Genomic DNA, 72,089 nt, shown 5'->3' with positions numbered 1-72,089 from the left:
GAAGTGGCAGATGCTGGCGAGGATGTGGAGAAAGGGGAACCCTCCTACACTGTTGGTGGGAATGCAAGCTGGTGCAACCACTCTGGAAAACTGCTTGGAGGTTCCTCAAAATGTTGAAAATAGAACTACCCTATGACCCAGCAATTGCACTACTGGGTATTTACCCTAAAGATACAAACGTAGTGATCCGAAGGGGTACGTGCACCCGAATGTTTATAGCAGCAATGTCCAGAATAGCCAAACTATGGAAAGAACCTAGATGTCCATCAACGGATGAATGGATAAAGAAGAGGTGGTATATATACACAATGGAATACTATGCAGCCATCAAAATAAAGGAAATCTTGCCATTTACAATGAAGTGGATGGAACTAGAGGGTATCATGCTTAGCAAAATAAGTCAATCAGAGAAAGACAACTATCATATGATCTCCCTGGTATGAGGAAGTGGAGATGCAACATGGGGGGTTAAAGGGGTAAGAGAAGAATGAATGAAACAAGATGGGATTGGGAGGGGGACAAACCATAAGTGACTCTTAATCTCACAAAACTAACTGAGGGTTGCTGGGGGGAGGGGGTTTGGGAGAGTGGGGAGCGGTTATGGACATTGGGGAGGGTAGGTGCTATGGTGAGTGCTGTGAAGTGTGTAAACCTGGCAATTCACAGACCTCTACCCATGGGGATGAAAATACATTATATGTTTATAAAATAAAAAAGAAATAGCACACTATTCAACACATTATAGACACTTAATTAATATTTGCTGAATGAATGAATGATGAATGAATGAAAGGATACATGGACAATCAAAATGAGATCTTCAAAATGTCTTAACGTTTTTTAAAACCTTATGGACTAATACATAAAACAAAATAGAAGACAACAGAGACCACAGAAATAAGGGTACTAGAAAGCTTCCCATATTAATGGGACTCTCCATATTTGCCTGTCTCTCTAGTCGTGGGGGCAGCTATTTGCCCTGTAATGTCCCCTCTTTTACAGATCCAAGAAGAGTTACTGAATTTTCAATCTGTTTAGGTTTTCACCTATTGTTAGGATGGAGTGGTGACTTCCAAGCCCCTTATATGTGGAACCTCTGTGTATTATCTCATTTCATTCTCAAGATAAATTTTATTTTTAGGACATTTAAGTTCACAGCAAAATCAGGTAGAAAGACAAAGAATTCCCATGTATACATGCACAGCCTAACCCATTGTCAACATCCTACACCAGAGTGGTATATTTGTTACAATCAGTGAAGCCACATATTGTGCTATCACTGGAAGTCTATAGTTTATATTAGAGTTCACACTTGGTGTTGTCCATTCTATAGCTTATAGCAAATGCAAAATGACATGCTTCTACTATTACAATATCATATAGAAGAGTTTTACTGCCCTAAAAATTCTTTGTGCTCCACCTAGTCACCCTTTCCTCTCCCCTAATGCTTAACAACCGCTGATCTTTTTACTATGGTGTTTATAGTTTTGCCTTTCCCAGAATGTCATATCATTGGAATAATAGAGTATGCACCTTTTTGGATTGGCTTCATTCACTCAGTAATATGCATTTAAGGTTTCTCCATGTCTTTTCATGGCTTGGTAGCTCATTTCTTTTTAGCTCTGAACAGTATTCCATTGAGTGAATGTACCCCATTTTATCCAGTTACCTACTAAATGTTAGTTGCTCTCAAATTTTGTTGATCATTAATAAAGCTCTTACAGACCTGCACATGCAGGATTTTGTGGGGACAAAGTTTTCTACTTATTTGGGTAAATACCAAGGAATTCAATTGTTGGATCTGATGGTATGAATATGTTTGGTTTTATAAGAAACTACCAAATTGTCTTCCAAAGTGGTTGTACAATTTCACATTCCTACTACTAACATGGTGCATTCCTGTTGCTCTACATCCTCATCAACATTTGGTCTTGTCAGGGTTTTGGATTTTTTACTGAACTAATTAGTATGAAGTAGTATCTTGTCATTTTAATTTGTAGCTCCCTAAAGACTTGTGGTGTGGGGCATCATTTTTTATGCTTATTCACTATCTCTATGTCCTTTTTGGTGAGGGGTTTGTTCAGGTCTTTTACTCATTTTAAAATTAGGTTATTCTCTTATTGTTGAGTTTTAAGAGTTCTTTGTAAATTTTGGATAACATTCCTTATTAGATATCAATTTTGCAAATTTTTCTCCCAGTCTGTGATTTGTCTTCTTATTCTCTTGACAATTTCTCTCTCAGAGAATTTTTAAATTTTAATTAAGTCCACATTATCAGTGATTTCTTTCATGGATTGTGTCTTTGGTGTTGTATCTAAAAAGTCATTGCCATACCCAAGACTGCCTAGATTTCCTCGTCCATTATGTTCTAAGAGTATTTGGTTTTGCATTTTACATTTAGGTCTGTGATCCATTTTGAGTTAATATTTTTGTGAAGGGTGTAAAATCAGTGTCCAGATTTTTTTTTTTTTGCATGTGAGTGTTCAGTTGTTCTAGCACGATTTGTTTAAAAGATGATCTTTTCTCCATTGTGTTGCCTTTGCTCCTTTGTCAAAGATCAGTTGGCTATATTTACATGGGTTTATTTCTGGGCTCTCTATTCTGTTCCATGATAATCTATTTATCTTTTCTTTCATGCATACACACCGTCTTGATTATTGTAGACTTATAATAAGCCTTGAACTTGGGCAGTGACAATCCTACAACTTTTTCTTCTCCTTTGATATTATATGGATATTCCAAGTCTTTTGACTATCCATATAAACTTTAGAATCAGTTTGTCAATATCCACAAAATAACTTGCTGGGATTTTTACTGGGATTGTATTCAGTCTATAGATCAAGTTGGAAAGAGCTGATATCTTGACATGTTGGGTCTTTCTATCCAGAAGATGGAACATATCTCCATTTATTTAGTTCCTCTCTGATTTCTTTACTCAGAGTCTTGTAATTTTCCTCATATAGATTCTGTACACATTTTGTTAGATTTATACCTAAGTATTTACTTTTCTTGGATGCTAATATGAATGGAATTGTGTTTTATTTCCGAGTTCCACTTGTTCATTACTGGTATATAAGAAGGTGGTTGACTTTTGTTGTTAACCTTATATCTAGCAGCCTTGTTGTAATTGTTTATTAGTTCTAGGAAGATTTTTTTTTGGTGTATTTTTTTGGATTTTCTACTTAGGTAATCATGTCATTTGCAAACAAAGACAGTTTTATTTACTCCTTCCTAATCTGTACATGTTTTATTTCCTTTTCTTGTCTTACTAGTCAGGACTTTCAACATGATGTTGATAAGGGATGGTGAAAGGGGACATCCTTTCCCTGACCCTGATCTTAGTGAGACAACTTTGAATTTCTCACCATTAATTATGATGATAGTTGTAGGTTCTTTGTAGATGTTTTTTTTTTTTTTATCAAGTTGAGGAATTTCCCTTCTATTCCTAGTTTGCAAAGAGTTTTGGTTATGGATGGGTATTCAACATTATCAGATGATTTTTTGGGGGGCACCTATTGACATAATCATGTGATTTTCCTTCTTTAGCCTATAAATGTGATGGACTATGTTAAATGATTTTTGAATATTGAACCAGCCTTGCACACCTGGGATAAATCCCACTTGGTTGTGGTACATAATAATTTTTATATATTGTTGAATTCGATATACTAATATTTTGTTGAGGATTTTGCATCTATGTTTTGAGAGATATTGGTCTATAGTTTCCTTTTCTTCTAATGTCTTTGTCTGGTTCTGCTATTGGGGTAATACTGGTCTCAGATTGACTTAGGACGTATTCCTTTTGCAACTCTCTTCTGGAAAAGACTGTAGAAAATTAGTTTAATTTCTTCCTTAAATGTTTGGTAGAATTACCAGTGAACCCATCTGGACCTGGCAGTATCTGTTTTGTCAGGTTATTAATTATTGATTCAATTTCTTCAATAGACATTAGCTTATTCAGATTGTTTCTTCTTGTGTGAGATTTGACACGTTGCCTTTTTTATTGACGTGTAGTTGATATACAATGTTATATTAGTATTAGGTGTATAACATGGTGATTTGACAATTCTTTTCATTATGTAATGGTCACCACAGTAAGTGTAGTTACCATCTGTTACGGTACAAAATTATTATAATATTATTGACTCTATTCCTTATTCTGTACTTTACATCCTGTGACTTATTTTATAACTGGAAGTTTGCACCACTTACTCTCCTTTACCTATTACACCCATTCCCCTACTCCCTCCCCTCTGGCAACCACCAGTTTGTTCTCTGTATTTATGAGTCTGTTTCTCTTTCTGTTTGTTTGTTTTGTTTTTTAGATACCACGTATAGGTGGAATCATACAGTATTTGCCTTTCTTTGTCTGACTTATTCCACTTAGCATAATAACCTCTAGGTTTCCATGTTATGAATAGCAAGATTTTTCTTTTTTTATCACTGAGTAATATTCCATTTTGTATATATACCACATCTTCCTTATGCTTTCACCTACCAATATACACATAGCTTGCTTCTGTAAATAATGCTGCAGTAAACATAGAGATGCACATATCTTCTCAAATTAGTATTTTTATTTTCTTTGTGTAAATACTCAGTAGTGGGATTATTCTATAATATACTTCTATTTTTAATTTTTTGAGGAAACTCCATATCATTTTCCATAATGGCTGTACCAATTTACATTTCCACCAACAGTGTACAAGGTTCCTTTTTTCACATCCTTGTCAACACTTATTATTTCTTGTCTTTTTGATACTAGCCATTCTTACTGGTATGAGATAATATCTCATTTTGGTTTTAGTTTGCATTTCCCTGGTGACTGGTGCTGTTGAGCATTTTTTCATTTTTTTTTTTTTTACCATCTATATGTCTTCTTTGGAAAAATATCTATTCATGTCCCCTGCCTATTTTTCAAATCTGATTATTTGCTTTTTTGATGTTGGGTTCTCTGAGTTCTTTATACATTTTGGTTATTAACCCATTGTTTTATCCATCATTGGCAAATACCTTCTCCCATTCTGTAGGTTGCCTTTTTGCTTTGTTGATGGTTTCCATCACTGTGCAAAATGACTTTTAGCTTAACGTATTCCCATTTGGTTATTTTTGCTTTTGCTTTAATCTTTTGAGTTTATTTTTGTGTAAGAAAGTGGCCAATTTTCTTCTTTTACATGTAGGTGTATAGTCTTCTCAGAACTATTTATTGAATAGGCTCTCTCATTGCATATTTTTGCCTTCTTTGTCATAGATTAATTGACCATAGAAGTGTTTATATCTGGGCTCTCATTTGTGTTCCATTGGTCTATATGTCTATTTTTAGAACAGTACCATAATATTTTGATTACTATAGCTTTGTAGTATAATTGGAAATCTGGGATTGTGATACCTCCAGCCTTGTTTTTGTTTCTCAAGATTGTTTTGGCCATTTGGGGTCTTTCGTGGTTCCATACAAATTTTAGGATTTTTTTTGCTTTAGTGCTGTGAAAAATACTGGTATTTTGATAGGGATTGCATTGAATCTATAGATTACATTGGGTAGTATGGACATTTAAACAATATTAATTCTTCCAATCCATGAACATGGTATATGTAGCCATTTACTTGTGTTGCCTTCAATTTCTTTCACTATTGTCTTACAGTTTTCAGAGTACAAGGCTTTCATTGCCTTGTTTACATTTATTCCTAGATATTTTATTCTTTTTGATGCAATTGTAAATAAGATTATTTTCTTAATTTCCCTTTCTGCTATTTTGTTGTAGTGTATCAAAATGCAAAAGATTTCTGTATATTGATTTTGTATCCTGATACTTTACTGAATTCGTTTTTTAGTCATAATTTTTTTTGGTAGAGTCTTTAAAGTTTTTTTTATATATACTATCATGTCATCTGCAAATAGTGACAGTTTTACTTCTTCCTTACCACTTTGGATGACTTTTGGTCTTTTCTTATCTGATTTCTGTGGCTAGGACTTCCAGTACTATGTTGAATAAAAGTGGTGAAAGTGGGCATCCTTATCTTTTTCCTTGTCTTAGAGGAAAAACTGAAAGTTTTTCAACATTGAGTATGATGTTAGCTGTGGGTTTCTCTGTATGGCCTTTGTATGTTGAGTTATGTTTCTTTTATACCTATTTTGTTGTTTTTATCATAGATGGATGTTGAATATTTTCAAATGCTTTTTATGCATCTATTGAGATAATCACATGATTTTATCTTTTATTTTACTATTTTACTAATGTGATATATCACCTTGGTTGATTTGTGCATATTGAACCATATTTCCACTCTTGGAATAAATCCCCCTTGATCATGGTGGATGATTCTTTTCATGTATTTTTATATTATTTTATTTATTTATTTGACAGGCAGAGATCACAAGTAGGTGGAGAGGCAGGCAGAGAGAAAGGAGGAAACAGGCTCCCTGCTGAGCCAAGAGCCCAATGCGGGGCTCGATCCCAGGACCCTGGGATCATGACCCGAGCTGAAGGCAGAATCTTAACCCATTGAGCTTAACCCATTGAGCCACCTAGGCGCCCCTTCATGTATTTTTGAATTCAGTTTGCTAACATTTCTTGAAGATTTTTTGCATCTATGCTTATCAGGGATATTGGTCTGTAATCTTTTTTGTAGTGTCTTTGTCTGCTTTTGGTATCAAAGTAACGCTGACTTCATAAAATGAATTTGGAAGTATTCCTTCCTCTTTCTTTTTTGAAATATTTTGAGAAGGGTAGGTATTAACTCTTCTTTAAATGTTTGATAGAATTTACCTGTGAAACCATCTGATCCTGGACTTTCGTATGTCAGGAGTTTTTTTGATCCCTGATTCAATTTTGTTGTTAGTAGTCAGTTTGTTCTGATTTTCCATTTTTTCTTGATTCAATTTTGGAAGAATGTATGTTTCTTGGAATTTATAGATTTTTTCCCAAGTATTCCAATTTGTTGGCATATAATTTTCATACTGTTCTCTTCTAATCCTTTATATTACTGCGGTGTTTTTTGTAACTTCCCCTCTTACATTCCTGATTTTATTTGGGTCCTTTCTTTGTTCTTGATGAGTTGAAGTAAAGTTTTATTGACTTTATTTATATTTTCAAAAAACCAGCTCCTAGTTTCATCCATCTTTTCTTTTCCCTTTTTTTTTTTCAATTTCTTTTTTGGGAGGAGAGGGGCAGAGGGCAAGGGAGAGAGAGAATCCCAAGCAGGCTCCACATCCATTGTGGAGCCCAACATGAGTCTCAACCCTGAGACCATGACCTGAGCCGAAATCAAGTGTCATATACTTAACAGGTGAGCCACCCAGGCACCCCTAGTTTCTATTCTACTTGTTTCTGCTCTTGTATATATTATTTCCTTCTTTCTACTAACTTTGGGCTTTGTTTGCTCTTCTTTTTCTATTTCCTTTAGGTGTAAGGTTAGATTGTTTGAGATTTTTCTTGTTTCATGAGTTAGGCTTGTATCACTGTAAACTTCCCTCTTAGAACTGCTTGCTCTGTGCCCAAAAATTTTGGAATGTTGTGTTTCCATTTTCATTTGTCTCAAGGTTTTTAAAATTTTCCCTTTGATTTTTTTATTGACCCATTGGTTTGTTTTATAACATATTTGGCCTCTGTGTGTTTATATTTCTATTAGTTCTTTCTTACAATCAATATCTAGTTTTATTCCATTGTGATTAGAAAAGATGCTTGGCATGATTTCAGTCTTTTAAAGGTTAGTTATTGAGACTTGTTTTGTGGACTGACATGTGATCTATCTAACCTGTACAATGTTCCACATGCATTTGAAAAGAATGTGTATTCTGCTATTTTTGGATGGAATTTTCTGTATATATCTGTTAAGTCCATCTGGTCTAATGCATTATTCAAAGCCACTGTTTCCTTCCTTCCTTCCTTTCTTTCTTTCTTTCTTTCTTTCTTTCTTTCTTTCTTTCCTTCCTTCCTTCCTTCCTTCCTTCCTTCTTTTTCTTTCTTTTTTTAAATTTCTTTTCAGCATAACAGTATTCATTGTTTTTACACCACACCCAGGGCATGCAATACATGCCCTCCCCAATACCCACCACCTGGTTCCCCCAACCTCCCACTCCCCTCTCCCTTCAAAACCCTCAGGTTGTTTTCCAGAGTCCATAGTCTCTCATGGTTCATCTCCCCATCCAGTTTCCCTCAGCTCCCTTCTACTCTCCATCTCCCTATGTCCTTCATGTTATTTGTTATGCTCCACAAATAAGTGAAACCATATGATAATTGACTCTCTCCGCTTGACTTATTTCACTCCGCATAATATCTTCCAGTCCCGTCCATGTTGCTACAAAAGTTGGGTATTCATCCTTTCTGATGGAGGCGTAAGACTCCATAGTGTATATGGACCACATCTTCCTTATCCATTCGTCTGTTGAAGGGCATCTTGGTTCTTTCCACAGTTTGGCGACCATGGCCATTGCTGCTATAAACATTGGGGGTACAGATGGCCCTTCTTTTCACGACATCTGAATCTTTGGGGTAAATACCCAGTAGTGCAATTGCAGGGTCATAAGGAAGCTCTATTTTTAATTTCTTGAGGAATCTCCACACTGTTCTCCAAAGAGGCTGCACCAACTTGCATTCCCATCAACAGTGGAAGAGGGTTCCCCTTGCTCCACATCCTCTTCAACACACGTTGTTTCCTGTTCTACTAATTTTGGCCATTCTAACTGGTGTAAGGTGGTATCTCAATGTGGTTTTAATTTGAATCTCTCTGATGGCTAGTGATGATGAACACTTTTTCATGTGTCTGATAGCCATTTGTATGTCTTCATTGGAGAAGTGTCTGTTCATATCTTCTGCCCATTTTTTGATATGATTATCTGTTTTGTGTGTGTTGAGTTTGAGGAGTTTTTTTTTATAGATCCTGGATATCAACCTTTTGTCTGTACTGACATTTGCAAATATCTTCTCCCATTCCATGGGTTGCTCTTTGTTTTCTTGACTGTTCCCTTTGCTGTGCAGAAGCCTTTGATTTTGATGAAGTCCCAAAAGTTCATTTTTGCTTTTGTTTCCTTTGCCTTTGGAGACATATCTTGAAAGAAGTTGCTGTGGCTGATATTGAAGAGGTTACTGCCTATGTTCTTCTCTAGGATTCTGATGGTTTTCTGTCTCATGTTGAGGTTTTTTTATCCATTTCGAGTTTATCTTTGTGTATGGTGTAAGAGAATGGTCGAGTTTCATTATTCTACATATAGTTGTCCAACTTTCCCAGCACCATTTATTGAAGAGACTGTCTTTTTTCCACTGCATATTTTCTCCTGCTTTGTTGAAGATTATTTGACCATAGAGTTGAGGGTCCATATCTGGGCTCTCTACTCTGTTCCACTCATCTATGTGTCTGTTTTTATGCCAGTACCAAGCTGTCTTGGTGATCACAGCTCTATAGTAAAGCTTGAAATCAGGTAACGTGATGCTGCCAGTTTTATTTTTGTTTTTCAACATTTCCTTAGCAATTCGGGGTCTCTTCTGATTCCATACAAGTTTTAGGATTATTTGCTCCAGCTCTTTGAAAAATACTGGTGAAATTTTGATCGGAATGGCATTAAAAGTATAGATTGCTCTAGGTAGTATAGACATTTTAACAATGTTTATTCTTCCGATCCAAGAGCATGGAATGGTCTTCCATCTTTTTGTGTCTTCTTCAATTTCTTTCATGAGTGTTCTGTAGTTCCTCAAGTACAGATCCTTTACCTTTTTGATTAGGTTTATTCCCAGATATCTTATGGTTCTTGGTACTATAGTAAATGGAATCAATTCTCTAATTTCCCTTTCTGTATTTTCATTGTTAGTGTATAAGAAAGCCACTGATTTCTTTTTTTTTTTAAAGATTTTATTTATTTATTTATTTGACAGAGAGAGATCACAAGTAGGCAGAGAGGCAGGCAGAGAGAGAGAGAGGAGGAAGCAGGCTCCCTGCTGAGCAGTGAGCCCGATGCGGGACTCGATCCCAGGACCCTGAGATCATGACCTGAGCCGAAGGCAGTGGCTTAACCCACTGAGCCACCCAGGCGCCCGAAGCCACTGATTTCTGTACATTGACTTTGTATCCTGCCACGTTGCTGAATTGCTGTATGAGTTCTAGTAGTTTGGGGGGTGGAGTCTTTTGGGTTTTCCATATAAAGTATCATGTCATCTACAAAGAGAGAGAGTTTGACTTCTTCATTGCCAATTTGGATACCTTTTATTTCTCTTTGTTGTCTGATTATGGCAGTTTATTTTAAGTTGATATTTGCTTAAGTTCTTGAATGCATTTAAAGACACATTTTTACTCTCCACTCCCTGTTATATATATATGATGTCACACTTTACATTTTTTTATTTTGTGTATCTCTTGACTAATTTTTGTGGATATAATTGATTTTACTACTTTTGTGTTTTAATCTTCATACTAGCTTTATAAATGATTAATCTATTACTATATGTTTTCTTTTATCAGTGAAATTTTTTTCCCTTCATAATTTTCTTGCTTCTAGTTATGGCCTTTTCTTTTCCACTTAAAGAAGTCTATTTAATATTTTTTATAAGGCTGATTTATTGGTGTTAAGTTCCATTATCTTTTGTTTGTTTTGGAAATTCTTTATCTCTCTTTTAATTCTAAATAATAACCTTATGAGGCAGGGTATTCTTGATTGTAGGTTTCTTCCTTTCAGCACTTTGAATATATGATACCACTTCCTTCTGGCTTGCAAAGTTTCTAAAATCAGCTGACAGTCTTAAGGGTTTGACAATTTAATTATGCATCTTGGTGTGAACCTCTTTGGGTTCATCTTGTTTCTGTGGTTCCTTGTCTTTCCTGTTCTGTTTCCTTTTCCAGGTTAGGGAAGTTTTCAGCTATTATTTCTTCAAATAAGTTTTCTGCCCTTTTATCTCTCTCTTCTTCTCTGGAAACTTTATAATATGGATGTTAGTATGCTTGCTATTGTCACAGAAATCCCTTAACCTATCCTCATTTTAAAAATTTTTGCTGTTCAGCTTGGTTGCTTTCTTTCACCCTGTCTCCCAGATTATTGATCCATTCTTCTTCATCCTCTAATCTGTTTTTGTTTCCCTCTAATGTATTTTTTTCATTTCAATTATTGTATCCTACAGCTCTAACTAGTTCTTTTTTTATATTCTTTGTCTTTTTATTGAAGTTGTCACAGACTTTATCTGCTCTTCAGTCAAGTTCAGTGAGCATCTTTATGACCATTACTTTGAACTTTTTATCAGGCAGATTGCTTATCTCTATTTCACTTATCTTTTTCTGTGGTTTTATTCTATTCTTTTGGAATATATTATTTGGAGCAGATCTGTCTTCTCATTTTGTCTGTCTCTTTATGTGTGTTTCTCTGTATTAGGTAGGTCAGTTATATCTCCTGATCTCAAAAGTAATAGCCTTATGTAGAAGGGCCCCTGTGGTGCTCTGTAGTGTAATACTACTGGTCGCCAGAACAAGTTATCCCCTGTGTGAGCTGCACATTCCTTCCTATTATGGCTGAGCTGTGACTACTGCAGGTAAACTGGTGGGTGGGCTAGCCCTCAAGCCAGCTGTCTGCAGTGACTATCTGCAACTGTTGTGGGTGTGCTTGTGGGCAGTGTTTGCTCCTGGGGTGACTAGCTGAGAGGCCTAACACCAGCTACAGCAGGCATGCTGATGTGTGAAATAGCCAAACCACTTCTTGGTGCAGGAGATGCTTTGGAGGGACACCAGTCCTGGCTAGAGATACCTACTTGGTATGATGGGACAGTAGTCACTTTGGGGGGAATGTTCATCCTGACTCAGTGTGACAGAATGGGAGCTGCTTTGGAGAGGCATATGCCAGGGTGAGTGTGCTAGATGGAGTGAATCCACAAAGGAACACTGGGTTGGGGCAAGTGGTACAGACAAGTAGATGGGGGAGTGTCAGAACTGCACCCTACAAGCATCTAGCCATCTGGATCAAGGGAGGGCAAGAAAAATGGCAACTGCTGGCACCTCAGTTCCCAGAGAAATATACAGATCATTGAGCTTCTGACACACATCATAAAATTGGTCAGTAGATCTTCATGTATAAGCCAGGCACTTTTCAAACTGCAGTTCTGTGCTGGATGTTGGGCTGAGTAATAGAGGGTGGAATTATTAAGGGTGGATATTCAGTTTCCTATAGCCCTCCTTCTCTCCAGGAGTTAAGCTTAACTGATTTTCAAAGCCAGACTCTATGGGGTCATGTCTTCCCAGTGTGAGTCCCCAGTGCCAGGGTGCCCAGCATGAGGCTTGATCCTCTTGCTCCTCCTGCCTGTGATGTCCCTCCCACTTGTGGATCACTGCACTGGGGCTTTGGTTTCTGACTCTGTCTCTGTCACTTTTACCCTTCTCAGTGTGGCATTCCTTTTATGACTTGAGCTGTGGAAGACCTGTTCTGCCAGTCTTCAGATTGTTTCCAGAGTGATTTGCAATACATGTAGCTTTTGCTTTGGTATGTCCATGGGAGAAAGTGTGTCCAGGATTTTACTTTTAATCTTGTAGGTTTCTTGTAGATAACATTTAGTTGGGTCTTTTTTTTTTAAAGATTTTATTTGTTTATTTTAAAGACAGAGATCACAAGTAGACAGAGAGGCAGGCAGAGAGAGAGAGAGAGGAAAGCAGGCTCCCTGCTGAGCAGAGAGCCCAATGCAGGACTCGATCCCAGAACCCTGAGATCATGACCTGAGCCAAAGGCAGAGGCTTAACCTACTGAGCCACCCAGGCGCCCACTGGGTCTTGTTTTTTTTTTTTTTTTTTAAGATTTTTATTTATTTATTTGACAGAGAGAAATCACAAGTAGATGGAGAGGCAGGCAGAGAGAGAGAGGGAAGCAGGCTCCCCGCTGAGCAGAGAGCCCGATGCGGGACTCGATCCCAGGATCCTGAGATCATGACCTGAGCCGAAGGCAGTGGCTTAACCCACTGAGCCACCCAGGTGCCCCTGGGTCTTGTTTTTTGATTCACTCTTGTAATCTCTGTTTTTTGATTGCCTTAGACCATTTCTGTTTAAGGATAGTATTGGTAGTAGTTGGATTAATGTCTACTGTATTACAATAAATCAAAAGTATTGGCAAGGATGTGGAGAAAAGTGAACTGTTGTGTGCTGTTGGTGGGACTGTAATGTTGGTGCAACCATTATGGAAAACAGTATGGAGACCCCTTAAAAAATTAAAAGTAGAACTACCATGCTATCCAGCAGTTCCACTTCTGAGTATTTATCTGAAGAAAATGAAAACACCAAATTGAAAAGATATATGTGTCCCATGTTAACACAGCATTATTTGCAAAAGTCAGTATATGGAAACAACCTAAACATCCACTGATGGAAGAATGGATAAAGGCACTGTGATACACACATACACATACACACAGTGAATATTATTCAGCCATAAAAAAGAAGGAAGTCTTGCCATTTGTAATACCATGGCTAGACCTCAAATGCATTATCTAAATGAAATAAGTCAGATAGAGAGAGACGAATACTGTACAATTTCTCTTATATGTCGAATCTAAAAAACAAAAATGAAACAACCAAGCTCATAGATACAGAGAACAGACTAGTGTTTGCCAGAGGTGGGGATAGGAGAAATGGAAGAAGGGATTAACAGGTAAAAAAAAAAAGATTAAGAAATCAAAACTGTAAACAGAAGTTCTATAGTACAATAGCATGTCAAAAGAAGTAAAGGTTCTTAGGTGGGAGCCAGTATGGAGAATTTGTTTACAGAAGTAAACTGTGCAAGTGTGGCTGAAATGCCAAGGCGTGCAGAGTGGAGTTAGATGAACTGCAGAGGTGAAGTGGTGCCAGAACATGCATAGACTTGAGAGAAATTCATGGCAATGACTTTGGTTTTCTCCTAAGAGCAGAGTGAAACCCAAAAAGGAATTTAGTCACACAGTGGCATGATGAGAATTGCATTTTTAAAAGACTGCTCTGGGAACCATATGAACAGATTAGATTAGATTAGAAGACTCAGAGAAACCTATTAAGAAAGGATGTTGAAAATCTGATAGAAAGGTTGGTAACTCTCATTCAAGTCATGGTATGGAAATGGAGGGAAGATAAGGGGCTCATGAGAAATAAAAGGAAACATTACATTGCCCTCTTTACAGACCACATCCCAGGCACACATACCACGGTCCATCTGAGTACAGCCACTGTCTAATGTATGATACCTCCAAAATCCATGATATTAGCTATAATAGAACTTTCTGGTTCAAATTCACACTCTATCCGGTGCTCAGTTGATTTCATAAGAGGCAGGAGAAAAACAGTGTATGATATGTCGCAATATGTATACTTTGCTTTCTGGAGATGGCAAATGACCGGTGGTGGGAGGAATGTTGACAGCCAGCAGGCCAGAAGTGTAAGGGGAAATGCTCACTCGTTCCACATAGGCCCTTGTTTAATAACCTACCAAACTTGGAAGCTTAATTAGCCTACCTAAGCAGCCCTTCCTCCCATGTGTTGAAAGAACTGTAAATCAACAAATCAGTCAATCAATTGATCAGCCAGAACTTTCCATAAACAGCACAATGCCTTTAAAAGAATGCACTAACCTTTTAAAATGCAGTACCCATAGCTCAACACAATGCCCATGTATTAATACTCTAAATGATAATAATAATAAGGAGGATGGGAGCAATTACTTCATATTAGAGGGATACCAGATAGGCAAAGAGGAGAAAGAGTATGAGAACAAATGTTTTGTGCATTTTACTTAATATTTTATATTATTTGTGTTATTGGTCTAAACTGGGTTGCAAACTCTAACCTGCAAGCTAAGTCCAGACTACCATCTGCTTCTGTGAGTAAAGTTTTATTGGCACATAGCCACACCCATTTGTGTATGAGCTGTCTATGGCTGCTTTCATGCTGCAGCAGCAGACGTAAGTAAATACAAGACTGTTACGGCCCGCAAAGCCTGAAATATTTATCATGTCCAGTCTGTTGATGAACCTGTCAAAGACATTCTCCAGATCTGTTAGTGTTTTTGAGCTCTACAATTTCTTTTTTATTCTTTCTTGGAATTTTCATCTCTCTGCTTAAATAACCCCTTTGTTCTTGCATGTTGTCTACTTTGTCCACTAGAGCTCTTAGTATATTAACCATAGTTGTTTTAAATTCCTGGTCTGATAGCTCCAACATCCCTGCCACATCTGAGTCTTGTTCTAACGCTTGTTCTGTCTCTTCAAATGGTTATCTTTTGCCTTTCAGTGTGCCTTGAAATTTTTTTTGTTTAAAGTCAGATATGATGTAATGGGTAAAACAAGCTCTGGTAAATAGGCTTGTAGTGGTGATGTGATGGTAAGGTGTGTGTATGGAAGAGTGTTGTGTAGTTCTATGATTAAGTCACAGTCTTTGGTAAGCCTGTGCCCTTCGACTGTGACATTTACCAATGTTGCTGGGACAGGGTGACTACAGGGGCCTAGAGTTGGGTATCTTGCACCTCCTAGGTCAGTTAGGCTCTGGTAAAACCATAGCAGGTTGGCATCTGGTAAAGAGGTTTCTCTTTGGGTTAGCCTTGTTGAGAACAGAATGTTCTGGTGTATTTCAAAATGATTACTTTTTCCTCCTCCTGCTGGAAGCTCTAGGGAATTATTCTCTGCTATTCACCATGGGATTCTGGTAGCGTTTCTAGAGGTAGAACAAAAGTGTGAGGGTAGGGCCCTCCTATGAGTGGGCCTCCATTTTAACTTTCAGACTTGCTCACAGAGAACCTCTAGCATCTCATCAATTACGGTTTAGGTGTTCTGACCCTGGTGCTGGTTTTCAAGATTTCTGCTTCTGTGTATTCCTGTCTCTCCAATTTTGGGGACAGTGGTTTTCCCTTCTGACCTCACTCTTCTGAGGTATCGAGAGGAATTGTTGATTTTTCAGTTTGTTCAGCTTTTTATTTTGCTGGGATGGACTGGTGACTTCCAAGCTCCTATACTCTGGATTGGGAATCAGAAGTCCCCAAATCATTTATTTTCACAGTGAGAATCCAGGAAGATTAGTATTATTTGATCGATAAAGACAAAGATGTTTTGAGTCTTGCCAAACAGCTTGAGGACAGTGGAGCCGTAGTCTGAGTCCAAGCAACCTGACCCTGGGATGACTCTAAAGCTGATTGTCTTTATCGGAACACAGTGTTTATCTCTTAGGTACCCAATATTCTGTTCAATTGTTGAAAATGTTCTAGTGGAGAAGCTTTCTTTGCCTTCTTTACCCATCCATTCTAATGTAGGACATTTCTAGAGGTCAAAAAGTACCTTCTGAGATTTAATATGTATCTCTTCAGGTGATGGTAGAAATTCCTCTGTCCACACTTCTGAGGCAATGAGAACGGCCCTTTGGTACTATCTTTATGATATTTTTGCATGTTTCCCTTGGAATCTTGCATCTAGTTCTCTGAGTCTGCAGGAAAAGCAACTTAAAAAAATAGTACACATGTGTGTGTACAGTTATTACCAAGAGAGATGTTGACGGAGAACTTGTACTAGATTCTCTAGTACAAGTAAGCTAACATCCTTATCTGTAGACTGGATTGCCTTAATTGGCCATATGCTCTTGTGATTTGTCTCACTCTTACCCCAGACCAATCTGGAATGACATAGTTACGCCCCCAGCTGGTGGTTTCAGGGTTGTAGAGATGACCTGGCCATCAGCACCAAGCCCTGTCTAAATCAGGGTCCTGAGCCTCTTTTCAAAGACCATGATTCTGTGAGGTATCTACTACTGTTTTAAGTGTTCTAACTACATTCGATTTACTTTCCATCTTTCATCTGGTTGGTCTATCTTGTCCTGTTTGATAGACAGCTCTTGAGTATGATTTTTGTTGAGGAATATTTTATATGAATAGCTCTTCTGTTGAGACTACAAATCCTCATAGTTATTTCTTAGAGGTATAGAGGATATATAGGACTCCAAAGCCCATGTTTCAACTGTATTATTTCCCTGTTACCTACAGATTGGAGTATTATTTTGCTGGGAGAATATTTTATATATATAGCCCTTCTGTGCAGGGTGTAAATTCCATTAGTTGGTTCATAGAGATACATAAGATAGGCAAAAAAATTAATCCACTATTTTAGTCATCGTTGATCCACGTTTTTAACATTTTTTCTTTCAGAGCACAGTTTTAAGCAAGAGCATCTAACAAGTAGTGAGGCAAAGAAGAGCATGTCACATTTGAGGACGAGGAGGGGTTTGGAGGGCCTGAAGCAAATAAGGGGTAGAATGATCGAAGATGCAGGGGATGAGCCTCTGGACAGGATGGGGCCAAGGCAGGAGGACATCACACACCATGCTTTGGGCTTGTCTCCCCCTGTGGGCAATCTCAGCAGTCTGGTCATTAGCCCTTTTTCTTTACAACCTGGAGAACTGGACCAGATCCTGATTGATTTCAGCAACTGACCGGCAACCTAAAAGAATAGTTAACGAGTTTATTTCTTTAAAACACCAGTAACCCACTCATTCATGGATAAGGGGATGATCCAATGGGAACAAGCCTGACTTGAAGTGCTCACCCTGAAAAAACATTATGGATACCAGATGAATATGTGATTCTGACTGCCTTGAAAATTACTTTATGAGTCTGTGCCCGAGTCCTCTATCAACACAGCCATGCCAAAATGGCATAGTAAAAATATAGAAACATTATTTTAGCATTTGAAAAATCTATTCATATGTGCCATAGATATACTTGGCCTTTATCTGAGTGCTGATAAAGCTCAGGGATCTAGGAAGTATGTGTCAGGGAAAAATATGAATCGGGAGTAAGAGATGGGATGAGTATTTCATACAGTGGTTGCCTTCTAAGGGAAAGTGCTGCAAAAGGTAACATTTTTTTTAGTGCAGGATCTTAATTAAAATGCAAAATTAGAACTGTAGCTGAGATTAGATGCAGGGATTAAAGAGAGTGACGTCGGATAAGAAGCACAAAGAGGAAGGAGGAAGGGGGTAGTCCATTGGTACAGACTGGAGAGTTGTGACCTTGAGTAGATGGGAAATCCCCAGTCACGGTAAGTTAGAAAGACTTAAGTGCCACAATGTGCAATGATTAATTCAAAGTTTATTCCACATGTACGATGTGTGCACCTGCACATCCCAAAACACAACTTTAGCAAAATGTATTACTTGCCAAAATATAACTCATGAGGGTTCTTTCCCCTTCTAAAAACCACACCTGGGTCCATTGCAAGGGACAGAAATGGCAGGCATGGGATGTGTAAGTAACCCACAGACTGAACTCATTCAGCAGAAGCAAGAATTTGGTGCCAGAGGTGGCTTTCCTCAGAATGGACAGTGGTCTTAAAAACTTTGGTTTTCCCCAGGGCAGAGTATAGGAGGTCTTCACAGGAGGCAGATCTATTCAAGGAGCACAGAGAAGACCAAAACATGATCTTGGGTTCTATACTGTAATAAAAATTGGGACGCCTGGGTGGCTCAGTTGGTTAAGCAGCTGCCTTCGGCTCAGGTCATGATCCCAGGGTCCTGGGATCGAGTCCCACATCGTGCTCCTTGCTCGGCAGGGAGCCTGCTTCTCCCTCTGACCCTGCCTGCCACTCTGTCTGCCTGTGCTCGCTCTCACTCTCTCTCTCTCTGACAAATAAATAAAACAAATAAAATCTTCTTAAAAAAATAATATTTAGACGATGTAAAAATGTCTCACTAGTTGACTCAAAATATCTCCCTTTTGAGACCTTTGGACACATAAACCTTGGTAATGTTTCTGTACTTACTTGCCTTTCATCAGATTGGCTTCGGGGTCTCCTGCAGTCCCAAGGGCACTGCCCTGCCCTTGGCAGAGGCTCAGTGGAAGTTTGAGAGAGAATGCGTATTTATAATTTTTTCATTACTATAAATTAGGAGGATACTTACACTAACATGTTTTGGCTACTTTCAAGTGAAGTGGGTAATTCCAAACAATAAACCTCAAGAAGGTTCATATACTTTTTAATTCAGCCTCCTCCCCTTATGAAGGCTAGGGCTTTAGTGAGGTACCTGCAGCTTCTGTTGACCTGGTTTGTATGTGGACATTTTTCAAGACCTGATTTTTAAATTTTTAAAATTGATGATTTTAGCCTTCCTATAAGTATAATTTCCGCAATTGGTTTCACAGAAAAACCATGACTTTTTAAGCTGATTTTGCTTTCAGCAATAGTACAAATAGAGGTTCCTCCTAGGGCTGTGATGTTACAGGGTCATGAGGGGAAAATGTCATACATCTTCAGGGAAATTTGGAGAGAGAAACGATATTAATGGATTCCTCTTGGGTGCTGATTTTGTGTCAGGCATCTTATGTGCATTGTGTGTGGAAGGGATAAGGGGTGACAGAATCTTGGGGCTTTCATGCTCTGATTTTGCATTTTAGTGAGTTCCACCAAAAGCCCAAGCCCCCCTTCCAACCGCCAGAAATCCCTTCTTCCCAAGGACTAGACTGGGGGAGAGACTCTTATGCAAAGGACGCCAACCGATGCCCTGCTTCCTGAGTTTCCTATTCTTTCTCATTGCTGTGAGAAAGACCCGTGTTTGGTTGTGATTACTCATTTTTCTCTCTTTGCATTTAAAAAAACACATTCTCATTGTACAACAGTTAGAAGAAGGGGAGTATAAACTGTCAGCCCTAAATGGGCTCACAATTCTGTTTTTTTCTCTGCCCCTTTTAAAAAAGGACACTCTCTACTCTACTTCAGAAGGAGATTTTCCAACCACTATTTCTACCCCAGCAATTGTTAAGTGTTAACATTTGGTAAAGTAAAAAAGCTTTGTTATTGTGAATTCCCCCAACAGGCTTCTGTTAAAAGAGGATCAGACATCATTTCTCAAAGATGGGAGAAAATATTTGGGGCAGCAGGAGAAGTCATCTCAACCTCCTGGAATTTGCAGAAGCACACGGGTCTACCCATCCTACACCCCTCTCCCTCCCAGGGGCAAAACACACCAATATGATATCTGTTCATGCTCATGCCCTCCTTTCCATTATGGGAGAGCCTTGGGGATACCAGGTCATTTACTAACTTATCTTCATTGACTCTGAAGAGTATGGCTCTTATCCAAAGCTGATGGTCCTTGTCCTCCATGCCTTGATCTATCCAGCTCCCCCCTTTTTTTCTTTAATTAATCTGCTCAGTGGGAAGGACGCTGGTGCTGGCACTAATGCTGATCTAAGGTTTCTAACTTGTATTACTCAAGCCCAAAAGTTTGAATCTGCAGCCCCAGTGGACACTACAAAGATAATTTAGACATTGAGTATAAGACTCTTGTCTAAATATCAGACCGAAGCCAGACTTGAGAAGAACCTGAACATCTTGTCTTGGGCTCAGCACATAACCAATGCTCTGTAACGTTTATGGAAATAAGTTAATGGCATAAAGATAATCTTGATTCCACATTGGAGCTCTTGATTCATTATTTCCTTACTTCTGGAGAAGGTGTTTGTTATTACCAAATTTTAGAACTGGGGAGGGAACGGACATCTCAGTGGGGTTCATCTTGTCTGTCCTTTCATGTTGTGGTCAGTTAGATCTACAGCAGACAAAGACAAGCAGAGATAGAGCCATTGGCCACTGGCATTTGGGTAGAGCAGCTCTTTTCTATGAGGCTGCTCCAGGCATGTTAGGACAGTTAGCCTCTGAGCACTAAGTACCAGAAGTATCCATCCTTCAATCTTTGCACCAACTGAAAAAAATATGAACTTGGAAATCTAAACCAAATCTTCCTAAGGAAGGCAATCATCGACGATCTTAGTTGAGAACTACTATTTTCTAGGTCATCAGGATCCCAGGCTTTGCTAAAAACGTATAAATTTTTAGGAGCACTGCTTTATAATAACTTATTTTTTGACTGAAGTCCACCAGCATGTAACTTCCAGATGTTCACATTTCTGTGGCCGGGGTTACACAGGACGGTACTTCTCCTGCTCCCCGCTTCTCTCCTCCTGTTGTGTCTGTCTCCCCACTTCCTCCACACCCCCCCTTGCCATAATCCCTCAACTCCTCACAGCCCATGAATATGAAAAGATGACCCACAGAACCACACCCAACAAACTTGCTTGTGTGATCTGAGCAGGCTGGAGCATAAAGGGACCCTCTTTCCCATCATCTGAAATTTCATTTGCTTTCATGGCAAAGGAATCACTTTTGGAGTTTGTGTTCCATCTCCGTCTGAGGCCTCTCTTCCCTCCTCTCTCTTCTGGGCAGTCACTGGGCTGGGGAAGGGTAGCTAGAAGGAGGGGCTGCCGCTCCTCTTCTGTATCCCTCATGCCTTCAGCTCCAAGGCAGGAAAAGAATTGTGAAAACTTACCTGTGAGACTCATGGAAGTGTGGAATTCATTTTTTATAAGGTTCAAAACTTCCTCAACTCCATGTTCACCCTGCTTCCAAGATGGGGGTTGGGGAGAGACAAAAAGAAGCATGAAGGACATTCTGCGCAGATGCTGAGTATTGGTTCTAGGTATGCTCTCCGCTGCAGCGGGGAGGACAAGGGTGTCTGTGAAATTGGAACTATGCTGGGAAGACAGGGAGGCAAAGAGGAAAAGATGGGAGTGAGGGGGCCTGAGAATGTGCAGCGTGCTGCCAAGGAAGCAGGAGATGTGGGCAAGGGGGGAGCTGTCCCTCAGGGATCTGTGGCACTTGGAATCAGCTCAGCTTGGATGGCAAACCACAGTAAAGCATGTGGGCAAATGAGAAGCCCAGTATCTTTCCGCTGGTTTACCTCTCACCTTATAGGCAAGACCCCACAGGATTGGTCTCCCTAGAAACACACACTTAGCCCCAAGGGCCAGAGCCTTGAGCACGTCGTTGCCAGTTCGGATCCCACCATCCAGGTACACCTCCATTTTCCCTTTCACAGCGGCCACCACTTCTGTCAAGGCATCAATCTGAGAAAGAGACATGCATGGCTTGAGGGACTTCCGTTTTCACTTTCAGGGATCATGGGGCAGAGGGCCCCCTCAGTGTGAGTTAGGAATAGGAAGTCTGGGTGTTGGTGCTGCCTATGAGATTTTTCCCCCTCCCATGCTTGACACATGATCCCCCTGCCCTACCAGAACAATGCAGCTACATTCCTGAGCCCCAAGGACTTCTTTTTAATTTTTAAAACTAATTAATTAATTTATTTATTTGAGAGAAACTATACACATGAGCAGGAAGGGGGCAGAGGAGAGGGAGAAGCAGGCTCCCCGCTGAGCAGGGAGCCCCATATGATGTGGGGGCTCTATTCCAGGACACTGGGATCATGGCCTGAGTGGAAGACAGATGCTTAAACAGCCCCCCCCCCAGGTGCCCTGGGAGTCCAGGGACTTTCTGCAGTCTCTCCCTCATGCCATTTTCTTCCTTGACAGAGTGCAGCTTCTCTCTAACTCACTTGTTTGACTGTCTACAGCTTGGAAGAAACTCTTGGTTCCTCTTCATCCTAAAAGGGATATTTTCCATTTATGGCATTCACTTTAATGTTCTTTTGAAAGTACATTTTATTTTCTCCTGCCTTCTCTGTTTCCAGGGTGGCACAGCTAGGAATATTCTCCATTGCTAAGGCCCTGAGTCTTTTTGGCAAAGCAAATGTGTCCAGACCACAGCGTGTTTTGTGTAACTGGGTTGCACATTGCTCCTTACACACCACATCTGAACAACTTGCTCCTGACTCCTGTGTGGGTTATCTGAGACGTGGGTTGGTAATGCAAGCATCAGTGCTGTTGAGGCAGGGTTGAAGACTCTGAAAGGCGAAACAAAAGCAGCTTACCACTTGGCCTGGTTTCTCCCCAGACTTTCTCTCACCTTGCCTCCCCAGTTCCAGGCTCTGCAGCTACGAAGCCTTGCCAACCCACAGTGCCCCAGACTGAGCCTAAGCCTGAGCACCTCCAAGTCTAAGAGGAGGGGTGACAGCAGAGTCTGGGAGCAGGGTCCTTGAGGACAGAGTTCTGGAACTGCCTCTGGGCTCCTGTTCTATGTCTCTTGGACAGACAAATGGAAAGGAGGCAAAACTGGGCCCTGGGGTGCTTCTGCTGCAGAAGAAATCAATGGGAATTCTATCTCAATGAGATCCTTTGGGTGACTGAGCAGAATATGAAATCAGGGAGGAAAGAACTTTGTACTCTAATTTACAAGTGGAGGAGAACTGAATACATTTTAGACTTACATGTGAGAACTGGTAAGAATGCATGCCCAGATAAGGGTATTTTTATAGCCCCACCATGGTATTATTTGGAATATTTCGATGATGTTGAGAAAAAGAAATAAACATATCTGTGTAAATTCTTACAGTAAGCTAGATTGGATGATGGGGCTGATGGAATTTGAGAAACGGACCAGGGAGTGAATTTTAACCTAGGGTCCAGTATTGCTTTAGAGTTTCTTTCTATAGGTCACGATAGGACATTCATTAGAGCCTTCTGGAAACAATAGCTAGATGACCCATTCTCCAGGTCCCAGGAAGAAATACAGGAAGTATATGGAAACTTCTAGAGATGGGAACTGCCAAGAGTTATACCCCTCACAGGGAGGAGTCTGCGGTGAGAGAAGTGAGGCATTGGCCTCCGGCACAAAATTTAAGAAATGCCGAAACACTCAGATAATTAACTTTTTAATACTGTCAAACTTTGACCAGTGAGCTGTGGGTGCTTGTTTTTATAAGTAAGTTTTTATTGGATCTGGGGCCAGGTTGACAGTGAGGCAGGTTCTTTGAGTGTAGGGACAGATCCCATCTTTCTTTAAAATGTTGATATTTTGTTCACCATGGAATTTTTTGCATTGATTTAAATTTTTTTAAAAGTGTCTTTAACTATTATTTACCTTACTAAGTTTGTCTGGCACCTTCTCAAATTCTGAGCCAGAGGTACCTGTCTAGCTTCACACCAGTCTTGGCATTGTCCCCAGATGACATTGGGTGGGTTTGTTGTTAAGTCAGATGGCTTGGGAGAATGACATGTTGATCAGCATGATGGGGAACGAGAAATTCTCTCTCTGAGTCCTGCCTTTGCCAACAGTCATTCTCTACTGAGGAAACACAGTGGGGAGCAATTACTCAGCCTCTTTCTCCATGTATTACTCAGTCCTCCCCCCAAGGGAACAAGACTAGCTAAACTGATTGGTGAGAGAGAGAGAGAGAGAGCCAATTGCTAATGTTTCATAGAGTTATTTCGAGAGTCAGCATTCTACTCTTTTTGCTACTTTCTGGTGGTGGTCTCTTTTTTGCTTTCTCTTCCTACCCATAGGACTGCTCAGGACCTGCTATACTTTTTTGCAACCTGTTCTGCCAATTTCTGGGTGTGTGGAGGTGGCCTGTGGGCATCCTCGGAGGAGTCAGGTGAGAGAACTAGCATGTGCTCTGCATATCTACTTTCTCCTGGGGTCACAGGTCAAAATTTGGCATGGGAAGTAGGATGCCGGACTGTTCCCTTCAATCAGCTCTTATGGAGAGCTACAGTAAAGTGCCCCTTATCCTCCAACTGGGCTTGTTACTCTGTGCCTGGTGGGTCGGGGGGAAGGGGCAAGTCTTTAAAAAAAAAATGAGAGAAGTGTATACATTGAAATGAAATTATGTTCTTAATGTATTGACAAAGAGAAGAGTTACAGAACAGTATGTAGCTTTTCAAACCTAACGTGTCATCTTTGCATTAAGAAGTTGATCAAAAAACAATTCTCAAAATATTGTCATTAATGATAATCATGAAATTAGGGTGTTTTTTTTTTAAAAAAAGATTTTATTTATTTATTGGACAGACAGACATCACAAGTAGGCAGAGAGGCAGGCAGAGAGAGAGAGGGGGGCAGGCTCCCCACTGAGCAGAGAGCCTGACTCGGGGCTCGACCCCAAGACCTCAAGATCATGACCTGAGCCAAAGGCAGAGGCTTTAACTCACTGAGCCAGCCAGGTGCTCCTCTTTATTTTTTTTAAAAAAGATTTATTTATTTTTATTTTTAGAGAGAATGATAGAGAGGGAGAGAGAGAGAGAGAGAAAGAGAGACCATGAGAGGGAGGGGCACAGGGAAAGGGAGAGAGAATCCCAAGCAGACTCCATGGGGAGAGCAGAGCCTGCTGTGGGGCTCAATCCCACGACCCTGAGACCACGACTCGACATGAAAAAAAGAATCAGAAGCCCAACCCACTGCATCACCCAGATGTCCCCACCCCACACTTCCTTTTTCTTAGAATGAATCAAGTAGTGATAGAAGAATCTCTTGGAGAATATAAGCTATATATCTCCAGGAAAATTAAACTCCCATCCAAGTACTAACCAGGCCCGACCCTGCTTAGCTTCCAAGATCAGACGAGATCGGACGCATTCAGGGTGGTATGGCTGTAGACTACAGGAAAATAAATCAACAATTAGTTCCCACTTAAAGATTCTTTCCTTGCCTGCCTCCTCTTCATTTGTAATGGACCCAAATTCAAAAGAGAGGGGGATGGGGTGCCTGGGTGGCTCAGTGGGTTAAGCCTCTGCCTTTGGCTCAGGTCATGATCTCAGGGTCCTGGGATCAAGCCCTGCATCAGGCTCTCTGCTCAGCGGGGAGCCTGCTTCCCTCTCTCTGTCTCTGCCTCTCTGCCTGCTTGTGATCTCTGTCTGTCAAATAAATAAATAAAATCTTAAAAAAAAAAGATAGGGGGAAAATCACAGACTGTCATAGATTTTTAGAGAAGGATTCATATGGCATTTTTCGGTTTGTTTTACTTTGAAAGATGATTATTTATTTGTTTAAGTGAGGTACTGCTCCTTCCCAGGATGTGTCATATGAGAAAACATGTTGTCACACTCCATGCACACAGGCAATCTTTAAGCTGAATGCTTTCCCCAGAAGGCAGGAGACCTCAGTGTCTTTGGAATGTCTCTCCCAACTGTGTGAACTTGGACAAGTTATGTAACATCTCTAAGCTCTAGGATCCCCATCTGTAGAAGAGTGAGGATGATATATGTCTTGCAGGTCGGTTGTGAGATTTAGAGATGATATATGTGAAGTTTGTAAAAATGAGCTGATACACACTAGGTTGTTAATAATTAAAAATTCTTGCGATTACCAGCATATGTGATCAGGGAGAGGGGAGTGTAGGCCAAAGCGCACAGAGTACCATGCTGTAAGCACGTGCACATGCATGTGCGTGCACACACACACACACACACACACACACACCCCTCTGAAGTTACCCTACTCACAGAAGCAGGAACGTCATCAAGTTGCCGCCCGCCATGGTTGGAAACAATGACGCCATGGACATTGTGTTTCACAGCTAACTCTGCATCCTCTTTCGTCAAAATCCCTTTAAGGATGATGGGCAATCGAGTTAGGCTCTGAAGCCAGGTGATATCATTCCAGCAGAAGGATGAGTCAATGGGGGACATCTGGAAATAAGGCGTTGTATGTCTCTGTGGGGAAGAAAGAAGAACCTTAGACCTGAGCTCCTTTAGGATTGTTTGATCCATTCCTAAACGAGACCCATTCAGATAGCCACATTTTATAAGCCTCAAAAGAGGAGTAACAAAACCACTGACCCTTCCAGCTCCTTTTCCTAACAGAATTTGTGCAAAAAGAATGAACTATCTCAACTGCTCATTCATTAATCATTAATTGTGTCCCTGCTATGCCAGGATCTGGGGACACAAAGACAAATAAGACACAGTCCCTCCTTTATTTATTTTTTTTTAAGTTCAGTTATCCAACATAGAGTACATGATAAGTTTTTGATGTAGTGTTCAATGGTTCATTAGTTGTGTGGAAAACCCAGTGACTCAGTCCCTATTCTCAAAGAACTCGGATTTCAATAAGCGAAGGGGATAAACAAAAGCATTTATAGGCTGATATAACATGTTATGCTTGAGATATGCCCAAGCTTAGAAGAACTAAGAAATACTTGATGATCCTGAATCAGATACTACCTTATATCTAACCTTGGCTCACCATGTGAATCAAATACCCGTAAATCCCAACGTGCTTCTGGAATCTGAGATAAGGATTCCAAAACTTCAAGGCTAATTTGTGGTTAATGAGTAGAACTGTGCAGTCGCTTGAGTGTCACAGCCACCCACTGGCTGAAAAGGCTGCTATCATTATCTCTAGCCTAACTGAGGGCCCCAGTGTTATCATGACTTTCTCTCTCTGGGGCACTCCATCCCATCTGACTGCAGGATTTTAAGGGGGCAGTAGCCTTTTTCACCTATTTCAGTCACCTATTTCACCTATTTCAGAGATTCCAAACAAGGGTGGTGCAGCTCCAGGAAGGAGTTCTCAAGGCAGCAGGGGGAGGGGCCTGGACTGGCTACACTCTGTGGACCAGTCACCTGATCTGTGAGCATCCTCTTCAGGAGATCAGTTTACTTAAATGTGCCATCCAGAATTATCATTTTCTAAGTGTCCCACAGCGTAGACAATGTTGGAAGAACTTGATGATTTCCTCTCCTATGCCATGGAAAATTCCTTCCCATAGCTTTCCTATTTCTCAGCACCCAGCTCTGGCAGAGCAGCACTAGCTCCAGGAGTGAGGACATTCTGTGTCATCTCCAGTTCACCTGATAGCTCTGGGGAGCAGGGGCCAGTTCTGCTTTTTGAACCATGACCCCTACAGTGTCTGGCAAGAGTAGGCACTCAGTGGCTTTTTGTGGCAAGAGGGAAGGGAGGAAGGAGAGGATGTATGTCCTGTCATGCCGGCCCATCGGATCTGCTCTCCTACCTCCTTTGGCGAGCGAAGGTCTTTCAGCAGTAAGTTCCTCTGTAAGTCTAGTTGGTTTCGAAAGTCACATCTCCTGTTGCCCATTTTGGGTGTATCCACAGTGATGACCAGAGCTTTGAAACCCAGGGCTTCAGCCCTCTGGACCAGCTGTTTGTTGAGCTGCCGGTCTGATGTTGCATAGAGTTGGAACCACTTGAGGCCCCTGGGGGCAGTAGCCACAATATCTTCAAGGGAGCAGCTGGCATAGGTGCTGATGACGTAGCAGATCCCGGCCGCTTGGGCAGCTGCAAAGCAAAAGGCACAGCTCAGGTTGGAGGTAGGGGTGGGGCTCTGGGCTGGGCTGAGATGCCCTCGGAGTCTGTGCCACCTCTGACCTGTTTGTACTGGAAGGGAAGACAAAGCTTGACCTCACTCCGTTTTCCACTGGGGCAGAGGGCATAGGGGAGCATTCGGTCAGCCTGGGAGGCCCCTGCTATATAGCCCGTCTTCCAGACTCTGTCAAGATCCCCAGCTGGAGGGGTCCTTTAGTCCCCAGGTTGCTCTTGGACATGCTGCCGCTTTCAGATGGGAGAATGGGCTGCTCGTGAACTTGTGAATGATGCAGAAGGGAACTCAAGAGGACAAAGGGTGAGGAACTGTAATGCCAGTGGAGAGGACTGAACTCTGCACTGGAGAAAACATGGTATCTGAGTTAGAAGAGTGCTCATTCTACTTAGCTGTGTGCCTTGAGTCTCTCATTTTCTTCTTCTGTGAAATGGAGCGAAATGACAATACCTATCTTATAAGGTTGCTGAGAGATTAAACAAGGTACTAGATTTGGAAGCATTTTTATGTATTTTATTTATTATTATTATTTTTTAAGTAGGGGCTGGTGGGGAGCTCACGATCCTGAGATCAAGACCAGAGCAAAGATTGAGTTGACGCTCAACTGACTAAGCCACCCAGCTGCCCCTGGAAGGGTTTTTAAAATTCCTAAGTGATGTGCTGTACACAGGCTTAGTGACAACAAGGTTGCCGAGGATGATGGCAACAGTGATGTTGACACTCACTGCCTACTGTGATCGTTGTTTTCAGCAAGATTCTCCACTAGGTCAATGTCACTACTGTTCCGCAAGCCATGAGCCAAGAACCTGGCCTAATCAGGATTTAATATTTTCAACTTCCAACATCAACAGGAGATACCCCATTCTTCGGACACACTACAAAAACACGATATGTCCCACCACGAAGATTTAGTGAAGCAGTCATAGTTCTCCAGGATATTCGTATTTTAGCCTAGCCAGACTTGGCTCCTAACCAGCCACTTGGAACTCCAGAATCCTTGGATTCATTGCTTCCTGTTTCACGGAGTCCAAGAAAAAGATCCCAGGGAAGTCCTAGGGAACCTGCAAATAAAATATTTCCTAGATGTGACCTAGAGTGAAGATTATAAAGGGAGGGGGCGCCTGGCTGGCTCAGTCGTTAAGAATCTGCCTTCAGCTCAGGTCATGGTCCTGGGGGCCTGGGATCGAGCCCCACATCGGGCTTCCTGCTCGGTAGGAAGCCTGCTTCCCTTCCTCTCTCACTCCCCTTGCTTGTGTTCCCTCTCTCACTGTGTCTCTCTGTCAATACATAAAATCTTAAAAAAAAAGATTATAAAGGGAGTCACAGGACTATTTTCAGACCCTCTCCTCTTCCTTCTCTTCTCATTATTTTTTGGAGCAGAAGGATAAGGGAAGAGAATAACGGGCTACTTGGAAGGAGACATACGCAATAAGAAACTTTTTGTCATGTAAGATGACAGTCAGGGTGCCTGGGTGGCTTTGTTGGTTAGGCATCTGTCCTCAGCTCAGGTCATGATCCCAGGGTCCTGGGACTGAGCCCCACAATCAGGCTCCCAGCTCAGCAGAGAGTCTGTTTCTCCCTCTGCCTCTGTCTCGTCACCTTACTTGTGTTCTCCCTGTCTCTCTCCCTCTCAAATGAGTAATAAAATCTTAAAAAAAAAAAAAAAGTGACAGTCAGTCAAGGAGGCGGGAAATGTGACATATGGTCAGGAGCACCTGCCAGGGGCTTTGTTAGGACTTCATGTCACGACCCTCTCCTCATCCTAAATTCAGAGACTTACCATTCTGCCCCAGCCCTGGCCCATGAGGGGTCAGGTCAAAGAAAGCTCTATCCTTGAAGCCACCCTGAGAACACCTTTCCCCACAGACAGTAAGTGGCCTGCATCCCTTCTTTGCAGGATGGCCTGCTTGATTTCCACATCTACTCCTCTGAAGCCGCCCTGTCTAACCATTAGTTATGAAGGAAATGGATGTTTTCTCATTCTCAGATGAAATGTTATGCAAATATCCCTCCTCAAGCCCGACCAGATTGCTATCCCTAAGCTCCTTCTGGGAGAAATCCCGCCATTGTTCTGAAGGACACCAGCACCCTTCAGGACCCCTGGGAGGGGAGCCTCGAGGGGCAGCTGGGTCATACCTCTGGCTGTGCTCATTTCTCCATCTGGCCAGACGAGGCAGTGGAAACCCGTGGGCGCGATGCAAATGGGGGCCGTGATCTCCTCCCCTTGGATTGTGGTCCGGGTGTCCACCTCTCGCACATCTCTCAGGTACCGGGGGCGAAGGCGGATTCTGTGCTCAGAAACAAAGATCTTCCATTAATGGCCTTATTCTCCAGCATGCAGCTGCCTGGGACTGAGGCCTCCAGATTCGGGTGTGTAGGTCTACTCCAGACTGGGTCGCGAGAAACTGTGGTGGGTCAATTGGCTGATTAGGCTACATAGACCGACTTTCCTTCAGAAAGCCTTTCCCAATACCCTGGCCCTCATTAACCCCTCTTTCTCTAAACCTCCAGTGGACGTGTGGTCCATACAGCGTCCGGCTCTGACACAGGTCTGTGTCTTTGAGTCTTGCCTTCCTGAGCAGACTCAGTGCTTGCAGGCTTTGACTGATTGCCATAATGAGGATCAGAAAAGAGAATAAGCAGGAAGGAGTTCTAGGCTCTTCCCTCACGGGTTAGAAACAAGTCTCCACTGATGGAGGACAAATCCCAGAGAATAATCACGGTGGGGGCTTGTTTTGTTTAGTTTTGTTATTTTGGTGTTTGCTAGAGGCTAATTCATTTGACGATTGGACTTAAGTACTGCTTTAGAAAAGGGTAGGGGAAGTCACAAATAGTAAATATATAAAACACACTTTTAAGTCCAATAGAGACTTAGTCTCAGGATCCAAAAATGCTTGTTTTTCACAAAATATTATTATTCCTACACACAAATGTGGAAAGGTTTTGCTAGATATATTGTTTGTACAAACTTGGGGAAGATGCAGACTTCATCTGTGAAATGGGAGAAATAATCCAAATTTCTTAGTTGTCTTATGAAGGCAAAATGAGCCAAAGCAAGTAAGGGGTCTAGTATAATTCTGAACAAGTATGAAAATGCCGAACTTAGTATTCACCTTGTATCCCATTTTTCTGTTTTCTCCTCACCTCTCTTATTACAAGGGGCAGCAAACTTTTTCTGTGAAGGGTCAGAAAGTAAATATTTTAGACTCTGTGGACCATGCAGTCTGTCACATTGACTCAGATCTGCTGCTGCGATGCAAAAGCAGCCACAGACAGTATGTAAATGACTGACCATGGCTGGTTCTAATAAAACTTTATTTATAAATACTGAAGTTCACATTTCATATAATCTTCACCTATAACAATTTATCATTCCTTTTTTGATTTTTTTTCAATCATTTAGAAACAGAAAACAAAAATTCTTAGCTTGTGGACCATGCGGACACAGGCAGTGGGCCTGCCATGGCCTGTGGGCTCTTTTCCACCCTGTGCTGTACCTGCTGCTCTTCCAGCCCAGCTCTCCTTTGAAATCAGCCTCCTTTCATCCTTAAGAGTCTTTGGGTCTCCACATTTCTTGTGTCCCCTCTCCCAACAGACATTATCCCCTTCAAGCCAGAAGTTTAGGAACTCAGGAGATTTAGGCCTACTCTGCCGACTTCTCCTCCCCTCCCAGGTGACCCTGGACTCTTGTCCTGTCTTGTTAGGTGCCAGAGCTGCTGGGATGCAGAGGGAGGTTGACTCATGCTAGTTCTGCAGAGGCACAAAGATAAACTCTTTCTCCATTCATCCTCTTGTTGGCCACATGCCTCCACCCACCCCCAAAACCCGCCAAACCCAAAACAATAACAACAAAACCCATGAATTTATCTTGAGTACTCTATGTTCTTTGGAGGCAGAGAGCTGGGCTGCTACCTTCCAAGGACCCCTCACCCAGTGCACCTTAGCTTAACAATAGAAAGGATACAGAAGACCAGACCTTTTAAATGCTGCGATGTTATCATCCCGGGTGAAGCATTCATCAGATCCTCCTTCAATAAAATCCCAAGTTGACTTAGATAGATGCTCCTGGGCATAAGCCTGAAAATCTGTCAAACACACCAAGGGCATTTCTGGACCTTCAAAGGAAAAACCAAAACCAAACAAGACACTGAGGTTACGTCAGATGTAGAGGAGAGGGTAAATATGGGGGCTATGTCCTGAAGCTGTTTGGATTCAACATTAACCCCCCTGCATTCCTTATCCCTGGAGGCAGAGCCAAAGATGCTTATCCCTGCGCTTCCATTCTCCTGCCCCCATACCCAAATGCTGATTAGCTGGTCTTCTAAATATCCCTCATGTTTATCCCCTCATCTCTACAATTCACGGCCTCAGATCGAGTTGAGGCCCTGCCACCTCTTATAAGATTATTACAAAAATGTCTTCTCTCTGTCTCTGAGCCTCCATATTCACTCTCTAGCTGTTCTCCCTCGAGCTTCCTGGATCTTTCTGAAATGTGGGTCTGATCAAATGCCCCTTTCATGGCATTCACAGTTTTCCTGGACCAGCTCCTAATGGTCTTACCAGCTTCATTTCTGGGTGGCTTTTCCTTGTCATTTGAGGCACTACAAGTGTTTCCTGAACATTCCCAAGGGCTGTTTCCTACCTCTTCACCCTTTGCAGGAGGAGATCATCAGGCTGGGAAAATTGGGGCTGAGCTGATATGATTACCTGGGAGTTCCTGGGAATCTCTAGAATGGGTTTCCTGGGGCTCTGGTTGGTATCAGAGAGAAACTTATAGACTTTGACTCCTTGGCAAGGACATTGAACATATTCACTTTGAGACCAAGAAAACAGCATATGTGTGACCTCCATTCATTCCCCACCCCCAAACCAAAGTAGATCTGGAGCTTGGTACTTTTGGTATGCCCCTTGCTCCACCTAAAGATGAAAGAGAGCATGGTTCGGGGATAGATCTGTCTAGTGGGGGCAAAGGGAGTGGGGACCCTAGCTACAGAGATGCCGAAGGCACGTGTTGCAGCCGAGGACAGCATGTGGAACTCCTGCAAGAGAGGATTCGAGCAGGAAAGGGTGAGAATCTAGAGTCCAGAGTGTTGGGCATCTCCCTGGCAGCAGGCAGTGGGGTGAAAATTAGCCAGAGGCTGTGAGCAGAAATGGAATGATTTTTAAGTCATTGACTGAGGGACAGGAATAAGCTCCAGGATCTAGGGCTTCAAACGTGAATGGGCTGGCTCCTCTAACGAACACAGGGGCCAAGGAGGCCAGAGGAAATATGGAGTGTCGGGGATCTTGGTGGGGATAAGGATGGGCCAGAACTGGTGGAGGGAATCCAGGGCCATGCTGGAATCTAGTCAAGTCCAACAGAGAAGTGACTCCAAACACCTTCCCAAGGAACTGAGCAGAAAGAAGTTATGGCAGAGCCCTTGGGATGTGCAGGGAAGAATCTGGAGCACAGCCACAGAGCTTTTTATAGGCAATGCACTTTGTCAGTGAGTAGGCAGGGAGTTACTGAGGTGCTGAGTTGACTTTGACAAGGTAGAGCAACCATGTCTAATTTATCTCATTCCTGCCAGACCCTTCAAGTCTCAGGGACTTTGGTCGAATGTGTTTCTCATTGTAGTTACCCATCAGTATCGCAATCACTGATTTAAACCTCTGTGTGCCTAAGAGTTAACATACCAGGCTTGAGAATGCTACCCCTTGAGAGACCTGCTTGCAAAGTGGAACCTCAGTTGGAGTCTGGGAACATGGACTTCAAGAAGGTTCCCACTACTCTCTGATAAGAATGGCATGGCCCACTGGTCTAAATTGTACAAACAACGTGGTGTATGCTGAATGCCTGCTTTCCCTCTGAGGGTCTAGAATTCGGGCATGGGTGTGGCAGAGAGGGTCAATATGACCAGCCCCCCAATAAAAGGCTTTGGGCAATGAGTCTCTAAAATGACCCTCCATGGTGGTCACAACATGTTGTCACACATGTCACACATGTTGTCACAACACATGGTTGGAGGGATGAAGTGCATCCTTTGTAATTGCACTGGGAGAGGACGCTTGGAAGCTTATACCTGTTTCCCTCTAGATTTTGCCCCATGAGCCTCTTTCCTGTGCCAATTTTGCTTCTCATTCTTTCTCTGTAATTAGTCATACCCTCAATGACATGCTATGTCCTATGAGTCTCCCTAGGGAATCCCTGAATTGGGACCCTCAACACGCTTTATTTTGTTTTCATGGGGTTTTTAAAAAGATTTTATTTATTTATTTGGCAGAGAGCACAAGTAGGCAGAGCAGCAGGCAGAGAGAGAGAGGGAGAAGCAGGCTCCCTGCTAAGAAGTCCCTTCTTAGCAGGGAGCCCCATGAGGGACTCGATCCTGGGACCCTGGGATCATGACCTGAACTGAAGGCAGATGCTTAACCAACTGAATCCCCCAAAAGCCCCCCAGCATGCTTGCTATCCCCAGGCATTAGGATGGTATGTGACAGCTGTTCACGAATATTCATTATTTGAATGTAACATTCCCCTATCTGTCATTTCTGTGTTGTTGGTTGAGAATTCTCCACCAGGTTTCTACTTCCAATGTCTCAACAAATCTCCATCTCCTGGAAACTGCTTGGAAATAAATAGCCCAGAATCTTTGTATACACCAAACATTTTATTACCATGTTTCTATTTAACATTTCTTTTTCTGTCTACTGTTTCCTTTCTACTTCCCTGCGAAGTAGACAGAGAAGTCATTAGTGTCTTCATTTTGCATTTGGAGAGACTGTGGCCTAGGATATTGAATAACTTGTGAAAGATCAGGCAGTAAATTGTGACAGCGGAAGGCTCAGAGTCACGTCTTCTGGTAGCCTCTAAAGACAGACATTTTCTTTTTTCGATTTCATGGTGTAGAGCAGAATAGTTGGTTGACATTAATCACTTGTTTCATTGAATTTAAAAGAATTTCAAGGGTGAAATAGAATTTCAAAGGGTGAAAATATAATTATGCATTTTTGTGTTTTTATATCTTTTTAAAGTACTGAGCCCAGTGGATTTTTATCAGAGGTCCAATATGAGGCCTCTAATTGAACAGAAGGCAACTTCATTGTTCAAAGCCTTCCCCACAAGTGGAAGGGAGACTTAACAGTATATGTTTTTATGTGTCTCAGTGTGATCCATACCAGACTTAAAACCACCAGGAATTCAAGGGAGGATCCAAGTTATCAAGTGGTTTTCTTGTATTCCCATTTTTATTAATCTCCGCTGCAGTATTTTTTCTTCTTTTCTCCTCTATCTCAACCACCCAAGAGAAAGAGAAAGTGGAGAAAAGGATAGAAAGGATAAAAGTCTTTTGTAAGAACTTTAGCTTATTGTCGGCCATTTATTTTCTTCAGGCATTTTGTCTCTTGGTTAAAAACGGTGAGGCATGACTAGCATACGGGAGATGAGAAAGTTCAAACATAAGAGCAGAGGACATTCAGGTACACACTGCTCATGACTGAAGGTCAAGTAGTTTTCTCTGACTGAGAGAGAAAGAACGACAGAGACTATGACCAGTGGGCATTTCAAGGCAGATCTTTTCTTCGAGATTGCCATTTGTTCTAATGCAATTAGGCTAAGTAAACAAGTTATCGGTCTTTGAAGATTTTAAAAGACTCGTAATTCATGGTGGTGTCACTTTAGGAATCTGGTTTATCAGAGCTTCCACTTGTGTGAGAAACCCCTAGGTGTTCTATAAAAAATGTCAGGGTGGAAATCACAGGGCAGGTCGCTGAGATACAAGGGGGGAGCAAAGGCTGCTTTGGAGGACCCAGCTCCAGGTGCAAGTGCTTGATGATGAAAGGTGGTGTCCTTGAAGACCCTCTGGCCTGGTCCCCTGGGAACTTATGCCAAATTTCTCAATGGAGTGGGAGAGATAACATCAAGGCTATACTTTGGGGACCTTGTCTGAGAGATTACACTGTTCAAGGTTGGCAGAAAGTGCTTTAATCACTGCATGTGGGGTGACAGCCTCAAGGAGAGTGGCTGCAAAGCCTACGGCCATCACCATAGCAACGGTAGCATTGGAAGGGGAGACAAGACAGCAGGAGGAGGCCCTGGTAGTAGAATGTGTGGTGGCAGAGGGAGGGGGAGCCCAGGGCTGGGGCCACAGTCAGTGTCAGGACCAGAGAAGACATGAATTGGCAATGGCTATAACTGAGGCTCATGAGCTCCTGGAGAGTCCTCCAAATGGGGAGGAAAGGTCAGGGTAAAGGAGTTGGATTTCTAGAAACATCTGGTCAGATATCAGAGTGTCCGTAACATTCGGGTGGCCTAAGGAACCAAGGATTACATCTGTGTGGGAGCAAGGGAACAAGGGGCCCAGGGTGGGTCTGACAGACACCAGCCTCATTAAATGCTACGAGAATGGGCTTAGGTTTCTCTCAGCCCAGGGTCAGTTCTGGTTTTTCTCCTGAGCCCTTACACAGCATGAATGGAAGACTCAGGAACCTTCCTGGGCCACGACGGCCATTTAAAAAAAATCTTTATTCTGTTTCATGTAATAATCATCTCTCCTTTTCAGTCCACCACCCCTCCATTACTCCCATTAGCTGGTTTTCCTTTTTGGGAATTAAACTTCTCTTGACCTGTCGTCATATTCTACCATGAGACTGAGAATGTTCTGGTTTTTCAGAATCTCTTCTGCGGGAATGATGGGAAATGACTCGTGTCTTTGTTTTACCCCAGAAACTTTGTTTATCACAAGTTGAAGGTGTTTTTGAGGTTCTGAGAGGAAGCACATTTTTAGCAGGGATTTGCCTGGCCTGGAGCCATTGTGACCTAATTAGGTCATGAACTGCCCACTATCCCACCTCCTCAAGACTGCAGATCCTGCCCAGTGAGGATTAGAAGACAATAAGGGGGGGGGGACAAGATGGCGGGGGAATAGGAAGAGGCACCTTTTCAGCTGGTACCCCAAAGTGAGCTGATTACCTACCAAAAAACTCCGATCACCCATGAAATCAGCCTGAGATCAGAATTATACACGTCTGGATCTCTATAGGGGCAGAAGATGCCAGTGGCAGGTAAAGCGGAATGGGAACAGCGGATTGATATCGGAAGATAAACAAAAGGGGGAGGGAGCCAACAGAGGCGACCGGTGGGAAAGTAATACCCCAATACGAGCGAGAGTGCCCTGCGTCTGGGGACCAGCATTAACTTGGAGACTGGTTGAAAGCACTCCAAAAGAGCAAAGGATCGCGGGGGGAAATTGTGGGAATCGGGGTGGCTAAGGACAGGGGCTTAAGTCCCCGGTCCCAGACGGCCTCCCTGGAGCGGAGGCAGAGAGAGTGCGGCGGAGAAACCAGCTCCTGGTCCCTAAGCCGCCAGCGCGCCCCAGAGCGCGTGGGTTCCGGCTCCTGTGAGGGGATGGGAGCCGGGCCGGTTTGCAGAACGCGCACTAGCCCTACCACAAAGCACGTCCCTCAAGCTCCCCTGAGTTACAAAGGCCCGGCCGGCGCTCTTTGACCCGCGCCATTGTTTCAGAGCCTAAGCCGCGTGCCCGAAACTCTTCCCCGGACAGAGGCACGCAAAAGCCCAGCCTGCGGCTTACGGACCAGCGCCCCGTTGTCAGTGCCCCAGACGCGCGCCCGACCCACAGCCGCCTCTGAAAAGAGGTGCGCGCAAGCCGGGCACTCCCAGCCCCGGCCGGCGGCAAAATCTCAGTGTGCAATCGCTGCTTGGAACCTCTCTGGCGGTCGGGAGCTCCCAGACAGCCGCCAACTGCCTTGGCTTTGGGGACGAGCAAAAGATCCTGCGCCCCCAGGGTCTGCAACTTGGAACCTGCTCTGCCAGCGTCCAAGGGGGAATTTATTCAGCTTCTGCACCCAGACTGAGGCTTCTCTCTGAGACGGAGATCAGGGTGCGGTTTGATTTCTTCTAATACTACAAAAACCATCAAAGGCGGTCAAGGTGAGAGGGAAAAAAAGTGAACAAGCATAAAAACACCAGAGAACAAAAGCCTGAAAAAAACCAGTTTCCCCAGAGCCCACCCCCTTGAGGGGGGCGGGAGGACTCAACTCAGGAAACATCATTGACTGACAACCCACGTGGCAGGCCCCTCCCCCAGAAAACAAACCAAGAAAGAAAAAAAAAAGGACTACAAGAGAACCAACACTACTTCATAGGAAAACTTGTATTGTTCACTCATTTCCACTATTCCGGTTCATATATATATATATTTTTTTTACACATAGGTAATTTTTTTAACCTATTTACCATCACAGCGAGCTGTACAGTACATCAAATGCCATAATACCTTTCTAACCTGAACTTTTTGATACATACACCTATGTTTTTCTTTTGCATTTTTATTTTTTGAATTCCTTTTTTAAAATTTTAGTTTAGTTTAGTCTAGTATATTCCTGTTTATTTTTTTTTTAAAGATTTTATTTATTTATTTGAGAGAGAGACAGTGAGAGAGAGCATGAGCGAGGAGAAGGTCAGAGAGCGAAGCAGACTCCCCATGGAGCTGGGAGCCTGATGTGGGACTCGATCCCAGGACTCCAGGATCACGCCCTGAGCCGAAGGCAGTCGTCCAACCAACTGCGCCACCCAGGCGTCCCTTCCTGTTTATTTTTATCCTCTAATATTCATATAGAGTTAACTTCAAAGTAATCCCCTTTCCCCAATCAATACTACCCCTATAGGTAAACCAATTTTTAATCCCCTTTATCTTAGGAAAGTTGAGTCCTTTAACAAAGATCTCAAGATACATTTAGGAAGAATCAAAACAACCTTCCTTGCACACACTGAGAATTTATAAGAACTCTCCCATCTTCTTCCACCAGTGTATCTGTGTTTTTTGTGTTTGTCCTGATAGCATATAAATTTTAAACTTGTGGTTCTTTTTGACGAGGTTCTTTCTTTATTTGCATATATATATATATTTTTCTCTTGTCATATACTTGTATCAGTCTTTTTATCTCTTTTTGTTTGTCTACTTCATAAATCTTACCTTGGGGCCCATCTGGGCTGAACCTTCTCTTTCATCTTCCCTTTATTTCCTGTCTCTCTCTCTCTCTTTTCTTTTTCTTTTTCTTCTTTTCCTTTTTTTCTTTTTCTTTTTCTTTTCTTTTGTCTCTCGTTTGGGTGGGGAATCCTGATTGCTCAGAAGTGTTCCAGGGTGCACCTTGACTGCACCAGAGTTGATACATCCAGCTACATCTGTTCGGTCATCTCCCACCAAAATGAGTAGGAGGAGGAATGCCCAACAGAAGAAAAATACAGAGGATGGACCTTCTGCAACAGAGCTAATGGCTATCAACATAGACAATATGTCGGAAAGAGAATTCAGGCTAACAATTATCCAGTCAATAGCTAGGTTGGAGAAAGCCATGGACGACCAAACAGAATTGATTAGGGCCGAACTGAAAGTGACCAGACAGGATGTTCACAATGTTAGGGCGGAGCTTAAAGCTACCAGGGAGGAGGTTCACAATGCTCTCAATGACTTCCAATCCAATCTAAACTCTCTCAAAGCTAGGGTAACTGAGACAGAAGATAGAATTAGTGATCTGGAAGACAAACAGATAGAGAGAAAGGATCAGGACAAAGCCTGGAACAAACAGCTTAGAAACCTCGAAAACAGAATCAGGGAAATAAATGATGCCATGAAGCGTTCCAACGTCAGAATTATTGGAATCCCTGAAGGGGAGGAGAAAGAAAGAAGTCTAGAAGATATAGTGGAACAAGTCCTTCATGAAAATTTTCCGAATCTCGTGAATGAAACCAGCATTCATGTACTAGAGGCTGGACGGTCTCCACCCAAGATTATACATTCCAAAAAAACATCACGACACCTGATAGTCAAATTGAGGAATTATAATTGTAGGTATAATCTCTTGAAAGCCGCCAGAGCAAAGAGGCTCCTTACTTACAGAGGGAAGCCCATCAGAATAACGTCAGACCTGTCCACAGAGACCTGGCAAGCCAGAAGAGGCTGGAAAGATATATTCAGGGCACTAAATGAGAAGAACATGCAGCCAAGAATACTTTATCCAGCAAGACTGACATTCAAAATGGATGGAGAGATAAAGAGTTTTCAAGACCGGCAAGGCTTAAAAGACTATGCAACCACCAAGCCGACACTGCAGGAAATATTAAGGGGGGTTCTATAAAAGAGGAAAAATCCCAGGAATAGCATTGAACAGACAGTCTACAGAAAGAAAGACTTCAAAGGTAACTCAATGTCAATAAAAACTTATCTATCAATAATCACTCTCAATGTGAATGGCCTAAATGCACCCATAAAATGGCATAGGGTTGCAGATTGGATAAAACGACAGGACCCATCCATATGTTGTCTACAAGAGACCCATTTTGAACCTAAAGATACACTCAGACTGAAAGTGAAGGGATGGAGAAGCATCTTTCATGCCAATGGGACTCAAAAGAAGGCTGGGGTAGCGATTCTCATATCAGATAAATTAGACTTCAAACTAAAGACTGTAGTCAGAGATACAGAAGGACACTACATAATCCTTAAAGGCACTATCCACCAAGATGATATAACAATTGTAAATATCAATGCTCCCAATATGGGAGCAGCCAATTACTTAAGAAAACTGTTAATCAAGATAAAGAGTCATATTGATATGAATACACTAATTGTAGGAGATCTTAACATGCCTCTTTCAGAATTAGACAGATCATCGAAGCAGAAAATCAATAAAGAAACAAGGGCATTGAATGACACATTGGACCAGATGGACCTCATAGATATATACAGAACATTCCACCCTAAAACAACAGAATACTCATTCTTCTCAAGTGCACACGGAACCTTCTCCAGAATAGACCACATACTGGGTCACAAATCAGGACTCAACCGATACCAAAAGACTGAGATTATTCCCTGCATATTCTCAGATCACAATGCTTTGAAACTGGAGCTCAATTACAAGGAAAAGTTCCAAAGGAACTCAAACACCTGGAAGCTAAAGACCACCTCGCTTAAGAATGCTTGGATCAACCAGGAGATCAAAGAAGAACTGAAACTATTCATGGAAACCAATGAGAATGAAGACACTTCGGTCCAAAACCTATGGGATACAGCAAAGGCGGTCCTAAGGGGAAAATACATAGCCATCCAAGCCTCGCTCAAAAAAATTGAAAAATCCAGAACACACCAGCTGTGTCTACACCTTAAAGAACTGGAGGATCAACAACAAATCAAACCAACTCCACACATAAGAAGGGAAATCATCAAGATTAGAGCTGAGATCAATGAGGTAGAAACCAGAGATACAGTAGAACGTATCAATGAAACTAGAAGCTGGTTTTTTGAAAGAATCAATAAGATTGATAAGCCACTGGCTACACTAATCCAAAAGAAAAGAGAGAAAGCCCAAATTCATAAAATTATGAATGAAAAGGGAGAGATCACAACTAACACCAAGGAATTAGAAACAATCATCAGAAGTTATTATCAACAGTTATATGCCAATAAATTTAGCAACCTAGATGAAATGGATGCATTCCTGGAAAAATATAAACTACCAAAATTGAACCAGGAAGAAATCGACAACCTGAATAGACCGATATCTAATAACAAGATTGAATCAGTGATCAAAAACCTCCCAAAAAACAAGAGCCCAGGACCTGACGGATTCCCTGGGGAATTCTACCAAACCTTCCAAGAAGAAATAACACCTATTCTCCTGAAGCTGTTTCAAAAAATTGAAGCAGAAGGAAAACTTCCAGACTCTTTCTATGAAGCCAGCATTACCCTGATCCCCAAACCAGGCAAGGACCCTACCAAAAAGGAGAATTTCAGACCAATATCACTGATGACTATGGATGCTAAGATTCTCAACAAGATCCTAGCCAACAGGATCCAACAGCACATTAAAAAGATTATCCACCATGATCAGGTGGGATTCATCCCTGGGCTACAAGGATGGTTCAACATTCGCAAATCAATCAATGTGATACAACAAATTAATATGAGAAGAGAGAAGAACCACATGGTCCTCTCAATTGATGCAGAAAAAGCATTTGACAAAATCCAGCATCCGTTCCTGATTAAAATGCTTCAAAGTATAGGGATAGAGGGAACATTCCTGAACCTCATCAAATCTATTTATGAAAGACCCACAGCAAATATCATCCTCAATGGGAAAGAGCTTGCAGCCTTCCCATTGAGATCAGGAACAAGACAAGGATGCCCACTTTCACCACTCTTGTTCAACATAGTATAAGAAGTCCTAGCAACAGCAATCAGACAACAGAGAGAATTAAAAGGTATCCAAATTGGTAATGAAGAAGTCATACTCTCTCTCTTCGCAGATGACATTATTCTTTATATGGAAAACCCAAAAGACTCCACCCCCAAACTACTAGAACTCATACAGCAATTCAGCAACGTGGCAGGATACAAAGTCAATGTGCAGAAATCAGTGGCTTTCTTATACACTAACAATGAAAATACAGAAAGGGAAATTAGAGAATCGATTCCATTTACTATAGCACCAAGAACCATAAGATACCTGGGAATAAACCTAACCAAAGAGGTAAAGGATCTGTACTTGAGGAACTACAGAACACTCATGAAAGAAATTGAAGAAGACACAAAAAGATGGAAGACCATTCCATGCTCTTGGATCGGAAGAATAAACATTGTTAAAATGTCTATACTGCCTAGAGCAATCTATACTTTTAATGCCATTCTGATCAAAATTCCACCGGCATTCTTCAAAGAGCTGGAGCAAATAATCCTAAAATTTGTATGGAATCAGAAGAGACCCCGAATCGCTAAGGAAATGTTGAAAAACAAAAATAAAGCTGGCGGCATCACCTTACCTGATTTCAAGCTTTATTACAAAGCTGTGATCACCAAGACAGCATGGTACTGGCATAAAAACAGACACATAGACCAGTGGAACAGAGTAGAGAGCCCTGATATGGACCCTCAACTCTATGGTCAATTAATCTTCGACAAAACAGGAAAAAATATACAGTGGAAAAAAGCAGTCTCTTCAATAAATGGTGCTGGGAAAACTGGACAGCTATACGTAGAAGAATGAAACTCGACCATTCTCTTACACCGTACACAAAGATCAACTCAAAATGGATAAAAGACCTCAACGTGAGACAGGAATCCATCAGAATCTTAGAGGAGAACATAGGCAGTAATCTCTTTGATATCAGCCACAGCAACTTCTTTCAAGATACGTCTCCAAAGGCAAAGGAAACAAAAGCGAAAATAAACTTCTGGGACTTCATCAAAATCAAAAGCTTCTGCACAGCGAAGGAAATAGTCAACAAAACAAAGAGGCAACCCACGGAATGGGAGAAGATATTTGCAAATGACAGTACAGACAAAAGGTTGATATCCAGGGTCTATAATGAACTCCTCAAACTCAACCCACACGAAACAGACAAACACATCAAAAAACGGGCAGAAGATATGAACAGACACTTCTCCAATCAAGACATACAAATGGCTATCAGACACATGAAAAAATGCTCATCATCATTAGCCCTCAGGGAGATTCAAATTAAAACCACATTGAGATATCACCTTATACCAGTTAGAATGGCCAAAATTAACAAAACAGGAAACAACATGTGTTGGAGAGGATGTGAAGGAAGGGGAACCCTCTTCCACTGTTGGTGGGAATGCAAGTTGGTGCAGCCTCTTTGGAGAACAGTGTGGAGATTCCTCAAGAAATTAAAAATAGAGCTTCCCTACGACCCTGCAATTGCACTCCTGGGTATTTACCCCAAAGATACAGATGTCGTGAAAAGAAGGGCCATCTGTACCCCAATGTTTATAGCAGCAATGGCCACAGTCGCCAAACTATGGAAAGAACCAAGATGCCCTTCAACGGATGAATGGATAAGGAAGATGTGGTCCATATACACTATGGAGTATTATGCCTCCATCAGAAAGGATGAATACCCAACTTTTGTAGCAACATGGCCGGGACTGGAAGAGATTATGCTAAGTGAAATAAGTCAAGCAGAGAGAGTCAATTATCATATGGTTTCACTTATTTGTGGAGCATAACAAATAGCATGGAGGACAAGGGGCGTTAGAGAGGAGTAGGGAATTTGGGTAAATTGGAAGGGGAGGTGAACCATGAGAGACTATGGACTCTGAAAAACAGTCTGAGGGGTTTGATGTGGCGGGGGGGTGGGAGGTTGGGGTACCAGGTGGTGGGTATTATAGAGGGCACGGCTTGCATGGAGCACTGGGTGTGGTGAAAAAAATAATGAATACTGTTTTTCTGAAAATAAATAAGTTGAAAAAAAAAAAAGAAGACAATAAGAGATGCAAGGGACATCAAAGAGAGGGAGAGATGTGTGCCACCTGACACCGTAGCAGAATTTAAAACGAACCTAGGTCTTCTGTCTCTACATTCAGTGTTCTTGCTGACATAACAGGTGACTCTTGCAACTTCCCCTGGATACCCTGGCCATGGTCCCTGGATTCACTGTACCTTATTTGAGGACTAGCTTCTCATAAGGCTGCCAGGGGCACCTGGGTGGCTCAGTCGGTGGAGTGGGCAACTCCTAATCTTGTGGTTGTGAGTTTGAGCCCCATGTTGGGTGTAAAGCGTAATTACAAACAAAATCTTTAAAAAAAAAATCTAACTCTTCCAGAGTTTTATCTACGCTGGATTTCATCATTCCAGTTCCTCCTCTACTCCTTCTGACCCAACTTGGTTAACAGGTATCAACCAGAAAAGGCTGAGGTTGGAGGTAGAGCCCAAATGGGACCAGTGAACTGGTCAGTGGACTAGTGATGGCATCAGGCTGGGAGGCAGCCTGCTTTGGGGAGGTTATTGACCATTAGTCGGTACAAGAGGATAGGATAGGCAAGTTACTTCCTCTCCCTAGGCCTCAGTCTCTCATTTGAAAACTATAGGTTTTTATACACTTCCTTTTAATCTTTACCAGGTTTGAAGATTGGGCTGAGGTCCTTGGTGGTGGTGGTGGGGGGGGTGTCTTCTCATTCTGTGCTTCTCTGGCCGGTAAATGCAAAGACCTCATTTAAGTGAGGCTGTGTTACTAGTTCATCATTTACTTTGTGGCAGTAAAGTTCAGAACAGGGAACCAGCATATCCTTTGGACTTCTTTTCTAACATCAAGGAGCTGGGTACTCACAGCTTTCCTTCCCTCTTGCCCTCCAACCTTGAGGCCTCTCTCTCTGCAAGCTGCTCTGGTCCTCTCGTGCCACCTTATGCTTCAGTGCGGAACTGCTTGAGGGGTCACAGTACAGCTTCCCGTCTACAAGCGGGTGTGGGCTCTCATCCAACGTGTGTTCCCAGCTCCCAGACCCAGGGATTCCATCTCACTACATGTCTGTGCTTCTTCCTCCTTCCTCAGTTTATCCAAACCATTGGCTGATTTTCTTCCTCCCCCTCACCCCCGCACGGGAAGTCTTTCTTCCCTCTGCTTCCCTTTCCAGGATCTTTCCCATTTCTTTTCTCTTTTCCATTTGCAAACCAAAAATAGCTCCGTTGTGGTGAATGAGATTAGTTCTATGTAGTCTCTTGGGTTAAGAACACAAATGTTAAAAAAAAAAAAAAGTTATGATTCTTTACTTAAAGGGCCTCTGAATTCTCTCTTCCTCTAATTAAGCCAGGTTTTCCTCATTGTCCTCATTCATGAAAAATAAAAGAAGCTATGTATTACATAGTTTTCTGAGTTTTCAGTTTCGGCCTGTGACTAAGAATGCAACTGCATTGCTCTCTACTCTTTTGCATTGCAAATATGCCAATTTTCTGCTACTTTGCCCACCCAGTGGGTATTTCCAGTGACCTGGGAACCCCACCACTACTTTAATGGCATTCTTTCTATGGGAAAATATGTGTTGAGTTCCAAACAAATAACTTCCAAGTAGAGTCTTGGAGCACAGCCATGTTGTAAATTGCGCGCTTTCTCCGGGGGCGTTGGAGGCTGTTGAGGACATAGTGGGAGACCTTGATCCAAGTGCTCACATCGTGTTTTGAAAGGTTGGGGATTTCCCAGTTCTATTGAGCAGTGGAATAATTTGATTACACAAAGACCCTGGAAGACAGCATGATGGTCCCTTGATAATAAAATGACAATGAAATTGCAATCATTTATCAAGTATTTTATGATGTGCCATGAACCCTGTAGATCGTTTATGTGCATCCCTACTTCAACCCTTATAACAATTCCCAAACACAAATGTCATTATCCCCATTTCACAGGTGAGAATCCTGCAGTTTAGAGAGATTCGTTAATTAGTACTTTGCCCCCCATCACACATGCGGGGATATGTTCTGACTTCCACGGCCTGGTTCTTAAGTACCATGGAAAAAAAAAAAGCAAATGTATACAGCCAAGTGTGGTTTCTAGAAAGAGAGAGTTGGCATTTCAATGCCATGGGCATATGTAGCTTTGCTCGCCAACTTCCCTCAACAATCTGCACCTCCATGAGAAAGTAAGAAAATTTCCTTATTTGGCTGGTCATAAACAATAACCAGTTAAGTGATGAAGCAATCCTAGCAATCTAAAAGCACTCTTAAATACAGTATGCTATTGGATGCCTCCGGGGAGACAGTGATCCGAAAGCAGATGTGCCACAATCCCATCTTAGAGAGGAAAAAGTTAAAACCCAGAGAAGCCAGGGGAATTATGTGTATGCACACACGAGGAGAATAGCAAAGCCTGACCAGGAATCCTTCTGACTTGCTCTAGGTATAGTTGAGCTGGAATAGAGCATTAGTGGTGCCTTACGAGACTTTTGGGTCTCTATCTTGCAGGGTTGGGAGAACTGCATAAAGTGAGCTTGGCCAATTCCCACATAATCTAGGCTATTAGGAAAGGTGTCCCTGAGAGAGATCACTCCTCCTGCCTTTGCATTTGCTCAAACAGATGGCATGTTTGGAACAGACCTCACAGACTAATCTCCTAGCACGTCTCATTAGGCAATGACTCCAGATTGTCTTTCTGAAGGCCATTGCCTACAGCTGCTAATGATGTTCCCTAAGGTATTAATAGCTGAGGGAGTCTATGGAATCAAGAAGACAGACTCTCTGGGCACCTGGGTGGCTCAGTCGGTTAAGTGTCTGTCTTCGGCTCAGGTCATGATCCCAGGGTCCTGGGATTGAGCCCTGAATCAGGCTCCCTGCTCTTCGGGAAGCCTCCTTCTCCCTCTCCCACTCCCCCTCGTTATATTCGGTCTCTTGTCTCTTTCTCGGTCAAATAAACAAAATCTTAAGAAGAAGAAGAAGAGAAGGAGGAGAAAAAGAAGTGTGGGGAGGAAGAAGAGGGGGAGGGGGAGGGAGAGAAGAAGGAGAAGAAGAAGGAGGAGGAGGAGGAGGAGGAGGGGGAGGAGGAGGGGAGGAGGGGGAGGAGGAGGGGTGGAAGGGGAGAAGGAGGAGGAGAAAGACTTTCCTAAGGCCCACTTGGCTCAGACCTCAGCTCTGCTACCTGCTCCCCATGGTTGTGTGAAAAAAGATTCATGAAAGAAGAATATTAAGGCCTATCCCACAGGGCCCTTGGGGGGACTAAGTACTCCAGCCTACATGAAGTTCCTAGAACAGCGCCTTGTGTCAAAGAGTCCCCAGCAGATGGTGCTTCATTCATGGGCATTATTCCCTTTGCCGGCGACACGGGCATTCTCATCTGAGGCTCGGGAGCCTCAGTTCCGTGACTGCGTAATTTGGACCCTGTGTCAGGTTTACTCGTTAGTTTACCCAACACAATTTCCTGGGTACACACAGTTGGCCAGGAAGGCAGAGACCTTGACTGCTCATCATAGGCAGCCCCCAGGTGATAAGGGACAGGCAGCGCTCTGCCACCTGTTCTGGCCCATGGGCTCGGGGTGAAGTGATAGGTGTTAAATCCCAGGCCAGGAATTGAAGATGATGCATGACCTTCTTTTGGCTGCAACAGTGTGAGGGCCGTGCTCCCTGGAAGGCATAGCTGTGAGATAAAGACAGCTTTGGTCCCTGAATCACCATTTGGACAGGAGTAGCCCTGGGGATCAGCTGATTTTGTTGTGGCCGAGAAATAAATATTTATGAATTAACTTTTGGGATGCCAGTCTCTGCTCTCAAGAAGTTTACAGTCAAAGACAGACTTCAGTAGCTCATTCCCTGTCCGTTGTTATGGCATAGAGTTTAACAGGAGTCCTTTCCTGGGGGAAGCTGTCTGGGAATTTAGGAATATTCCCATTGTTTCTTGAGGAACACCCACAGATGATATCCTGCTCCATCTAGTTTAGACAAGCTCCAGTTCTCAGCTACCCAGAAAGTGAGGACATGACTACCTTATAGAGATCTTGAAAAATGAAAGGATTCTATAAAATGCAGAATAGCCTGGTGGTTAAGAGTAAAGTTTGGGGACTTTTGCTTCCTGTTTGGAGGTAAGAGAAAGCAGAAAGGCATTTCTCCTTCGATTCTATTTCAAGACTCTTTCTGTTTTGTTCCAGTGATCTGTGTGTCTATCTTTATAGCGATACCACACCAACTCCATCACCGTTCTTGGGCAGTTTCCTCCAGACTGATCTACAGATTCGGTCTGACCCAGTCACAATCCCAGAAGGCTCTGTACTGGAGAGGATTGTTAACTAGTTCCCTGAAAGCTTATTTTTCAAAGAAATAACCCCAGTCCAGTTGTTTGAGAAAAGTTAACTTCTTTGTCTTTTAGGAGTGACAGCCATGTCACTGATTTCTTCTGCCAGTGCTCAGGAAGCAATGGTCAAGTGACAGTGTACTTCCCCAAGGGCTGGAACTTTTCCCTCTTAAGGATGCCCATAAATATTCCATTGAGTGGTTTCTAAGACTTAACTTCGCTAGGCAAGAGCTTCTCTGTAGGGTCTTTGAAACAAAGCCTGTCTTTGCCAGTCCCTTCAGGGTGCTTTGACCTGTCTCTATACAGCCCTCTTTGGCCACATCTCTCCTCTTGAAAACTCACAATCAACACCTCTGATGCCCACACAGTCTCCAGTCTCTCTTCTAGAACTGCTGCCCCTTGGTCTGCTCCCCCTCTTCCAAGCACACAGAAAATGCCCAGGAACAAACCTGATGTTAGCGTCTTCCAGTCCCTGGGGAGAGTGGTGTCCAAAGGCAGCTGTGGAAATCCTGGCTCACTGCTGGACGTGGCAGGAAACCTAAGTTACTACCCAAAACTCCATGAGTTCATGGTAATAATTTTCCAGCTTGGAAGTAAATGAGCAACTAGGCCAGCACAAGGTTAATCTTGAAATGAACTTTGTGGGTTTTGCAAGGTCACTTCCAAATTTGAGCGAGTTCATTACAAAATGAAACTTCAGAATAAAATAGTTGCTTCTTTGCTCCCATGTCATATAGGTTCCCAGTTCATCAAAGATGGTTTCGGGAAGGGAGCAGGTGATCTCAGGTGGAGAATTACAAAAGCCTTGGTGCTGTAAAGGAAAGGCTTGTCTGAAGAGGTTCACCAAAGGTCAGTAATTAAACAATTTGTCCAGGTCCTTCCCTCTGGGCCTGCCCCAGCTCTTGTCACGTCTCCTTTGTATTATAACAACACTGAACATTTATTAAGTGCTTAAGTGTGCCTCGCATATTGCCTGCATTATTTTACTCCATCCTCGCCTGCAGCCATATGGGTGGATATTAGTTTCCCCATTTTTTCAGAAAAGAAAGTGAAGTTATATAACACCCTTTCCTCCTAAGGAGCAGAATTGGAATTTGACTCGAGCTTGCAGCCACTGTTTGGCGGCATGTGGAGGATTGTAGGCAATTCTGTGGACCATGGCAGTGGGATCTGTCTTTTAGGATCTGTGGTTGGAGAAGGAAAAAAAAATATATATATATATATATATATATATATATATATATATAAACTTCTGTGGAATCGTTTTATCCGCCATCACCCCCCTGCCCCGCCCCGTCCCGCCCCGTCCCGCCCCGTTCCTCCCCGTCCCGCCCTGCTCCGTCCCGCCCCGCTCCGCTCCTCCGTACTGTATTCGCTTGGAGAGCAATTGCTGCCTGTGGCACTACCGCTAGATGGCAGTGTGACCTCAGAAATGCTTTCAAAGGGCCCATACTCTGGAATCTGGAAATTCCATAGCAGTTTTCATTCCTCCGCAGTCACAACACCAGGCCTGCTCACTGTCCCCTGATCCAGACTTTCCATTGCCATTTTCCAATCTTGGATTTTGTCCCTTCTCTCCAGGGGATATTAGTGTAGTGGTTAGGAACACAGGTACTGGAGCATAATGCTCAAATCTGTGGCCACTTAATTTCTCTGTATTTCAGTTTCCTATAAGGTCTCCCATACTTTAATGAGAAGGAAATGAGAGAATGCTTTTAAGGGTCTCGTAATAGATATAACATATAGGTCTCATAACTAGATTCATAGTTTGAATCTGGTTGAAAGTCGATTCTCAAGTTTGAGTCTAATCCAGTGTTTTGGGGACATTTTGAATCTGATCACTGAGCTAAGGAGCATCCTCTCTTCCAAGATGACTAACTTTTGCCTCTACTTGCACCAAAACACATTGTTTTCATGCCTCTGCCTTGTAAATGCTATTCCTCCTTTCTAGAATATTCCCATTGCTCCTACTTGCCCTTAAGACTGAGTTGGTATGTCTATCCATCCATGAAGCCTTCTCCAGTCTGCCAGGCAGAGCTGGCAGTGTGTGGGGTGTGAGTGTGTGTATGTGTGTGTGTGTGTGTGTGTGTATGTGAGAAACTTGTCACACTCTACTCCAGGTGGTCCATTATGGTGGCGGCTTTTGCAGGATTTTGAGTTCTTTGAGGCCAGGAACCATGTTGTGTTGACTCTTGAATCCCATGGCCCAGTGTAGGGCCTGGCCCATGGTAGGCACAGGACAATTATTTGTTGTAGAATTAAGAAACAGATGTGACAACCTGAGTTCTCAAAGAAACAGGCATAGTATGCAGCCAGTATCATTCCTTCCCATTTTTACCAACTTCACCCTCCTCTTTTTCCTTACTACTCCGAGTCCCACCGGAAGAGTAAGGTCAGTTTAATGCAAAGGTCAGGATAGCTTTGGTTTCTGGAGCACTGCCCGAGGTTCACATTTCTGAACTTGCAATGACACGAGTAGATCCAGGGGGCAAATTCCAAGTGAGCACACATTCTGTTGAATCAGCTTCTTGGAAGATAGCTTTATTAAGGTCCAAGATTCCGATCAGCCCCCCAGCTGCTTGCTCACACGCCACTGACTCCCATTGGAGTCCGCCATTATGAATGCTGAATGAGCTCCCTTGGGCTCAGCTGGACTCTCTAAGCCTACCATACCACTTTGGGTAAGAGGAGTTTTTGGTGCCTCTGGAAAGCAGGTGCCTGAACCTACCCTTCTCCTTACCCCTTGACACACTGAATTTGTGAGTCCTCTTTCCCGGAAAGTATTCTGTGGGCGCTCAAGGTTCATTCCTTGATGTAGGGAGATTCAGACTCTCTGAACGTGCTGCTGGGTTGTTCTTATACTCCGCTGGGAGGTGGCAGCAAGCATTGGGTGTGCTTCAAAACGGTCTGATCTACAAACCGGATTGACTTTCTAGAATCATGGGTTGACTATAATTTTAAAACCTTAAGCTACAATTGGACCCCATTGCCCCAGTCTCTCCCCTTCATTATTTCCACAGTATGATTCTTGGTCACTTAAATTCTGAGGCATGAGAAAAGAAATGCAAGAGAAGGCAGGAGCAGAAATAGACACGGTTCTGGTTTCCCAGTTGCTGAAACCATCTTAGGCTTCACTTTTTTAGGTTCTAGTATAATTTACACATAATAAAACAAACTCATTTTAAATGCACAGTTTGATGAATTTTGACAACACTGGTATAATCACTGACACAATCAAGATGTGGGATATTTCCATCACACAAAATTTCCTGTTTCTTTCCAGTCAGTGCCTTCCTACCCGCAGCAAGAGCACTGCTCTGATTTCTGTCACTGTGGCTAAGTTCTGCCTGTTTTAGAATTTCAGTTTATGGGAATCCATTAAGTGATTATTTATGCATGTTTGGCTTCTTTCACTCAACAAAATGCTTTTGAGATTCATTTATGTTGTTGTTTGTATGATTTTTATTTATTTGAGAGAGAGAGAGGGAGAGAATGCGCAGTGGAGTGGGGCAGAGCTATTGAAGAGAGAAGCAGGCTCCCCACTGAGCAGGAAGCCGGACACGGGGCTCAATCCAAGAGCCCCGAGATCATGACCTGAGCTGAAGGCAGATGCTTAACTAACTGAGCCACCCTGGCACCCCTAGGGTTGTTCTACTATGTTAGCATAACTCAAATTTGTTTATTCATTACTCTATAGATGGGCACTTGGGTTGTTACCAGTTTGGGGGTTACTATGAATAGAAGTGCTATGAACTCTCTCCTACACAATTCCTTTTTTTTTTTTTTTAAGATTTTATTTTTGAGTAATCTCTACACCCAACATGGGGATTGAACTAGAAACCCAGGATCAAGAGTCGCGTGATCTTCCCACTGAGCCAGCCCGGTGCCCCACTCTGCTATCCCTTTTGTGAACATGTTCGCATTTCTCTTGGATAGATGCCCCAAAGTAAAACTGCCCAGTCACAGAGTGGGTATATTTTTAACTTCGTTAGAAAAACTCCTTCCAAGTGGTCATACCATCTCACGTTCCCAACCCCAGGGTACAAAATTTTCAGTCCTTTGTCTTCATGTAGGTTTGTTCTGTTAGCGCATAATCACCACTTAGAACAGTTCAAAGAACCATAACACTGGGTCCCAGGAACAGATTTCTGAGTGTTCTTTCCCTAAGAGATGTTTCATGCTTTAGTACCTTTGTTAGTAAAAGGGTTGTCCCGTCACTGGCACCTTAGACACAGCATGCAGATTTAGGAAGGATGTCTGAGGAGCAGTAAAGGAGGAAGGCGATATGGCTCAACCCACCATCCGGGATCAAACCCAACAACCAATCTGATGAGAGATGTTCAAGGCAAATCACCCTCCAACTGAAGGGTGCCTTTGCAACAAGTCGCTATCCCATTCCTGAGTAATCAAGAGAAATTTATTTGCAGTCCGTTAGCTAATTGTTCCCATACTGAGCACAGATCTTAACTAAATGCCCTGAATGACATTTAAGTCTCTGGTCTGTTGTGAAACAGTTGATGATTTACCATGCTTGTATCCTGCCAGTAGAGTTGACTAATTTGCTTGAGATTTCGGCTGATGTAAAGATCACAGACAAAACATAAATGGTGTGAAAGATACAGACTCTGGCGTCAGGATTTCGGCTGATGTCTGAGATCCCTAAAATAAGATACAAAGTAAAGATCACAGACAAAACATAAATGGTGTGAAAGATACGGACTCTGGCGTCAGGATGGGGACACAGCCAGACGGCTGTGTGGCATTTGGGAAGTCACATCACCTCTCTTGGAGTCAGGTGACGCAAAACCAAAGTGGGAACAATAGTTCTCATTTCTCCCCACTTTCCTGCTATGGTGGGTGTGAGATTCAAATGAGATAGAGCTGCATTCAAATCCTGACTGCCGTATCCTATCAAAAGCTTGATGCTGTTACTTTTTTTTTTTTAAGATGTTATTTGTTTATTTGAGGGAGAAAGAGAGAGAATGGGTGCACGTGCACAAGAGCAGGGGGAGGGAGGAACAGACTTCCCACTGAGCAGAGAGCCCTGACTGGGCAATCCCAGGATACCTGCCAGATGGTGATCTGAGCCCAAGGCAGATACTTTAACCCTTTCACTGACTGAGCCACCCAGGTGCCCCTTGACTGTGCTACTTACTTGACTTTCCAAATTTGGGTTTTCATCCCTGTTAAGTAAAGATAACAAGAAAATACCTTGCAAGGTTGTTAACAAGAATCAGGTAATGTGTGTAAAGCACCTGTCACCATAGGTGCTCAGCAAACGGGAGCCTCACTGTTAAGCAGGCTACTGGTTTGGGACACTCAAGTGTTCCCTTAACCAGATGGCAGTTTTTTCAAATAGCACAGCTACTCAGTTGACAACCCACCTCTGTTGAACTAGGTACCACGTCCCACCGATAAAGCTCACCAGGTGATAGCAACAGTGCCTGGGTTGTGATGTGTAACCAGGGTCACATGGGTCCACCCGATTTTGAACACTAAAGAGCAGATAAGCCTGCTCCAGCTCCCATCCCCCATGACTGGGGAATTCTCAGCCCTCCCCTCCATGCTTCCGTGGATTCTTAGCACCTGCCTCTCTGTCCCGTTCTTCCTCACTTCCAGCTTCTGATGAATTCTTGATCATGCCTTATGTCTTCCCTCCTGACACTGTTGACTCATTTTCACTCTTCACTGATCCCAGTGGAAAACCCAACTCCTTTTCTCTTCCATGAAAGTGACTTCCTTCTATCTTATTACATACAAATAACCAGGTTGGTCTGTTAGGATTTATCGGAGTACAAGGTTTTATTCTAGCATGCTTGCTCCTGTATTTTCTTTTCACTTTCCTGCATTTCTAACAGAGAGTGGCTCCTGATGTTCTTACTCCTCTTAGGTTCACAATCATTTTATGCAAGTGCAAACATGTGATCCAATTGTATGTTCTAGTTTGTTCGTGTGTGAATATATACATATTGAAACACATTTTTGAAAGTCACATGCGACTATGTTTTCACCTTTCTGTCACAGTTAGGACATCATATTGAGTTTTATAACAATGTGCATAGGTAGTATATTACCTATGAAATTAATTATAGGATGGTAAAGGGGGGCAAAAACTAAATATATATTATAAAAAGAGGGTGTTGAGTCTAATAGTGTTGAGAACAAATGCTGTGGGTACAACTGGAGTGACATCTTTCCATTCCTGTGGCTTCTCTATTTGCTGGCCAGTGCTCTGGTTAGAGCAGAGGGTGTCCAAGGCAAACCTCACAGTATAGAGTGAGGTCTGGATGGGACCCTCCCTGTGCGAGTGCCAAGTACTTTTATGTGCCAGTGGCTTCTCTCTCTTTCCACTAGATGCCAGCAGCATCCCAGGAGACTGGGTGGCCGTTCAGCTCTGGGAGTTTCCAGGAGCAGCACAAAGCGTGTTTTTCCAGCTCCAAGCACATTGCTGTCCTTTGGCTGCTTACAGCATCTTGATTGCTTTGTTCTCTACCTGGTCTGATCTCAGAGCAACAGGGTCAAGTTTAGGCACACAGCAGCATATCAAGTGAGAAACAAGGCAACCGCGATGGGATCCCAGCGTCTATGCTGATGGCCTTGCTGACCCAACCACCCCCACCCCCACCCCCACCCACAGAGTACATCTGCTGGAGACTGACCATAAATATTTACCTTTCATTAAACATGTCATCGCTGCCACTCACTCAGAGTTCCCAGCGCCCATGCAGAAGCCAGGGGCTGCAGCTTGGCGATGGGAAGCAGCGAACCCGTGCTTCCTTCTAACTGCTGGCAGTCTTCTCTGTTTGTCCCCATCCAGAAACTGGGGTAAGGTCCCGTCTGTGCTGAGATGCATCTTAGTCTTGGGTTTTGCTGAATGGAATCGAACGAGAATGCGTACTTCCTAGAAGCGAAAATAGATCCCTCTGGGTTCCTAAATGTGATAACAATATGGACAGACACAGAAAGATATGGAGAAATGATGCGGAGGAATGCTGCCCAATAGAGGTGGCTTCCTACAGGAGCCACCAGCCACATGGGGCTACTGAGCGCTTAAAATGAGGCTCGTGTGACTGAAGACCTGAATTTTAAATTTTATTCAAAATTAATGAATTAAACTTTACATAGCCATATGTGACTGATGGCTACTGTATTGAACAGGTAAATAGAGAATATGACAGAAAGGCAAAAATCAAAGAACTCCAAAGTGTCAAGCGCTATGTTGGATGTATATATGCATGTGTTCATGTATTACATATAATACATATGTAACTCACACCCATGCAATTTACATGAATTTAAATATATGCAAATGAGAACCTAACCCTCAGAGAGGTCGTTGAAGGTGGACCTGGAACTAGAAGCCACAATAACACTGGGAATGGGTGGATGGACAATGTGGGGAAGAGAATTTGCTATTAGAGAATAAGATGAGCTAACTGATTGTGGCCAGGGTGGTCCTAAGACCCAGAGACTGAAAAGAGCCGAAAGGAGTCCCTTTCCACCAGAGGAGCAGAAAGACAGCTGAGATTATCAAGGCTCTTTCTCTCCATAAGGTCTGTGGATTTCAGGATAAAGGGAAGGGGCAAGCATACAGCAAAAAGAGCTGGGAGCAGACCGTCCCGGAAAGGAGGAGAAAGGAGACCCTCTGCCTGGTGGGAAGGTGGCATGGTGGGGACATCTGGGACAGTGGGAGCTGCAGCGTGACGGTGCTCGCTCTGTTAGCCCACGAGTCAGGTGGAAGACATGCAGAACTGGGCAGCAAGAGGAATTTTCAAAGACCGTGGATATCTACTGGTTTGATACATCTCCCATGTAATTTCCTTTTAATTATAGTTATCGTAATAATTTGTATTAGCAGAGGAAGCAAGAGTGTCGGGCCCTACCAATTCCAAGTAATAATCAAGGTACTCTCTGGGAAAGAATCCATGAGTGCTGTGAGAGAAGGAGCACCTCATTTAAATGTCACAGGGATTGTGCCTTTTGAGCTCCAGAGCAACATTTTGTGGTAAGTGTTATGGGTTTTACAGCTGAGGAAACCGAGGCTCAGAAAGGATCAGAAACTTATTCAAGGGTGTACCGCTAGGAAGAGGCAGACCTCAGTTTTATACCAAGATCTTAGTACTTTGTGTTTAGTGTTCAAATTCAGTGGAATTGAACACATTCAAAACATTCTCATCTTCTTGCTTATAATCACCCAATAGACAAATGATTGGGGAACAAGAAAATGAAATTAATATTTTATAGACACTGGGGTTTTTTCTTTTGTTTTTTTGTTTGTTTGTTTATTGAGGTATAACTGACATAACATTTTATACACATTTTTATAACCCCTTGAATAGTTTAACTTTTAGATACCAAATAGTTTTTCCCCCTCAGTTTTGTTTAATATTTAAATTATTTTTATTGAAATAAAATTGGTATAAAACATTATATAAGTTCCAGAGTACAACACTGTAATTTGATATACATGTACGCTACAAAGTGATCACCATAAGTATAGTTCCATCCGTCACCATATAATTGAGCCCCTTCATCCATTTCACTCCTGCTCAGTCTCCTTCCCCCTTGATAACCACCAATCTGTTCTATGCATCTATGAGTTTTTTCTTTGTTTGTTTATATGTTTTGTTTTTTTAGATTCCACATATAAGTAAAATCATATGGTATTTGGACTGGCTCATTTTGCTTAGCATAATACTCACAATGTTGTTACACATGGCAAGATTTCCTTCTTTTTAATGGCTGAGTAATATGCCATTATGTACATACACCCCAATTTCTTTATCCAGTTTCTTTATCCATTCATCCGTTAATGGACAACATCGGTTGTTTCTATATCTTGGCTATTGTAAATAATGCTGATGAACATGGCGGTGCATGTATCTTTTTGAATTAATGTTCCCATATTCATCAGATAAATACCCAGAAGTAGGATAGCTGGATCATATGGTATTTCTCATCTTAATTTTTTGAGAAATTTCCATACTGTTTTACATAGTGGCTGCACTAGTTTACATTCCCACCAATGGTATACAAGGATTCCCTTTTCTCCATATCCTCTCCAACACTTATCTTTTTGATAATAGTCCTGAGTGATGTTGGACATCTTTTCATGTGCCTGTTGGCCATCTACATGTCTTGTTTGGAAAAATGTCTATCTGGATTCTCTGCCCATTTTTAAATTGGGTTTGTTTGTTTTTGTTATTGACTTGTATGAGTTCTTTATATATTTTGGATGTTAACCCCTGATTGGATAGATGACTTGCAAATGTCTTCTCTCATTCAGTAGGTTTTCTTTTTTTGCAATTGACTTCTCTTATTCAGTAGGTTGACTTTTTGTTTTGTTGATACTTTCCTTCCCTGAGCAGGAGCTGTTAAGTTTTGTATAGTCTCATCTTTAAATTCTTTCTTTTGATTTCCTTTGCTTTTGGAGTCAGATCCAAAAAACAATGTTTAGACCAATGTCAAAGAGCCTACCACTTATGTTTCCTTCTACAAATTTTATGGTTTGAGGTTTTAACTTCGGGTCTTTAATCCATTTTGAATTAATTTTTGTGTATGGTGTACGGATAGTGGCCTAGTTTCATTCTTCTGCATGTAGCTGTCCAGTTTCCTCAACATCATTTACTGAAGAAATTGTACTTCCCCCAATGTATATTCTTGACTCCTTTGTCATAAATTAATTTACCATGTTTGTGTGGGTTTGTTTCTGGGCTCTCTATACTATTCCAATGATCTGTTTATTATTATGCCAATGCCAATGTTTTGATTACTATAGTTTCATAGTATAGTTTGAAATCAGGAAGCATGATACTTCCAGATTTGTTGTTCTTTCTCAAGTTTGGCTATTTGGGGTCTTTTGTAGTTCCATAGAAATTTTAGAATTATTTGTTCTAATTCTGTGAAAAATGCCTGATTATTGATAGAGTTACATTGAATCTGTAGATTGCTTTGAGTAGTACAAACATTTTTCACAATGTCTTCTAATCCGTGAACAAATGAAGATCTGTCCACTTATTTTTGTCTTCTTAATTTCTTTCATCAGTGCCTTATAATTTTCAATGTACAGGTCTTTTACCTTTTTGGTTAAATTTGTTTCTAGGTATTTTATTCCTTTTGATGCAATTGTAAATGAGATTGTTTTCTTTCTTTATTTTTTTTTAAGATTTTATTTATTCATTTGACAGACAGAGCTCACACAAGTAGGCAGAGAGGCAGGCAGAGAGAGTGAGAGGAAGAAGCAGGCTCCCTGCTGAGCAGAGAGCCCAATGTGGGGCATGATCCCAGGATCCTGGGACCATGACCTGAGCTGAAGGCAGAGGTTTTAACCCACTGAGCCACCCAGATGCCCAAGATTGTTTTCTTAATTTCTTTTTCAGATAGTTCATTACTAGTGTATAGAAATACAACAAATTTTTGTATACTGATTTTGTATCCTACAACTTCACTGAATTCATTTATTAGTTCTAATCATTTTTGTGGGGTAGAGTCTCTAAGATTTCTATGTATAGTATCATGTAATCTATAAATAGTGACATTTTACTTCTTCCTTTGGGACTTAGATGACTTTTATTATTTTTCTTGCCTAATTGCTATGGCTAGGACTTCTAATACATGTTAAATAAAAGTGGTGAGAGTGGGCTTTCTTGTCTTGTTCCTGGCCTTAAAGGCATTGAGTATGATGTTAGCTGTGGGTTAGTTATATATGACCTTTATTATATTAAGGAAACATTCCCCTCTATACCCACTTTGTTGAGAGTTTTTTTTTAATCATAAATGATGTTGAGTTTTGTCAAATACATTTTCTACATGCTTTGAGATGATCATATGGTTTTTATCCTTCATTGTGTTAATGTGGTATATCATGTTGATTAATTTGTGGGTGTTGAACCATCCGTGCCTCTCTGGTATAAATCCCACTTGATCATGACATATTATCCTTTTAATGTATTGTGGGATTTTGGTTTGCTAATATTTTTTGAGGATTTTTTCCCATCTATATTCATCAGTGATATTGGCCTGTAATTTTCTTTCTTTGTGCTCTCCTTATCTGGTTTTGATATCAGAGTAATGCTGGCCTTGTAAACTGAGTTTTGGAAACATTCCCTCTTCTTTAATTTTTTGGAAGAGTTTGAGAAGGGTAGGTATTAAATCTTCTTTGAATGTTTGTTAGAATTCACCAGTGAAGCCATCTGGTCCTGGACTTTGGTTTTTTGGGATGTTTTTGATTACTGATTCAATCTCCTTACTAGTAATCAGTCTATTCAGATTTTCTATTTCTTCCTGTATCAGTCTTGGAAGACTGTATGTTTCTAGGCATGTGTCCATTTCTCTTTCTAGGTTGTCCAATTTGTTTGGCTTATAATTAAGTAGTCTCTTATGATCCTTTGTATTTCTGTGATATCAATTATAATTTTTACTCTCTCATTTTTAATTTTATTTACTTGTGCTCTCTCTCTTTTTTCCATGGTGAGTCTAGTTAAAAGTTTGTCAGTTTTCCTTTTAAGAGCTCAGAGAATGAGCTCTTAGTATCATTGACTTTTCCAATTGCCTTTTAGTCTCTATTTCATTTATGTCACTCTGACCTTTATTATTTCCTCTCTCCTGTTAAAGTTGAGCTTTGTTTCTTCTCTTTTTGGTTCCCTTAGGTGTATAGTTAGATTGTTTATTTGAGATTTTTCTTGTTTCTTGAGGTAGGCCTGTATTATTTTAAACTTCCCTTAAAACTGCTTTTGCAGGGTAGCTGGGTAGCTCAGTAATTAAGTGTCTGCCTTCAGCTTGGGTCATGATCCCAGGGTCCTGGGATCAAGTCACACATCTGGCTACTTGCTTGGCAGGAGGCCTTCTTCTTCCTCTCCCACTGTTTCTCCCCTACTTGTGTTCCCTCTCTTGCTGTCTCTCTCTGTCAAATAAATAAATAAAATCTTAAAAAAAAAAAGAAAGAAAAAGAAAACTGCTTTTGTTGTATGCCATAAATTTGGTACTGTTTTGTACTATTGAATTTATTTTTGTACTGTTGAATTTATTTTGTACTGTTTTGTACTGTTGAATTTATTTCCATTTTCATTTTGTCTCTGTGTATTAAAAAAATTTCTCCATTGGTTTTTTTGTTGATCTAATGATTCTTCAGTAGCATGTTGTTTAATCTTCACATAACTGCCATTTTGTCCAGTTTACTTTCTATAATTGATTTCTGGTTTTACACCATTGTGGTCAGAAATGATGCTTGATATGATTTCAATCTTCTTGAATTTGTTGAGTTGTGTTTTATGGCCTAACATGGAATCTATCCTGGAGAATGTTCTATGCGCATTTGAGAAAAATGTGTGTTCTGCTGCTTTGGGATGAAATTTTCTGTGTATATCTGTATATATCTATTAAGTCCATTTGGTCTAATGTGTCAGATGGCTGATGCTTCATTTTTGATTTTCAGTCTGGATGATCCATCTATTGATGAAAGTACGGTATTAAGATTCCCTACTGTTTTTGTATTGCTATCAATTTCTCCCTTTAGGTCTGTTAATATTCATTCTATATATTTAGGTGCTTCTATGTTGGGTGCGTATATATTTACAAATGTTATATATACTTTTTGGATTGACTTTTTTTAATCATATAATTCCCTTCTTTGTTTATTCTTACAGCCTTTGTTTTTAAGTTCATTTTGGCTGATATCATTATTTATACACCAGCTTTCTTTTCACTTCCATTTGCATGGAACATCTTTTTCTATCCCTTTACTTCCAGTCTGTGTGTGTCCTTAGATCTGAAGCAAGTCTCTTGTAGGCAACGTATGGGTTGGTTTTTTTTTTTTTTAATCCATTTATCCATTCTATATATTTTGTCTGGAGAATTTTGTGCATTTACATTTAAAGTTATTTTTGATAGATATGTACTTATTGCCATTTTGTTTTTTTTCCTGGTCGTTATTGTAGTTCCTCTTTGTTCCTTTCTTCTTCTCTTGCTCTCTTCCCTTGTGGTTTGGTGATTTCCTTTAGTGTTATCTTTAGATTTCTTTCTCACCATCTTTTGTATATCTACTATGGATTTTTGCTGTGTGGTTACCATAAGGTTCATATATAACTATATATGTGTGTGTGTGTGTGTGTGTATATATATATATATATATATATATAGTGCTCAGAGCCTATATATATATATATATATATTCCTTAAGCTATCTTTACTTTTTAAAGTTCTTTTTTCTTTTTTTTCTTTTTGCTGCCCTGTTTAGGTGATGTCCACTGCCCTGCTTTCCAGGTTACTAATCCATTCTTCTGCTTCTTCCAACAACAATCTGCTTTTGAACTGTAGTTTTCAGTTCAGAAATTATATTTCAGTTCAGAAATTATATTCTTCAGCTCTGTAATCTGTATATTTCAGTTCAGAAATTTATCCTTCAGCTCTGTAATTTTTGTTTGGCGTACTCTCTGATCTTTTCTTTCTCTGTGTTGAAGTTCTGACTGTGTTTATTCTTTCTTCTCCCGAGTTCAGTGAGCATTACTATGACCACTTCATTGACCTCTATCAGGTAGATTTCTTATTTCTGTTTCTTTAAGGTCTTTTTTCTGAAGTTTTGTTTTCATTTGGGGCATTTTTTCTTTTTTTGTCTACTCATTTTGCTTGACTCTCCATATCTCTGTATTAGGCAACACAACTATCTCTCCTAGTCTTGAAGGAGTGAACTTAAGTAGGAGATGAAACTTATCTTTCAAACTTTTCCTACTTTTGTTTGTTTCTTGGACCTTTGTGATTGTCTCAGTAGCCTTATTTGACCTTGATAGTTCCCAGTTGTTGAGGATGTGTCAAGGCCTGTCAGTGTTCCAGAGGGAGGAATCACAGGCAGTGCCCAGTTTCAGGCTCATTGTAACCTAGTCAGGCAGCAGCTTTTTAAGTATGCAAATATGTACTGGCCTGTGGGTTGGTAATTATAAACTAGGCTTACCTCCAGACTAGGAGATATGGAAGGTGTCCCCTAGGTGACAGTTTCAAAATTTACAGCTTCAGATATGTATAAACTCCTTCTGGGAGCTATCAGTGAGCTGTGATGAGACCATGGGAGAACGCTAGTGTGGTGTATTTCCACCTACATTCCCTGGGAGCAGCTTTGTAGTTTCTGGATGTATTGCAAACATGAAACTGCTCCTCAGGCTGATCTCTAGGATAAGCAATAGGCCTTTTCCACATGAAGAATGGGGGTGTGTTTCAGTCTGCTCTTTGTGCAGTGCTCAAGGGGTGGTAGCTTGCCAAAAATTGTGTCTCTGATTGTTTCAGACCCTTGGGGCCCAAAAATACAATCCTCCTGGCCACCAGGCCACGTACTCAGTGGGCATCTGTGTGGGCTGCATGTGCCTACTGGCTTTGGCCTGCTCTGCCACAGCCATGAGGTATGGGGAACAGGAGCTCAACTGGTCCCTGTGGCAAAGCGAGCCGTGGCTAGGGTGTGCAGGGGTTAGCAGGTTGTGGGTTGGAGTGTGAGGGGTACAACAGTGGTAACTACCAGTGCCTAAATTCCTGGACAATATCTCAACAGGTATCTGTCTATCTTGCAGAAGCTTTCAGATAAGCAAATGAGTCTCCTTTGCATATGGTCTAGGTGCCTTTCACACTGTTTCTTTTGGATGGGCTCCTGGATGAATGAGTCTGTTCATGAGCCCTTTAAGAACAGATTTTCTGTTTCCTATAGCCCTGTGGTACTCTGGAAGTAAGTCCCACTGTTTTTCAAGGCCAGACACTTGGGTGCTTATCTTTCTGGCCTGGATCCCAAGGCTTGGGGTGCCTCATGTGGGACTGAAATCACTCATCCCCAGAGATGAGCTCTGTATTATGAGATCTCTCCCAGCTGTGGGGGACTATGCCTGGGGTGGTGTTTCTTGCAAGACCATGCCTCTATCTCCTCTACATGTCTCATTGTGGCCCTTTATCCGTTGCTGTGGAGGCACTGGTCAGCTACATTTCTTGTCCTATTTTGAGGGAAGTGTTGCATCGATGCCTGTAGATTTGTTGTGTTATTGGGATGAAGTGAGTTCAGGATCCTTCTACACTGCTAACCCTCCCCTCCCCCTAGTTTTTAAATGTTAGTAGTAGAGGATAGTTTTGAACTATCAGCCTCTGAGTCATGGGCCCAGCACTTTCCATGCTCCATTCTACAGCATGGCTCATTGTTAAATGATAATGATGGTGTTAATTAAATAATAATATCACAACCATTAACAGTCCCATACTCCAGTTAGAGAGATGCAGCTATGACCCCTATCTAACCAAAGCAGAACTATTATCAGTGCAATTGGCTTTTGCTTTAAGGAAGAGCTTGGTTACTTGTTACTCAAGTTGAAGCAAAAAAAACATGGAGTATCTTAAGGCGGACTATTCATTCATTCAACAGGTATGTCTTGGGTATGTCTTTGTGTGGCATGCACTGTTGTAGGTGTCATCATACTCTTGCCATTCTAGTGCTCAGAGCCTAGAATTCTAGTGTACTCAGAGCCTCCTGGGAATTTCAAACCTACTCACTTGACATTTAGAATTCTTCTATGTCTAGCCCCCCACTTGCCTATGAGGACTGCCCCATCTGTCCCTTCACGCATGATCCTGGCTGATTTGGCATTGCTACCTGGCCACATAGCCACCCCACATTTCTTCCTAGGCTTCCTTTTCAAAACTATGCATTGCAACACCCCAGAAAGTGGGGGACCACTCTTTAATCAAGGGTATACATGTATAAAGCTCTCTTATATGTAGAATTCTTCTATGATATCTAGTGGCTCTGGATGTGGCAAGTCCTCTAAGAAACCAAGTTTAGGAAAATTCTACAAGTCTGTTGAAACAATTTAAGCAACATGAATTGCTATAAATTCTAGAAGTAGGTAATAAGAAAAAAATTTGGTAATTATTAGTTTGGTAAATTGATCATTTAGCAAATTAATGATTTTACAAAACCAAATTTTTGGTTCATTTGCTTTCAGCCAATTGATTTTTGTGAATTTCTTTTTGCTTGCTGATTTTGCTTCCCTATTCCTAGGAAGCAATGAGACCGTATAGAAGAATCCTGAACTAGAGAAGCAGTTTAGAATTATGATGATATGTGAAGCGTCAACTAAACCAAAGACAGTGAGATCCACCTTCATAAAGGAGTGTGTTTTGCCTGCCCTCTCTCTCATCCCTTTCTACTTCTCCCTTTTCTGTTCCATATTTGTCCTGTTTATGGACCCCTTAGTATGCACAATGAGTTCATCTCTGAATCCCTACAATACCCACACCAGTGCCTTGAGCAGAATAGTGTCTACTGACAATATTTATGATGGAGAACTTTCTTTTAGGATTCATTCTTACCTAAGGAATCCAGCCTGAAAGTTTTATTTCGGTGTAAATGACAAAAGGGGCTTGGGTAAAATGAACCCTATGACAAAAGGGGCTTGGGTAAATGCCTTTCCAGAAGGCATTAATGTGACAAGGAAAAGAGATTTGAGAAGGCAAATTTGAGAGACTCTGTCTGTTTCCACATTCTGGAAGATAACCCCAAACTTTCCTTCTTTGTTTGTTTGTTTATCATGAAAGATGAGACTGAGCTTAAGATGGGTCAGGACCTCACATAACAATTAAATGGGGAATCAGAACTAGAATGCTTGCTATTTGGATCAGTTGGGGAAAGGGGTGAGAGAACTAATGCTTACCTTTTTTCTTTTCTTTATTATGGAAATCACAAAGTGAGATAAAATCCCTGCTTCTGCTTTTTCCGAGTGAAGATTTATAAGATTATCCTAGTGATTGCTTGCTGGAATGCTGCAGGAAGAAATATTAGTTTTATACACTGATATAATGTCCATAATTCCACATGAAAATGGATTTAGTGGCCACCAAGCCCAGACAGGCCACAAGGCTGTACAGAGCCCTGATGAATGAATAGAACCACATTATAAGGTTCTCCAGAGAGTGGAGAGAAAAGAACCAATTGTCTTTCTGAAATATACCAGCAAGAATGCAAACCTTAATTAACGAAGCCTAAGGTTGATTTTTCTTGCTGCCTTTTTCTCTAAAAGACAAATAATAAGAAATGAATGAGGTTGAAAGCAAATGAGAACCATATTTGGAAAGAAAAGCATACTCAAACTTTGGGCTGAGCTAGTTGCAAAGAGCTAAAGTTCTTTAATCATCTTATGGGAGATGTAGCCAAAAAATGCAATTTGATTCTCTCTCTCTCTCACACACACACACATTTCCACACCATACCCTCCTACTTTTTCACTGTAGATGAATCAAGATGGTGGAGACAGGATATGATGAGAACCATTCCTGCCCTCCATCTACTTTATCAAAAGCCTTTGGCAATTGGTAATCTTTGTTGCCTTGGTTTGGGGAATTCATCTATCAATTCTTATTCTCTAAACATTCATTTGTGCATTTATGAATTGGCTGCAAGGAGCTAAGAAATAGCTGAAATAGGTAATGTACTGTGAATATGCAGGGAATGGCAAGCTATTTATTATCCAGATTCTTCTCACAGATTTTTCTAGAAGAAGATGAGCCAGTTTGGGCCTAAAAGAACATTGCTCATTTGAAGGTGGGTATGAGATGGGAAACGACAAGTTTTCTAGAATTAAAATAGTGTCTAACAAATTGATGAAACACAGAGGATTTTCCTTGTGTCAGGCAGAGTTAGCCTGGTCCACTTTACAAAGAAGCAGAATGGAAGGTTGAATATGGTGGTGTGATTTCAGGATCGTCCAGTAGACACTCCATGCTTCACAGCACCTCAGGGTTTGTTCAAGGTTTGAAACATTACTACTGTCTTTGTTAACGTAGAGACAGAAGACCTACCAATCTTGCTTTATGGATGTGGGGGAAATATGGGCTTTGATTAATGAAGCCTAACTTAGATTGAGATCAGAGAAATCTGAGGTACTGTAGGAACATTTTTACTCAACTCATGATGTTTTTGTTTGTTAAAGGGAGCTCATTTAGTGTAACTCCTGGCCTTTTTCAGTCCATTACTCATAATTCCCCAAGGGGGAATGGAGTACCTTAACCAACTGGTATATCTGGGCATGCTCGGCTCAGTTGCACCTATGTTCCTCTTGTAGGTGAGTTGCTCACAAAGAAGAAGCATTTTATTCTGCTCTTCTACCAGGGAGATCGTTTTCCTTATTGGGGTCCAGCATTGGCAGATCTACTCAGCTAACAGACAGCCATATCCTCCCAACCTGGCCCCTATTAGAAACAAAGGGTATTTTTTTAAATCTCCATTTGCCAGTTAATTTGTACAGAACAAGGTCAGAAAAGAGTGTGGTGTATATTGGGCTCCCTCAGACACCACAGCATGTTTTTTAAAAAAATTAATTTATTTATTTGTGGGGGAGGGGCTGAGGGAGAGAATCCTAAGCAGACTCCCCACTGAGCATGGAGTGCAGCATGGGGCTCATTGCCACCACCCTGAGGATCAGGACCTGAGCTGAAACCAAGAGTTGGATGCTCAACCAGCTGAGCCACCCAGGTGCTCAACCCCAGCATGGTTTTAAATGTCCAGAAACATGAATGGAAAACTTGAAACTTGAACATTTTCAATCTGATCTTGGCTCTGTCTTTCCTTAGGTGTTTGAAATTGGCCAGATATAGAGGCTTTCAATGCTTCAGTTTTCTTGAATGTTAAAGTACTTCATAAAATCATTACCTTATAATTATATGCACAATTGGATGCCATTCCAAGACTTAAGTTTATATAATACAGTGGCGGGGGGGGTGGGAGGTTGGGGTACCAGGTGGTGGGTATTATAGAGGGCACAGCTTGCATGGAGCACTGGGTGTGGTGAAAAAATAATGAATACTGTTTTTCTGAAAATAAGTAAATTGGGAAAAAAATATATATATATAATACAGTGCACTGTCAGAGACTTTTTTCCAGCCAGAGGAGCTTCCAGATCTCTGTATAGGCAGATTCTGAGGAATCTGTTAGTTACATAACAGAGGGCTGATCAGGTTATAATTTTTTGAGAGAGGATATAATTGAATTTTTCTGGATTTTGAGCCTTCATAAAACTCCCTATCTCCTTGGAAAGAGCAGCTCTGGGAAGAGTCTATAGTTATTTGCAAAAGGGTCTCAGGGACCTTCTGAGATCTCAACCCTGTGTCCTAAGAATCAAAGTAATAGTGATCTACCAGAGGTGGGCCAGATTAGTCCTAACCAAGGCCAGGGATAGGGAAGATCTGTGAAGTCCCTAAAAATGAAACTATATTGAGGAAAGGAGAAATGAGATTGATGGCTTGAGCTCAACACAAAGCCAGTGATCCATGGGTCAGTTAATTCTATACAACCACAAAATACTGGTGGAAAAATCAATAAGCACCATTTAGGCCAGGAGTCTGCGGGTTGACTAGGGTATAATGATCTGTGCTGGGCTCAGCTTCATGGTTCCACCAATCTCCAATAGGCTTTACAAATATATACTGGTTTGTTGAAGTTAAGCTAATCTAGACTGGCTTGATTGGAGTGACTCAACTCAGTTCTACAAGCAAAAATGCATGGCCTCATTATGGCCTAGTCTAAGAATTGGCACACTGTCACTTGCTCTTTTTTTATTGGCCAACGTAAGTCACATGGATAAATCCAAATTTAAGAGACAGGGAAATATACTTTGCCCTTTAGTGGGGGAAACTCCCAAGATACATGGCAAAGGTCATGGATATGGGGAGATGTGGAGAATTGGGACCAATGATGTTGTCTATCAGTGTTGGGAGTGGTTTGGGCACAAACTGATAAGGTTCCTTCTGGGAGCACCTCTAGACCAGTCCTCAGGCACCAATGTGTGTGCTCTAGAGACTGATGGCTAAACAAGGCAATGTAAGCTCAAGAGAGTTGCAGTCTTTGTGTGGAGGACAGTGGTGATCTAGGCAAGGTCCTCACTGCATTAGAAGTCAAGAGAGCTGTCAAGTTATGAAGGGCCACCTGTGACAGTGGTGGATGCCAGGTTCTTTTTCCAGAAAATAATTATAAACCTCTTTGCAGCTGTGTGAGCTCCTGGAACTCTCTTGGGTGAGAAACTGGGGGAAGGATTAAAAAGTAAGTTTCTGGGCTCTCCAAGAATACAAAATGCAAGATATTTTGGAAAATTAATAGAAATGGCCATAAATGGTCACTGAACTGGTGACACAGATAATTTCACACACAAAGGAAAGCCACTCACCAATGGACCCACCTCATCTGTCCCACCATGCGCCTCTTCCTCCTATCATTTTTCTATTTTCTTCCTAATTTTCTGGAGTTTATAGTTACAGAGACTGAGGAAAGTGTCATGATTCCTATTTAGAAAATGGTCAGTGTTATGGGTGAAAGGATTTAGAAGTATCATTGTGTTTCATCCCCTTCCTAGAATGAATATTAGGATAATCCTCCTGACATCCCAGTCAAGTATATGATGAAAGATCTAACCCCCAAGGCTTCATTCAAACAGGGCAGCCATTTTGTTTCCTGTTCCTTGTTCAAATGAATGATCTGTTCTTTCTACAAGACCATGAACAATCTGACAGGAAACCAGTGGTGCTGGCTGGCTATGTGTCTGGAGGAGAACAGAGAATTGTTAGGAAAGGATATTCTTTTGCCCTCCCTTCCCCAGTGCATGTGGTCTTCCAGTATACCTCTTCTGTGCCCCACCCTGGCCAAAGTTTAGGGTCCTAAAGGTTAATGAGCAATATTTTTAATCAGCAAAGAAAGAACTTCAGGTCCATTAGACCTCTGAAGGGGTCTTCTGTCGTGGCCGGCGTGACAAATCGACCAGGAAATGTGAGGATAAGAGGATGGTGAAAAGAAATTAAGAGACAAAGAGATGGGGGCAGGAGGAGCACTGAGGATGATATCCAACAGTACTGATTTTATTCCACATCTTACAAGCATTTATAAGGCAGATCACAATAGAAGGAGTAATACGTCAGTATCTAGTCAGATGACCGCAAGTTTCTATAACAAGTTTACATTAACTACAAGCAAACCTCGTGATGCCAGGTAGTCTCCGCTAATGCCATTAGCAAGACAGTCAACCAGGGAGTGGGTTATGGGAGGTACAGGAACAACAAGGACCAACTAAGAATTCATGACCCTAACCACATTGTTCCCTTCTGTAGGGAGAGCGTGTGGGAAGTCACATAGGTGAGCGCACGACACGTTGCACAGACCCTTCCTCAGTGTTACTCAACTTTCCCATCCTTAACCCCTTGTCAGGGTGTCCGGACTTTAAAGGAGACACAGGTCAGGGCCTGGTTTGATTCACGACTCCAACCATGCCAAAGCCTCCCACAGTCTGCATCTCAAAAGTTTACTGGTCCTGTTTGCTCATGAGGGCGTGAGGCCATCCCAGCCCACACTGCCTGCTCATCCCTGTTAAAGGAGAAGATTACTCTGTTGTCCAGCTAGAGTCTGGGTCTCAGAAGTCAGTGCTAGATGGCCAATTATAAAGAAGAGATGGGGAAGGAATTCAATGTTTTGTGAACATCAGTGTGCTTTTGTGCAGGGAGGACATGGAGATGGGAATAATGTGTCATAAAAATCATGAACTTCACTATTACTATTTTAATTATATTTATTGTTATGTTGATAACAATATAGTCACAGGGTTTAAAATTCAAATGTTATCCTGGATTAACTCTTTCCTCCAATTCCAAACATCACAGAGTTGTTATGATTAAATGAGATGATGTGTATAAAGTACTTCATATAATATTAACTCTCAATAACCATAAACAAAAGCTAATGTGATGCCTATTCATTTCACAAAACAGACTTATGTGGGCAAAAAAACCATACCTTTCTTTATTTTCCCTGTTTTGAGCCTTCCTTTCTATCTTGAGTCCTCATTCAAATATATACAGAAAAGTTAATGTAATTATTTTGGGGTAAACCTGGTTAAATTCAGTGATCTCCCAGACATTATAGGTTATAAGCAAGTCACAGTCAAGACTTCCTTCTCCCTCTTTCTTCTTATACCTGGCTGGTCTTTGTTCCAGTAGGAAGAAGGCTATCTAGGTTCTGACTGACTGCTATCATGCTTGCCCATGTGTATTGAAGGTTGGATACCTATGTATTCTCAGCTGTGGCTTGCCTTTGTGCTCTAATAGCCCACTGCCTCAGATGTCTCCTGTCCTCTCTCCATCCAAGACACTCTCCCACACACTGGCAGTCCTCTAAGATAGAGCTCCATTCTTCCAAAACTTCAGTGGTCCTGTGCATGGGCTGCATGCTTCTGATGTGGGATTCCCTTATGCTGGCCCCACAGGCTTGCTCTCTCCCAGATATCTTCTGTGTTTCCCTCAGGAGCCTTTGGTATTTTCAGATGGCCATCCATATCCCTTTAGGGATTTAGAAAGCTAGGGTAGTATTGGTCTCCATTGTGTTTGGCTACCATTTCTACCTCTACTGTTGATAATCTAGCAATGGATTATGCTTGCAATCTTTCTGGACTTCATGCAGGTAGCAAGACACAGGTCTTCTCCATTCTCAGATCCCCAATTTATTTATTTATTTTTAAAGATTTTATTTATTTATTTGACAGAGAGAGATCACAAGTACACAGAGAGGCAGGCAGAGAGAGAGAGGAAAGCAGGCTCTCCACTCAGCAGAGAGCCCCATGTGGGACTCGATCCCAGGACCCTGGGATCATGACCCGAGCCGAAGGCAGCGGCTTAACCCACGGAGCCACCCAGGCGCCCCTCAGGTCCCCAATTTAAAAAGGGTTTCTTGGTGTGCCCACACTTGGGACTTGACAGATTAGGAGGAAGCACAATTTTTATGCCTCACCTAACCCTACTGTTTCCTCTTCGGCTCTCCTCTCTCTGCTCAGCATAGAGGCCTTCCTCTGTTGGTTTAGAAGTGGAGGAGGACACAGATGGAGGGAAGGCATGGCACATCACAGCTTCTTTCACATTTTTTCTGCCTTATGCCTGGTTAAGGCTTTCTGAAGTTAAGGAGTTTGGTGTCTTTGCTCCCTGTTTCTGCAGTGGTTGGATTATGGAAGCTATTGAGGATACAAATGAATACAAATGAATAATGTGTGTGGGGATATGCTTGGGAGAACATGTCCATTGCCACCATACATACCATCCCATACTCAGTCTCCTGTAGTTGCCAGTGCCTCTGGTTGGTGTTGGTTCTAGTAGAGATGCTGTCTAGCAGTCCTGAAGAGGAGTTTTGTCTGCTCTGAAGGGCAACTGCGAATTAAAGAGCCTTGACCTTGACCTGAGATGACCTGGGTGGAGTCCAGACACTGCCTCTTCATTTTTAGGCAATCTTGAGCCCTTAATCCCTTTGTACCAAGCTTTCTCAGTTCAGACAGACAAGGATCATAATACTTCCCCCTCAAGGTTGTTACAGAAATTGTCAGGTAATGTCTCAGAAAGTGGGTTTAGTATGTGTACAGCCCATTAAAATCTCAATTATGGTTTCCCCCAAATCTTCCACCCAGTTAGATTATCTTATTATTGAAGGTCATGCAAACGAAGTGGGAAGAGAAAAGTTAACCCAAAGACAACCTGATAAGATTACTCAAGTGATCAGGCTGAAACAATAGTGGGT

General features: G+C 41.9%; 1 protein-coding gene across 1 annotated transcript; it reads right to left on the bottom strand.

Moving 5' to 3' along the window:
- Positions 1–17,066: 17,066 nt before the first annotated feature.
- HAO2 (hydroxyacid oxidase 2) lies at positions 17,067–49,088 on the bottom strand. The gene is made up of 8 exons (XM_044239017.1): positions 48,985–49,088; positions 31,943–32,081; positions 30,103–30,254; positions 27,643–27,926; positions 26,132–26,341; positions 21,704–21,862; positions 21,286–21,355; positions 17,067–17,402 (listed from the first exon to the last, which is right to left on the bottom strand). Exons 2-8 carry the CDS (start codon positions 32,071–32,073, stop codon positions 17,347–17,349), a joined length of 1,062 nt encoding a protein of 353 aa, XP_044094952.1. The 5' UTR covers positions 32,074–32,081; positions 48,985–49,088; the 3' UTR covers positions 17,067–17,346.
- Positions 49,089–72,089: the final 23,001 nt, after the last annotated feature.

The sequence above is a fragment of the Neovison vison genome, chromosome 2 (assembly GCF_020171115.1).
Source record: "Neovison vison isolate M4711 chromosome 2, ASM_NN_V1, whole genome shotgun sequence".
NCBI classification, from domain to species: Eukaryota; Metazoa; Chordata; class Mammalia; order Carnivora; family Mustelidae; genus Neogale; species Neogale vison.
Note: the sequence above shows the minus strand (reverse complement) of the source record. Positions and strands in the feature narration are given on the sequence as shown.

What these genes read in the sequence shown, in the direction of transcription:
- HAO2 (XM_044239017.1), bottom strand. Translation starts at nt 32,073, where the DNA reads ATGCCCTTGGTGTGTTTGACAGATTTTCAGGCTTATGCCCAGGAGCAT. An exon ending in TTGATGACGTTCCTGCTTCT is followed by an intron (nt 21,863 to 26,131) that starts GTGAGTAGGGTA and finishes TCTCTTTCTCAG; the next exon opens with ATTGATGCCTTGACAGAAGT. An exon ending in TGTGGGGTCTTGCCTATAAG is followed by an intron (nt 21,356 to 21,703) that starts GTGAGAGGTAAA and finishes TCTTGGAAGCAG; the next exon opens with GGTGAACATGGAGTTGAGGA.